This window comes from Embiotoca jacksoni, unplaced genomic scaffold (assembly GCF_022577435.1).
Source record: "Embiotoca jacksoni isolate LCO1_2020_lvr unplaced genomic scaffold, fEmbJac1.0.p SCAF_52, whole genome shotgun sequence".
Taxonomy (NCBI): Eukaryota; Metazoa; Chordata; class Actinopteri; family Embiotocidae; genus Embiotoca; species Embiotoca jacksoni.
The window spans coordinates 34318-100000 of NW_027185406.1; the positions used below are offsets into that span (position 1 = coordinate 34318).

A 65683-nucleotide genomic window follows, 5' to 3' on the forward strand; every position below is an offset into this window, starting at 1 on the left:
CAGGCCGGGGTTTCCCACAAGCTTTGGATCGAACAACCGGAGAACATCCCCACGTGCTTGGCTCTGAAGCCGTACCCCAAAGAGGCCGTGCAGCCGCTGATGCGCAAGTTCAAACTCTTCAAATAGACGGAGACGCCGCGCTTTCTTTCTTCATAGCATCTAATTCTGCCTTTAAAATTAACAGTAGGCAGCATTTGTCTTATTAATGCTATAAAAAACTAAAAAAAAAAAACTGCTTTAATGTCACAAGATTAAAATCTGAAAATATTGTCATTAATCTGCACTGATTTGTTCAAGTGCAACACGAGCTACTACAACAACAACAAAAAGCACCAATCTGATTCATCGTTTACATAAATAAACCATTTTTTTTTTCCGTTTGACACGGTTTCGTTTCAAACTCCACGCGAAGTGCAAATAATACCGCAGAAGGACTCTTTTACTTGTTGTTGTTGTTGTTGTTGTTTCAAAATCGCACGCTGACCAGAATTAACCTTCAGCGTGCGAACGCGTCGCCCGTCAAGACATGTCTGCAGCTTTAATTCATTTTTACCCAGAAATCAACGTGTTTCAATAAAAAAAACAAACACAGATTCTTCTGTCCAGCAGCTGTAGCAAAAACAAAGAAAAGACTTTTTGTGTTCAGGAACAGCTGCAGCTTCCTCAGACGCCTTCATTAAAAACAATATTTAAGCCCCGCCCCCTCGAAGATGACAAATATCTTCCTTGTCCTGTTTTGCCGAGGAGTTATTTTCCATGTGGATTCACGCTTTATAACATTAAAAAATAAATTTAAAAAATCTCTCGTGTTCTCGTCTCAAATAATCTTGAAAACGTTCTCGTTTACAGTTCGGACCGTCTAAACAACGGCTGCATTGATTTCTCTGTCTTAAAGGCCCGATGTTCTCGCGCGTTCGCAACCGCGGGACAAACGACGTCCGCCGCTTATCGATCCTCTCGGTGTCTGCAGCGGCGGCAGCGGGAGAAACGAGAGGACGCCACGGGGTCTTTTGTCCCGGAGACGTTCGGGATTTATTGTGCATTTCAGCAACGCTTCCTCTCCGCATGGGGTGGGGAAAAAAAAAAAAGATAAGAAAGCCTCACAAGCATCTAAATACGCGATGCTTCCTGGTTTGATTGTTCCTGTCGTGCAGCTTGTGTCGTGGAGTCGTTCTTCATGTTCTTGTTTTTGTGTGGAGAAACGAGCGATCCTCTTCGGAGAACCGACGTCGTCACGGCGACCTTTTCTTTACGTCCTCGGCTACGATTCGTACGTGAAGTCGGAACAGAAAACGTTTTCACTTTCCTTGTCTGAATTATTTACTTCTTCTCATTCATTTTAATGATACTTAAAATGCTGTCAAATAGGTTTTAATATGGCTGACTGATAAACTCTCTATGCTGCTCTTTTCTCTCTCCGCTCTCCTTTTTTTTTTTTTCCTTCCTGCGGTTACTCGTGTTTAAAGTGTTTAAATATTCTCAGTAGTGTTGGAACAAATTTACTTTTTTTTTTTTGTGTGTTGCGATTTGCCGCTAAATAAATAAATAAATGAATGAAATAGAATTGAATGAACCTGTCAAATTCAAATTGATTTACGATAACTGAATATTTTGTATTTTTAGATCTAGATTTAAACTCCAGTTGGTCTTGTATTAAGTGTAAATGGATCATCTGGTGATTTTTAGGATCAGATCATTGAACTCCATTCAAGTTAACATCGCTTCCCTTTTTCTGAGAAGCATCTTTTGTCTTTATTTCAGTAACTTTGAAAGACTATAGAAGCCCATATTTTAAGCAGTACGTCTTAAAAACGAGTATTTCTACAACTACGAGGACTTCCGGACAACTTTTCTAATTGTGGATGGTTGAATGTGAAGCAGAATGTATAAATATTAAATTTAAATTTAGATTAAATCTGGCCTGCCGACGTCAAGATGAGCCGACTTCTCCGCCAGTATTAAATAATTTCCACTTAAATCAGCGATTTATTCTCTTGTTCCTCGGCTTTAATTTTTGTCAGCGTGCTGAAATTAAGAATTAAAAAAAAAAAACAATTTAAATAAGAATAATTTAATAATAATCAGTGCTCGTGGTGAGTCTCACCTCAAATCTTGTGTAAAAAACAATTTTTGTTTTAAACTTATTTCAGACATTTGAATACTTATCGGAGTACGACTTATTTCTTGACAGGAAACCAGCTTGTTTGAAAGATTCTTGTCAAGTAAACTGTTTCTAATATGAAGTCATTATCTCCTCCAATCTTTATAAACTTCTTTTTTCTTTTTTCTTTTTTGTCTTTTGCTGTTTAACGCTCACCGTTGTTCATCTCGAGGTGTTAAACCTTTCCTGTAGTCCCGACACGACCCGGCAGCGTGGAAAACAAACAGTACATTTTTGACCTCTGTGACTTCTGTTGTTTCTGAGTTTTTGAGGAAAAAAAAGAAAAGAAAGAAAGAAACTGCTTCAATTTAGGAGTAAAAAAAAAAAAAAAAAGAAGAAACAAGAAGAACATGAAGTGCAGATCGATGTTTTTTGTGTCTGAATAGTAAAAGGACTAAAATATAAGGCAACCACGCGGCAGATAATTGTGTCCTCGTCCATTTCATTAAATATAGCCGTGTTTGTCCGTCTGATGTGTTTCCTGGAAAACTGCTCATTTGTCTTCCTTACGTAATCCGGCAGTTCGTGGTAATCCTGTAGACGTTGTATTTCTGCGTAAATGGGGGGGAGGGGGGAATACTTCATTAATACCCAGCGTAGTCTTTAAAATATGTCCATGAGACGCAGCAATCAGTAAAAGGAAGAGGCGGTAAACTTCACATACGTGTTAGCTTATTTCTTTCTTAATATGATGCTATATTGTTGTAAAAAAAAAAAAAAAATGTATATATACACTTAATAAAATATGAACTACATCTGGAAACAATCTGGAAACCTAAAGACAGTTTTCTGTCACAGAATTCAAAACTTCTAAATCTCAGGAATTTCAGGGCCGTAAGGTGAAGAATTATCAATATTTCTGTCTTCACGTCAAATATATTGTTTTTTTTTATTGAGCACAAAGGGTCAAACTTTTGATTGTGCAGTAACAGCTTCAGATTTCATATAAATACCAACATACAACACCAATTTTGGCCATTTTTCTGTCCTACTTTCAGCAGAACTCGTACTTTACTTTCACTTTTCACTGTATGACGGGTTTCTACCGAGTCATTTATCTTAATAGCTTAATTTCTCTTCTTCCACGAGGGGTTATTTTTGGATTCTTGTGGCCCTGAGAAGATGTCGCGGCTATTTTTGGAGCCTTGTTTTCTTGACTGACAAGGAATCTCAGCTAAAATGTAGATTTAAAAAAAACCATCTGGGAGGGAAGCCAACTCCAAACACAGCGGCAGTGAATGAGCTGCACATTCGTAAAAAGATTTTGGGCTGTAAAACCCCCAAAAAAATGCTTTTAAAAGTCTTAACGAGGTGCTTAACAGACGGCCATTATTATTAGATTTGAAAAACAACATCAACAAGAGACAATAAAACAATAATGAGTCCGAATTTTCAGGGATCCGAACGGGTGTTTTTGTATTTTGTTGACGTGAGTCGTGACCTTGAACTTTGAAGTGAGACTGTGAAGGAATGCAAGCGACCAATCAACGTATTACACACGATGTAATTACTTCGGAGTATTTCCCAGAGTATCTGGTCCGGACCCGCGCACACGCTACTCTCGTTTCTCGCATGACATTTCATCGTGACGCTCGGAGCGCGAGGACAAAAAAAAAACCAACTTTTAGTTACTTTATTAATCCCCAAGGGGACATTTGTTCACTACAGCAGCAATAAATAGAAAGAAATAATATAATAATAATAATAATAATAATAATAATAATAAATAAAAAGCAATAAAATAATAATAAAATAAAAAAAAATTAAATATTAAATATAAAATGCACAGTATATACAGTACAGTATATATATATATATATATTATATATAAACAACCAAGAAACACAGACAACAGTGTTATTAAATGGAGCCAATTCCAAGTCTCAAAAAACACAGTTTCATGAAGGGAAATATAAAAGCTGCACTAATCGTATCCTTTTTTCTTTTTTTTTTGCAACTTTCAGCTCGTTGTTTTGTTTTTTTTCCAAGCTGGTGATTTTACGATCTGATAAATTGCACAGAAAGCTAAAAAAAAAAAAAAAAAAAAAAACACCCACCAAACAGCAGACGGACGGAAACACGACTCGGTCACCTGGATGTCTAAACAGGAAGTCATTTGCCAACACAGCCGATTTTGTTTCTCATCATCAGATCTTTAGGACATCGCTGTTATTTGCAAGTAAGCGGGATCTGATTCGGTGAGTTGCCGTGGTAACAAAAAAAATCTCCACTCTCTGCTTTTTTTTTTTTTTTTTAGACCACCTACTAGGGTTTGGATCCGATTTGTAAAAAAAAACAATTCATGTGTTTGTTTTCAGTTATGCGAATAAATGTTTCAGTTTCCACTTTCATTTTGTCATAGTAGCAAAAAAGAAGTAGTAAAAGGGTTTGACGCCCCCTGCTGGACGGTCATTAAAAGTGCGTGATTTTTTTTATTTTTTTATTACGCATCCAAGTAAATGAAAAAAATGAGTTTAACCGATGAAATGTCAAAAAGGTGAAAAAAAAAATAAAAACGCCCACGACAGTTTCTCAAGGTCACGCTTTGAAATTGATTGTTTTGCCCTCGAACAATAAAAACAATCTTTTTCATTGGAGGAGGTGGAAACGCGGCCTTTGGCATGTTTGCAAACTCCATACTATCTCAGAAAAGTTCTTCTCTTGTTTTTGTTTTTTTTCCAGCATTCATACCAGACTGAATTACATTTTGCCTCAATGAAATTAAGCCCCAAGTTACAAAACTGCCTGAAGTGAAACTCTGTTGAAGAAATATTAAACACTGAGTCTATAAATAGTAGAATCGGACTCTTTGTGGTCTTTTCGGTTATTAACAGCCCAGATTGTGTTGAAAAAAAGTGGTATTAATTCCTTGTTTTGTAAAATCCCACATTTCCAGCAAAAAAAAATAATTCTAAATTCACGATGACTCAGCGTCTTATGTGGCGTCAACTGTATTATTAGTGGATCGTGTTTTTTTAAGGTCCATTCTCGTGAACTCGATATCTCAAGAACGACACGAGGAAATTATTTCTAATTTGGCGCAAACGTTCACTCGGTCTCGAGGATGAGCTGATTCGATTTTGGCCGTCAAAGGTCGAAGGTCAAATTCACCGTGCTCTTGTGCCCATCCCATTTTTCTTACTATTTTTTTATGTGGTATCGCAGGAACGCCGTAATGGATTTTCATCACATTTCATACAAACGTTAACTCGGACTCAAGGATGACATGATTGGATTTTTTTTTTTTTTTTTTTGGTGGTCAAAGGTCAAAGGTCACGGTGACCTCTCATTCGTTCCATCGCCACTATTTTATTGTTGTGAACACGATATCTCAGCAATGCCTCAAGGGAATTTCCCAGAATTCTGCAAAAATCTTTTACCTTGAATAACATTTTTGATTTCAGGGAGGAGGGGGGGGGGGGGGGTCAAAGGTCAAGGTCACAACGATCTTCACATTCCCCCACTCTTGCGACTGCAATATCTCAGAAAATGCCTTAAGAAAGACGATCAAAGGTGAAGGTCACTCTGACCTCGTGGACGTGATATCTCAAGACACGCCTCGAGGAAACTTCTTCAAATTTGGTACGAACGCTCGCTTGGACTGAAGCGTGAACTGATTTGGTTTCGGTGGTCAAAGGTCACCGTGACCTCGCGCCCGACCCGTTTCCCGCGAACACTGAGACGTAACAGACGGGGACGTCGAGACCGTATTCAACCTTTTGTTGGACACCGAACGGGTGACGGCTGAATCTTGGACGTCGACCATGAAACCGCGACGAGCTCGCTGACCGTATCTGGGAGCGTTGCTTACTGCCGTCGTGTGAAGAAAAACTTTATTGTCCGAGCGTGTAAACACATATAAAGATTCCCACAAATTATGTGACTAAACACTTAACATGACTTGGGACGAACATGGATGTCCGTCGCAACTTAACTGGATACGTTGGTACAATTTACGAGATGGGAAATTCTACTTTAGTATATTATCTGTCGTCCCTTAATGTCAGTCGGTCATTCATTATTGTGTCGTTTTATTTTAATGCTGTAGTAATAAACACCTCACGCTCCTGAATAATGCCTCGGCGCGTCCAAACAATCTGCACGTTGCGTGGAAAGCGCGTCGCTTTTCAGGGAAAGGCTCCGGTTTTTTCCTGCGGATGCATTTAATGCTGTTTTACACCTTAAAAAAAAAAACCAAAAAAAAAAAAGTATAAACTCCGGCACTGTCGACCCTCCCTCCACCCTCACCTCCTCCGCCCTCACCTCCTCCTCCACCCTCAGTTAATCACATAATCAACAGTCGGGTCTTGTTCCTATCAAGCCTCTCTTCCTCCTCCTCCTCCTCCTCTTTCTCCCCCCCGCCCCCCCCCCCTCCCTCCCTCCCTCCCGCGCGCCGTGAACGCGCTCTCGAACGCTGACGCGCGCGCCCGCGCGAGAGGAGCCCTGTTTGTTTGTGTTGAGAAATTGGAAATGGCGGCGAGCAGAGAGCAAAGCGACAACTCGGGCTAGAGCTCGAACAAAAAGGCGAGTGTACGCCGTCGTTGAGACGCGGAGACCGAGCCCCGACCGGCGGGCGGGCTCTCCGGGAGGTCGCGGTACGATTTTGCTTAACCGCGGATGGGATATAAGTCGCGCGCGCGGCGCGGGGGGGGGGAGGGAGAGAGAGAGAGAGAGAGAGAGACATAGAGAGAGAGAGAGAGAGAGAGGACTCAACGAGGTTTGGGTTTTTATTTTTTTTAGCAAACTAAGCTAACCGTGCTAGCAGCCTGACGTTAGCCTAGCTCCCCGAGCCGTGTGTGTGTGTGTGTGTGTGAGTGCGCGTGCGCGTGATCTGAACCACGCAGGCTTGTTTGTCAACATAAGCTGACGTTAAATTGATAGCGAGCCAGATTTACATACAACTTTCCCCCCTGACAACCTTTCTTCTTCTTCTTCTTCTTCTTCTTCTTTTTCTTCTTCTTCTTTTTTTTTTCTTCTTTTTTTTTCTTCCTCGTAACGTGAGCAGCCACACATGATCCTCGGGAAGTAGACTGGATTAAAAAGAACTAATAATAATAATAATAATAAATAAATCACGACATCTGATTTGTCCTCGTCGCGAGCAAAGCAGTAAGTTAAAGCTGGTTAGCTCAGTTAGCTCACGGGCTCCGAGGCTTTCTTTTTATTTATTTATATATATATTTATATATATATATATATATATATAAAAAAAAACAGAAGTCTAAGCTGATCGGTTTTTTTGGTTTTTTTTTCATGGGAATTAATCATCCAGCGTGACAACTTTAAAGCAAAGACCGCCGTGGGGGGGGGGATGGGAGGGGGGGAGGATCTCGAGCTGCAGGCTGAAAACGGGACAACAGAGCAGGTAAAAAAAAGCAACACAAACATGTCATCCGGACGCACCGTGATTGAAGGGCCTTGTCTCATTGTTGTTGTTGTTGTTGTTGTTGTTCCCCCCCCCCCTCCACACACTAAACGTGGCTGCCGACACCACGTTATCCGACCGAGTACATAAACGTGCAGTTGCGGCACAGAAAGGTAGCAAAGGAGAAAAGCTCTTATGTAAGATGTTTTAGGGGAAAAAAAAAAAAAAAAAAAAAAAAAAAAAAAAAAAAAACCGCCCGCTAGGTGTCGCTGCAGCTCGTTAAAAGTGACCGGTTTGGGAAAAAAAAACGCGAAAAACTGGATGCAAAAAAAACCCCCAACAACAATAGAAACAACTCGTGTAAAGAGCAAGAAAATACTCTCAAATAGATTAAGATCATGAATCTGTTGTTTGGGATGTTTGTTAGCGTTCGTTAAACATCCACCGACCAGTAAAAGTACCGCTGTCTTGAATATTTAATACCGTTATTCCTCAATGAAAAGGAATTTTTACTTTTTTGTTTTTTTTGTTTGTTTTAAAGAGATTTTCAACTTCAAACAATTTCTCGCTAAGTCGACCAGCTTATGGCGTCATTAGTTGTATTACAAAAGAAGGCTGGTTTTTAAATTCCTTTTGAGCGTTGTTATTGCTTTGAAATTCGGCTTTTCTTTTGCGTTTCAGCGGCCAAGTGAATCGCGGCTTTGTACGTAAACGTGTTGTTGTTTTTTTTGGTTTGTTTTGGAAACGTAAACCAAAATCCCCGATGAGACGATTTAAAATTCGGCTTCTTTAGCGTGAATTCGTTTTTTTTTTTTACCTTCGATGGATAAAAGTGGGAGATGCAGTACATCCACATTTTGTTATGTTACAGCTTTATTCCAAAATGGATTAAATTAATTTTTTCCCCTCAAAATTCTACACACAATATCCCATAACGATAATGTGGAAAAAGTTTTTTTGAAATTTTTGCAAATTTATTAAAAATAAAAAATGAAAAAAATCACATGTACATAAGTATTCACAGCCTTTGCCATGACACTCAAAATTGAGCTCAGGTGCATCCTGTTTCCACTGATCATCCTTGAGATGTTTCTACAACTTGATTGGAGTCCACCTGGTAAATTCAGTTGATTGGACATGATTTGGAAAGGCACACACCGTCTATATAAGGTCCCACAGTTGACAGTGCATGTCAGAGCACAAACCAAGACATGAAGTCCATCTGTAGACCTCCGAGACAGGATTGTATGGAGGCTCAGATCTGGGGAAGGTTACAGAAAAATTTCTGGAGAATTGAAGGTCCCAATGAGCACAGTGGCCTCCATCATCCGTAAATGGAAGAAGTTTGGAACCACCAGGACTCTTCCTGGAGTCGGCCGCCCGGCCAAACTGAGCGATCGGGGGAGAAGGGCCTTAGTCAGGGAGGTGACCAAGAACCCGATGGTCACTCTGACAGAGCTCCAACGTTGCTCTGTGAAGAGAGGGGAACCTTCCAGAAGGACAACCATCTCTGCAGCACTCCACCAAGCAGGCCTGTATGGTAGAGTGGCCAGATGGAAGACGCTCCTCAGTAAAAGGCTCATGACAGCCCACCTGGAGTTTACCAAAAGGCACCTGAAGGACTGTCAGACCACAATAAACTAAATTCTCTGGTCTGATGAAACAAAGATTGAACTCTTTGGCCTGAATGCCAAGCGTCATGTTTGGAGGAAACCAGGCACCGCTCATCACCTGGCCAATACCATCTCTACGGTGAAGCATGGTGGTGGCAGCATCATGCTGTGGGGATGTTTTTCAGCGTCAGGAACTGGGAGACTAGTCAGGATGGAGGGAAAGATGAATGCAGCAATGTACAGAGACATCCTTGATGAAAACCTGCTCCAGAGCGCTCTGGACCTCAGACTGGGGCGAAGGTTCATCTTCCAACAGGACAACGACCCGAAGCACACAGCCAAGATAACAAAGGAGTGGCTTCAGGACAACTCTGTGAATGTCTTTGAGAGGCCCAGCCAGAGCCCAGACTTGAACCCGATTGAACATCTCTGGAGAGATCTGAAGATGTCTGAGCACCGACGCTCCCCATCCAACCTGATGGAGCCTGAGAGGTCCTGCAAAGAAGAACGGGAGAAACTGCCCAAGAATAGGTGCTAAGCTTATAGCATCATACTCAAAAAGACTTGAGGCTGTAATTGCTGCCAAAGGTGCTTCAACAAAGTATTGAGCAAAGGCTGTGAATACTTACGTACGTGTTATATTTTCGTTCTTTGTTTTTAATAGACTTGCAAAAAAATTAAACAAACTTTATTTTTCACTTTGTCATTATGGGGTATTGTGTGTAGAACTTTGAGGAAAACAAATAATTTAATCCATTTTGGAATAAAGCTGCAACATAACAAAATGTGGAAAAAGTAAAGCGCTGTGAATACTTTCCGGATGCACCGTATATTTCAGTAGAAACTTTTTTTTTTTTTTTTTTTCCATTGGCTGCTTTCAAGACACAAACTGTAAGAAAAAGGAAAAAAAAAAAAAAAAAAAGCACAACTTGACAAGCAAAGATTTATTATTGCCAGCGGTGTCATAAAGAGGCATTTTTCTAAATCATAAAACTTTGGTAAATTTCAAAAACGGTATTTCCATGAATCTGAAATGTGATAACATGTTAATTAAACCGTAAGCTTTTATGTATTTATTCATATATATATATACGTGTGAATAAGAAAAATACGATTTTATCGTAGTGAGTAATTGGATTTTTTTTTTGTTGAAATAGTCATTTTTCGCGTCGTCTTTATGCTTCCTTTGTTTTTGTTCGAGTGTTCCCCGACGATAGCGGGAGATCTTGTTTGTGTAGTACGTGTAGTATTGGTGTTGCAGACTTTGCCCCCGCCCCCCCACCCCACCCCACCCCACCCAAGGTGAAACCCTGGGCCTCACTGGGCTGACAGATGGAGGCCAGATAAGAGCCAGGATATAAGAGTTCAGTGTCGGCCTGGAGTCAGTCAGTTCAAAGTCCGGTGCCTCTTTGAGGACCGTTCGGTTAAAAAAAAAAAAAAAAAAAAAAAAGCAGATACCACAAAAATGGAATGTTTGTAAATAAAGAAACTGAAAGTAGAAAAGGACAAAAAAAAAAAAAAAAAAAAAAAGTTTCACTGTGTTTATTTGTTTTTTGGTGGCGTTTAAAGGCTACGCAAAGAAAATATGTGACGGACCAGTGATATATTACCACAGTAGTTGTCTTCCCCCTTCCCCCCCCCCCTTCCCAAGGTGAGGAAGATGAGGCTGATGGAGAAGGTGTGAGGCTGATGAAGAGGAGGGGAAATGTATTGGCGCTTGCTAGGTTTTGTAATATTGAAGAGAATGACCCTGATGCATTTTTAATGGTCGCACGCGACGGGAATTGCACATATATATCTATAGGCTTCCCGAGCCTTTGCCCATAAAGGATGAGCCACATTCGATGGCAAATTGTTGGGAGTGGGAGCCCTCCTCCTCCTCCTCTTCCTCCTCCTCCTCCTCCTCCTCCTCCTCCTCATAGCTAAGCTCTGCGTCTGTATGGAGAAACGAGCAGCCATTTTAGCACTCAGCAGAGCTGCAGCCTGCCCTGCCACACTTGTCACAGCTTTTCTTCTCCAGGAGCTGGAGTTTAGGTGTTCATGCTGGTTTTTTTAGTTGTTGTTGTTGTTGTTGTTGTTGTTGTTTTGAAAATAAAAATGTCACTCTGGTGGTCACAAAGGAGGAAAGGGGGGTCTACCTGCCACGCTGGGTCGGCAACTTCTGCTACGGCATTTAAAAGACAAGTGTTGTGTCCCTGAACCTGCCACGAAAGACTTTTTCATATTTATGTTGCACTTTAGCACCACGGGGAGGAAAAAAAAAAACCTGAATCAATATTTCTGAATCGGCATCGTACGCTTGTTTTTTTTTTTTAGCCGCCTATACTGTAAATCTGTCAACCTTTTTGGTCCATTTTAAATTATTTATGAAGATGAGCTCCCCCCCCCCCCCCTCCCACACTCCGATCCTGTTGCCTCATCTTTTTTAGTTTGCTGACATTTTATTCTTAAGATCTAGATTAAGATAACTGATGACGGACCGACGGCTTGGACTTTTCCCACTCATACATTTTAAGCACTGTGGTGTTAATTGGTAGTTATATTAAAATATAGTTTACGATATCAGCGGCGGAAACTCCGGTGACTTTTTTCTTTGTTTTATTTTCTTTATTGGCAATGTTGGTCATGTCCAGACTGAAATATCTCCACAACTGTCGGGTGGGCTTCTATGAAATTTGGTACAGATGTTCATTGTCCTCAGAGGATGAATCCCAAACACTTTGACGGTCCTCTAACGTTCCCTGCGGCGCCACCGTCAGGCCAAAGTTTTCGCTCATCCTCAATTTCTACTCGATGGATTGGCGCTGATTTCTGGTACAGATACCCGTAATGCCACCTGGATGAATTCCAGTGACTTTGGTGGCCCTCTGACTTTTTTACTCTAGCACCACCAAGTGGTTGACCATTTTAGTTTTCCTTTAAAATGGCTGAAACTACGTGAAGTCCGGTGAAGAAATTCATCTTTCCTAAAGGAGGAATTGTATTAATTCGGTTTAATCCCGTGTCTTTTTTTTTGTCAAGTGACATCATCAAGTCTGAATTTCAGTGTGACCTAATTGCGTTCCCATCGTGTTGTGTTACTTAATTCAGTTTATTTTGAAGAGTACACTTCAAATGTTCAAAACAAAAAATCTAATTTGCTTTAAAATCAACCAACAACTAAGCGCTATTTTGACGCCGTTTTCCGTTTGTTTGTTTGTTTGTTGTTGTTTTTTTTATCAAAGGTGGCACAAATCAGAGCATACAGATTTAAAGAGAAAAAAAAAAATCAACTTTTATTTTCCTTTACTTTTATTTCTTTGATATTACGCAGCAACAGATGGGCTCGTCGGTCGTAGCCTGCGTAGCGCTGTGCTGCTGTGTAGGCTGTGGGTCGTCCCATCGAGTCGGTGCGAGGTGGCAACGCGCACACACACACACACACACACACACACACACACACACACACACACACACACACAGACAGCAGAACGCAGGGGAAGAAGAGAAGAGCGCCGCTGCTTCGACTCCTCGCTGCCTTCTTGCTGTCAGAGCGATGGCCTACATTCTCGCCTGGAAAAAAAAAAAAAAAAAAACAACAACAAAAAAAAATAAAAAAAGGGCCCTTGTGCAGCAGACTGTGAGAATCTGCGAGGGTTTTGCGGGCAGGAAATGGAGGGAAGGAGGAAGGGGAAAAAAAAAAAAAAGGTAAAGAGAGAAACAGAAAAAGAGCACGTAGAGGAAGACATTGATTTAGCAAGTGAGAAAACAAGAGGAAGGAGGGTCGTCGTTGTTGTTGTTGTTGTTGTGGTCGCGTCGTAAGAGAGTTAACAATTCCAGCCCGCTACACCCCGACTGGCCCAGTTTCCCTGAACAAGGTCAGGCCACAATAAGAAGAGTCACACAGCAGTTTGTTTGTTTTTTACCTTTGCCGAGTTGGTATTTCTTGATTTTAAAAAAAAACCCAAAAACAACCGTTTGTTGAAGCGACGAATCGAGGAAAAAGTGATTAAAAAAAAAAGATGGGACTCGAATGTGTTCGCTTCGCGCCCGGAAAATTCTTGTCAAGTAAATGAGAGGAGCTTTAACAGTTTGTGTGTTTCTCACCTCAGATGTGAAGCGGTGCGTAATGAGCGTTTTTGTCAAGCGGAGCGTGAAGGTGTCCGCGCACCTGCCTTTTTAAAATCAGTCTGAAGTTTTAACAAGAAATTTACCTAATAGTTGTTTTCCGTTTTTTTTTTGTTTTTTTTTTCTGCACTTCTGAAGGCTTTTAACTCGGCGTCACGATTCTCATTTAAAGATTTCCTTTTTTTTTTTTTTTTTGCTCTCATCAATAATTGTTTCAAAAATCAATTAACAGCTTTAAATCGGTGCCATAAGTCTTATTTCATATCTCTTACATGGCAACTATGTCATATATCTATTATTGATGGGTATTTTCAAGCAAAAACTACTGTTCGAAATTCGCTCTGAAATGTTGGATTTTTCTTCGCAACGTGTTCTTCTGCTCTCTCTGTTACTTAATGCCTTTTTTTTTTTTTTTTTTTTTTTTTTTTTTTTCAGCTCATTACCGCCACCTTCTGACCGGGAGTAACGCATGACAACCGGGCACCGGTAAGAAAAAAAAAAAATAAATAATAAAAAATAATTTTTTTTTGGAGATTAAAAAATACGACCATTCAAATATTCGTGACCCATAATCCCAAAATATCTATCAGCAGGTTACCACGGTAACACATCTGACTTCCATACACGCGAGGTCAGCACGGGGGCGTCTAGACCGGCAATTGACCGAGAGGACAGGAAGCGATCGCGTGTTCTTTTTTTGTAGTGTAACGTGACACGATTTAACTAACATTTGTGTTTTTTTTTTTTTTTTTTATGTTTTACTTGTCAAAAGGTGCCCTCCCTCCCCCCCCCCCACCCCCCCAAACACACACACTGTTATCCTGCTTCTTTACATCTCTTTAATTTTTGATCAATAGCAGCTATAATCGCTCTCCACCCACTCACGCTACTGCAAACACAACATCCGAGTGCATCCTGAGAAGCGTTTACTGCATGTGATGCAAAAAAAACCCAAAAAAAAAACAGTCAATTGTTGTGGTTTAGAAATGAACACGTCTCAATGAACACTGGGGTTTTTCAGTTGTTTTTTTTCCCAGGCTCTCTTTTTCTTTTTTCTTCGCTCCGCTCAACCTGAAGTGAAACTGAAAAGTGAAACCTAAGACGACGACACGCAGGAGAATTAAAACGGTCGACGGCGGTGTTCGGGCTAATTTAGACGTAACGGTCGAACCTCTTCTGATTTTTGTCGTTAAGGTGCAGTGAACCCCGACGCATCGTGTAGCTCAGTTTACAGGCGTTACTCGCTTTTTAAGAAGCCGGTTTGCTCGGTGGATGTGATTATTCACCGGGTATTTATTATTATGATTATTATTACTATTATTATTACTATTATTATAGTCTTACCACGACGAACCCAACCGCCTTTCACGGATCACTTCAAGGTATTTTTTTTCATATTTTTTTAAAATTTGTTTATTGAATATTAGATTAAATGTGTGACACAAAGACAGCGTGACATTTCATGTTTCGCTCCGACACGCACTCAGAGGCAGATGAGAGGCAGGGAATTATGGGAATTTTTGTTCACATTTCAAGCCCAGTCTGGGCTGCAATCATATATTATTGTGAGCCATAACTCTGCCTCTCGCACATCAAAATTGTGTTTTGTTTGTTGGTTTATTTTTGGTCTTGCTTTTAAGAAATCTCAGGTTATAAGAAAAGAGAAAACAAAACCCTTCATCGTTCTGTTTTTGAAATGATTAAAGTTCAGTCGCGCGCATTCAAAGAATGACCGCTTATACAACCTTCATGAAAAAGATGTTGTTTTTTTGTGGGAAAATAGTTGTTTCAAAAGCCTTTTTTTTTTTTTTTTTTTTTTTTTTCATGCATTGCAACTAACTGCTCAACAAGAAGAATATTTCTTCTGGCTGTTTACATAAACCGACAGACACCATTAGCGTGAACCGTAAACTAATGTAACTTAATGTAAAGACGATTGAAGAAGCATTAAAATACAAAATGAAGTATAAAAAAAAAAACCCGTGTAATATTGTATTTCTTTTTTTGGGCTGCGCTTGATGAGCGAATATACGCCGAGGGGGAAAACGGAGTTTTTGCGATGAATGCACGTAAGAAAGTAGCTTAGTGTGGGATAATAACGTGGATTACAAAGACACGTGCTGCGGTGGTGTGATTACCACTTCACAGGCAGTCAGTGAGTAAAGTTCACTCTTGTTTGCCAACATGTTTGTAACCTCATTTTGACCTTGTTTTTTTTTTTTTTTTTTTTTCCACCTTTTGGAGTATTTTCAGTGATCTCAGCAGTTTTAAACCAGTTTCAGAAACCAGATTTTTCCATCCACTTTTTATTTGTGCTTGATTTTTCATGCATAGATACAGCTTGAGAGACCTTACTTTTTTTTTTTTTTTTTTTTTTTCCATTTCCTCTCTGTCACAACTCCAGTCTTCCTTTTTGCATTATTTATCATATGGTAAGTACTTACAACTGTAAACATGTAAAGAACCTGGTTAAGCATGTTAATGATCAAATTTATTCATCAGAAATGTCCCTTTTGTTGTTGAAGTACTCTGGTGGTGGATGGTGAACACAGCATACCGTATTCAGGCACACAGGGTGGAGATGAAGAGGATGGGACATTTTTGTGTTTGTTTGGTGTTTTATTCGGAACAAAATGCCATTACCTTCGATTTTTTTTATTTTTTATTATCATCTTGTCAGATGTCGTCCTTTACGCGTTAATGTAGAGCTCCTTGCTAACGAGTCTTTTTCATGTTTGTCAGAATCGATGGAAAAAGTTATTTTGTCCATAAAGTGTCAAATTACGGTGAAAAATGTCAATTATAAGGTGATTTCTTCAACTTTCTTAAAATTTTTAGAACAAGTTTCGTTATCTCGGTGTTGTTAGTTAAAGTCGCTCCTTATTCGTTTTCTGGCGGTTCAACCGAAAATAATCCCTCATTCATGTTTTTTTGGGGGGTAGGGGGAGGGGGCGTGTCTGTTTGACTGACAGGCCTGTGCCGCGGTCAGGTTACGGCTACTTCCGATCAGATCAGTCAGATCCACCCCGCCCCGCTCGTCCAAATATGGTCACTTCCTGCTCCGAAATAGCAGAGATGGCGCCGGCCCCAAATCCGAACTCGAGGCTTTGTAACGGCCGAACCCGACGGGTGACGTCGCTGCTGGTTGACGCTCGATGCTTCTACTACGGATGGGGTCGCGATTTTCAGATTTTCTAATGGTCATTAACTCTTAATAGTTTATGCAAGTGTTATCTTTGTTTTTGTTTTGTTTTTCCAAGTTTTTACCAGTAGGTAGCGCAAACTGCTCCTGAAAGCTATTTACAAACTATAAACCATAATAAGGTGCCGGTTCAGACCTCATGACCTTGTGAGTTCCTACGGCATGTGACTTAACGACCGTCTGGATTCGAACTCTCTCGCTGACCTTCTTACAGCTGATAACGCGCTCTCTCCCGTACGACCCCCCCCCCCCCACCACCACCACCACCACCACCACCCCCCATCTGCACCATTCGTCACATAGTCCTTGAATTTATTTACAAGCATTGATAGATGAGGCGTTAAAGAACCGCCGCGGCGTTCCCAAACAAGCCGGCATCTACCGGGTCGAATGCAGGCCGAGACGCCGAAGGACAGACGGAGGAGGGCGTCTTCCTCCGATGGGGGAAAAAAAAAAAAAAAAAAAAAAAGGCTTCACCTCTTCTGCTTTTCGTAGCTTTTGTACGTTTGACAAATATGCACGAGCGCTTGCGAAGGTCCTGTTATTGTGCCGGTGTTGCGGAGGTGAAGGACGGACATCCGCCGCGAGGCCAGACAGGTCTGTCGTGTTCTAGATGCATCGCAATAATAATGTGGACCGAAATCCTGCAGATTAAAACATTGATTATTAATCATGTTTTGTTTTTTTCTGGCCAGTGAAATTAAAATCTGAATGTTTTCTGAGTGGTTTCTAAAAGATTTATCGGATATTTTTTTTATTTGAAAAGTATGAAGTAAGGATCAAATTAAGTTCAAGTTTGTCACGTTACCCTCGTTGCTCTGTTTTGGGTTTTTTTTGTTTTGTTTTTTATTGTTCCGGTCACAAGGTGGTAATTTACTTCTGGGGGAAAAAAAATGGATAAAACATCAGCTGAAAAGCTGAAACTTAATACTTACTTAAAATGACTTCTTAAAAACATCCTTCACGTGTTCTGTAGTGCACGAAACAGCTTTAAAATAACAAACAGTGCACTTTAACCCCCCTCCCTCCCTTGTTTTTTTTTTTTTTTTTTTTTTTGCAGTTATGATGCAAGTATAACAGAATGATGCAGCCGCCATGAGGAAAATCACTCAGCGCTTCATCTCTCTTTCGGTGGCTCTCCAGACGGAGTGACCGACCCCTGTGTTTTTGTGGGGGCGTGTCTTGTTTGATTGACAGGCCTGTGATGCAGTCAGGTTACGTCTTATCGGTGGGCGGGGACGTAGTATCGTCGTGTTTCTTAATACTACTTGTTAAAAGATTGTTAAAATTTTGTCAGTCTGGCTTCCGATCAGATCGGAATCAGATCCACCGCTGGCTCCTCCCCCCAGCTCGTCCAAATATGGTCACTTCCTGCGCCGAACCAGCAAAGATGGCCCCGGACGAAATCCGAAACTCGAGCCTTCTTAACGGCCGTTTCCCAAACTGACGGGTGACGTCGCTGCTGGTTGAACCTCGTCAGATAATATTTCCAAGTCTTTAAGAAAAGTTTCGGCACGATTGAATTCTTTTTATGATCGTCACACCAGACACCAGATTTAGGAGAGATTTAACCGGCGTAATCACCGTTATGTGGGAATAGTTTCGATAGGGCCCAAATAAAACAAAAGTGCTGCACTAAAACTTTTAATGCATTTTGTATCACATTAATTCGAAGCACTTAAACATGTTTTGTGTGATGCAATATTAAAATCAACAGAGATAACAACTGGCTTCATTTGCTGCAATCTCGTAAAAAAAAAAAAAACAACAACAAAAACAAACATCTTGGATAGTTTGGCTGCCACTTTATGGGAACTCTCTCGATTCAGGTGTCTGGTTATCTCAGTGAATTTAAACGGTTTCATCCATTCGAGAAAAACTTTTTTTAGCTTGCAGACTTGTCGTTTGCTCTCAGTTTGTTTGTTTGTTTGTTTTTGTCTGCCAAGCAGCCAGCTGGTGGCAGCTACTGATGTCATGTCACAAAAAAAACCATCAGGGCCAGATGAATGTGTGTGTATGTGTGTGTGTGTGTGTGTGTGTGTGCGTGTGTAATCTGTTTGTTGAAGTGGATACTGGGGTACTGTGCCTCTTCTCAAGCGTTCAAGCAACAAATGTTTACATTTTCACAGTGATGTCAGCCACACACACACACACACACACACACTTTTATGGGAGAAGACAAAACAAACAAAGTCAGGGTTCAACTACTTCTTCCTTTTAATATAATCTTATTTGATTTTCCTTTTTTCATGTGTATATATTGTAATATTGCAATTATACGACAAAGTTACCGACTAAATATTATCTATTGCTTCCTGTATGCTGCTGTAGCGAAAAAGATTCCCCTCAGGGATTAATAAAGTAACTACCTAACCTAACCTAACCTAAATTCAAATTTGTAATCAAAATGTTGTTCATATTGTGGTGGTCAGTTCACTCTCAAGATATATACAACTATTTTTTTTTGTTTTTTTGTTCTCCGTTTCCATGGCAACACCTGGGGTGTGACTTAAGACCTGGGAGGAACACGTCGTTAGACTCTTATGTAGCGTACGCAACGTTTTTACTACTCCCAAGGAAGTAGGCTGACCTCCTTAGCAACGACCCTAGCAACAAGAGAGGATTTCTTGTCTATCTCGAGATTTGTTTTTTTTTTCTCAAACTGAATAAATACAGAACATATAAAACGCTAAACTGCTCAGCTAGCTCTATTTTTATCCCCCGCAACCCAACACTTCTTTTAAATGCAGTAAAGCACCTGTCGCTCTTTTTTTTTTGTACTCACCTGGACAAGGACTTCTTCGGCGCATGCTGATTGGTTCAAATGAACCCGAGGTCGACGCCCATATTCCTGGAGTGAAATATGGTCCGGTTTGCACCACGGTCTACTTATTATTCGCTGCACCAGCAAGTCCTGCATCTCTATAGAAACAGCACCGTCATGGCTAGAAAGGAGGCAGAACTAAAAAAAAAAAAAAAAAAAAAATTGTCTTCTAGTGCAGAATAACAATGTTATAATGTCATAAATCATGAGAGAAGAAATTACACAAGTTGAATTCCTTTGATGATTTATCTCCTCTGCGCTCCAGCCTGCATAGAAATTTTTCGTTATGGTGTCAGCCGAGTCATTCAAGGCTTCCTAGTTGTGCTAAGGAGTGCAATGTTTTATTTTTATTTATTAATTTTTTTTATACAGAATCTGGATCGTGTAAATGGTTCATTTAAAAAAAAAAAAAAAAAAAAAAAAAAATTAAAATCAGACTTATAGAAAAAAAAGCGATTTTTGTGTTGAAGCCCAGATTCGTTTATTTCCTCCTGATGGTTCGGTGGCACGGTTTAGTTCAAGGACCATGAAAAATGTACCAAAAACAAATCTCATCTTTTCTGTTGGTGCGTTCGAGGGGTCTCAAAAGGGCTAATCTGCATTTATAGAACTCATTTTCACTTTTTTTTTATATATATATATATATATATATCGTATAAAGCTCCGTGACAAAACAAACTCTCAACGGCGCAATTTTGCACAAGGTTAGATAGAAGGAAAGAAAGAAAACACAAACAAAACAAAAATCGGCGGCGTTATTTCATATCGCTGTTGTGTTTCTTACCACTTTTTTTTATTTTGATATTTTTTCCTTTCTTTCTTTCCTGTCGCAGTCAGAGGCCGGCCGGCTTCTCCCTGCACCTGGGATGGTGCCGTGTGACAGAGCGGCCGTGGAGCCATAACGCCGCCGTCACCTCTACTTTGAAGCTGTTGGCCGATCTCCTCCTCCTTCCCTTTAGCTTTGCTCGGAGCCCCTGGACGAGGCCACCACAGCCGCCACATGACTCCCCTACTGAAGCCCTAGATCAAGTAAGTACAGTCCAGCTGTGTACTTCTTGTACACGCCTATCGTGCGTCTATTTTTGTGTGTGGTAGAAACCAAGATATATTGCGCAACACTGATTCTGGCTGAATATTCATACAATATTTTTTTTTTTTTTTTTTTTTTTTTTAATTTATTGACCGGAAGACATGTTTTATTTTCTTATTATTTTAGCTTGTGGATTGTTTCGAGGGTTAATGTTTGTGGGATGGCGGAGGTAGAGGTGAACCGGGGGGCGGGGGAGCTGCATTGAGCTGGAAAATTTGGACTTAAAATGTGCACCACGTTGCAGCTGAAAGGATTTCATATTTCAGGTATTATACTTACGTAGAATCGGTTTAGTTTTTTTGGCTTTAGTTTTACCCCCGAGATAACTTTGTCAGACAGTCTAAAATGTTGTTCATATTGTGGGGGGGGGGGTCAATATCGCTCTCCAAATATACAACTTTTTGTTTGCGCGATATCCGTTTCCATGGCAACGCACCGGGGTACGACTAAGAACTGGAAAACACGTCAGTGGAGTCTTTATGTAACGTACGCAGTGTTTTGCTACTCCAGGAAGTAGGCGGACCCCTTAGCGACAACCGTAGCAACAGAGGGGATTTTATAGTCCGTTTTTTGTTTTTTTTTATATTTGATTTTTTTCCGCTTTCAAAAAAGATTGTTTTTCTCAAACTGAATAAATTACAGCACATAGAAACACGAAACTGCTCAGCTACCTCAGTCTGGTTGTAAGTAAGATATCTGCTGAAAAAAAAGATATCGATGGACTCGTGTATTTTTAAGATTTTAGCACTGTGTTGTGTTAAAAACCAAGCCGGTCCAGCTAGCGAGCGACAACAAAAAAAAAAAGGACAAAAATAGACCCGATTTCACCAAATGGGTCATTTAATAGACCTATAACAAGTAAAAACAACATTATATTGCACAGTATGTGAAATTCAATTCCAATTATATATTTCCATTGAGAAGGCGGACTGATATTTATGAGCCGGGTGTGTTGTCATGGTGATTTGACCACGTTTCCAAATGTACAGTTGACCGATCAGATCTCTGGGTCGTTACTTTTTGCTCCCTTTTGTTGTTTTTCTGCAGGGCAATTTGTAGTTGCGTCGAGATTTGCATTGAAAAAGGACGATTTAAAAAAAAAAAAAAAAAAACTTTTTATCCTACGACAAAAAACAAACTATAAAAATGAGGTCTTGAGGGGGAAAACAGCTGCATTTTTTTTTAGAAGGTTTTTCCACATAGTTAAATTAATAACTATTTAACCCCCACAGACTGGCTTGCGGACATGATGTCACGTTTTAGTAGTATTATCTCATTTTACTGATATGTTTGTGTTTAGCGATGTATTTTGACACCGTTGTAAGGATTCAGATTTCAACACAAACAGACGGGAGTTTTTCCACATATTTACGGACTTGAATGTATTTTTGCAGTTTTGATTTTACATGCCGTTATGATTTCTAGGTACTTTTTTGGGGGGGAAACGACCGTGGGCTCAGCAGCAGTCCTCTTTAACGGTTGTAGTGTCTGCGGAGTCTCGTGTGCAAGTCCCAAGGTTATTTCTTACTCTTGGTAAACATCCTGGATTGGGGGGGAAGGGGGCGGTGAGGGAGGTGGGAGGGGGGGGTGGGGGGGGGTTGTACTCGGTACAACTTTACACAGTGGGAAACAATGGACCTGGATCCTACCAGGGTGAGAAGCAAAGGGGGCTCTTTAAAGGACCACAAGCTTGGTCGCTTTTTACCTGATTATCTATTAACATTCACATTCTTTTTAAAAAAATGTTCAAGGCTGCTTTTTGTTACTGTTAACGTCACAGTATGAAAACCAGGTATTAAAGGCAAACAGAAAATGAAGGCAGAAATAGGCAGAAAGAAACTATAATCCTGTCATTAATTACATACAGTGGTGTGAAAAAGTGTTTGCACCCTTCCTGATTTCTTATTTTTTTGCATGTCTGTCACACTTAAATGTTTCAGATCATCAAACAAATTTAAATATTAGTCAAAGATAACACAAGTAAACACAAAATGCAGTTTTTAAATGAAGGTTTTTATTATTAAGGGAGAAAAAACAATCCAAACCCACACGGCCCTGTGTGAAAAAGTGTTTGCCCACTCCTGTTATGTTAAACATAACTTAACTGTGGTTTATCACACCTGAGTTCAATTTCTCGAGCCACACCCAGGCCTGATTACTGCCACACCTGTTCTCAATCAAGAAATCACTTCAATAGGACCTGCCTGACAAAGTGAAGTCGACCAAAAGATAGACATCATGCTGAGATCCAGAGAAATTCAGGAACAAATGAGAAAGAAAGTAATTGAGATCCATCAGTCTGGAAAAGGTTATAAAGCCATTTCTAAAGCTTTGGGACTCCAGAGAACCACAGTGAGAACCATTATCCACAAATGGAGAAAACATGGAACAGTGGTGAACCTTCCCAGGAGTGGCCGGCCGACCAAAATTACCCCGAGAGAGCAGCGACGACTCATCCGAGACGTCACAAAAGACCCCACAACAACATCCAAAGAACTGCAGGCCTCACTTGCCTCAGTTAAGGTCAGTGTTCATGACTCCACCATAAGAAAGAGACTCGGCAGAAATGGCTGCATGGCAGAGTTCCAAGACCAAAACCACCGCTGAGCAAAAAGAGCATTAAGGCTCGTCTCATTTTTACCAGAAAACATCTTGATGATCCCCGAGACTTTTGGGAAAATACTCTGTGGACCGACGACACAAAAGTTGAACTTTTTGGAAGGTGTGTGTCCCGTTACATCTGGCGTAAAAGTAACACCACATTTCAGAACAAGAACATCATACCAACAGTAAAATATGGTGGTGGTAGTGTGACGGTCTGGGGCTGTTCTGCTGCTTCAGGACCTGGAAGACTTGCTGTGATAAATGGAACCATGAATTCTACTGTCTACCAAGAAATCCTGAAGGAGAACGTCCGGCCATCTGTTCGTGACCTCAAGCTGAAGCCAACTTGGGTTCTGCAGCAGGACAATGATCCAAAACACACCAGCAAGTCCACCTCTGAATGGCTGAAGAAAAACAAAATGAAGACTTTGGAGTGGCCTAGTCAAAGTCCTGACCTGAATCCTATTGAGATGCTGTGGCACGACCTTAAAAAGGAGGTTGGTGCTGGAAAACCCTCCAATGTGGCTGAATTACAACAACTCTGGAAAGATGAGTCGGCCAAAATTCCTCCACAGCTGGAAAAGACTCATTGCAAGTTATCGCAAACGCTTGATTGCAGTTGTTGCTGCTAAAAGGTGGCCCAACCAGTTATTAGGTTTAGGGGGCAAACACTTTTTCACACCACTGTAATTTAAAAAAAAAAAAAAAAAAAAACGTGTCTTCCACGTAAGAAAAAAGAAGTGAAGGTCGTAACATTCGTTTCAACACCGCGACATTTTTCTGCTCGTTTTTACAATCGATTAGGAACGCAAAAAAAAAAAGCAAAAGGAAGAAACACGGATAATCAAATATTTTGATTCGTGAGCAATAGTTGGTGATGTTTTGAGTCGTTGAGACGCACTTTGGGGGTTTTTGTAAGTGAAGTGAACACTTAACACTGGAGATCGTTTGCTTCGGGCACAGTTCACGTAACATGAATGGATGAATGGACGAGGCACCGGGTGCACCACAGCCCTGCTTGACTGAAGCTGTGTACATTCTCTGGTCATGTCCTATATTCTGGAGGGGTGGGCCTTAGCAACAGTGACTGAGCAGCTTCACATGGGCCGTACCAACTCGGCCCAGCAGAGAGGGGTGCTCACGCTTTGTGTGTGTGTGTGTGTGTGTGTGTGGGAGCAGTGTGGGGATCTCATGTGAAAGATAATGTTTATCACGGTAATAAAATAAAAAAAAATTATAATCTACTTACACGGTATTATAAGTACATTTGTGTTAAATTCCCAGATATGATTTATTAGCCTTTTTGCTGTTAATGTTTGTTTATACAGTCAATACTCCACATTCGTGGCTCCCCACTGTGTAAATGGCATTCCTGGAATATCCGGCATATTTTACGACAGAGATAAAGTCATGAAAATGGATTTAAAAAAAAGGGGGGGGGGGTGAGATCCTGGATTTTTTTTTTTTTTTTTACCCTATTAATGTTACACCAGGTCCAAGAAACTCACATTTATACCAGGATACCAAAAAACAAAAAAACAAGTTTCTTGAAGAAACCTAAATGATAAAAAAAAAAAAAGGTTCTTTGTGTTTTATTACTATGAATTTCTGTCAAGACGATGTCTTCCCTTGTTTATTTTGCCCCCCCCCCCCCCCCCCCCCCCCCCCCCACCTCCACCACCACACACACTTCTTTACCTCTAATCCACAACCCTCGCTCCCTATCACTCTCCACCTGGTGGTCTCTCCCCTCCTCCCCCCTCATCCCCCCCCCATCCACCCACCTCCTCTTGCAAGCCATACATTGCTGCTGTTGAGAGTGTGTGTGTGTGTGTGTGTGTGTGTGTGTGTGTGTGTGTGTGTGTGTGTGTGTTAAGCCAGCTTGCAGTATGAGAGCGAGCGAGCGAAGGAGGAGGAGGGGGAGGAGGGGGGGGGAGGCTCTGAGGGAGAAAAAAGACAAACCTCGGGGACACGGAGACGGCAGGCGTGTGCTGTGATGGGGAGCCCGCCGAGGCAGCGGACTGAATTTCTCGAAAGGTCTGGCTCTCGATTCGCCGCCGTGTTTTTTATTTTGTTTTTTTGTCTTTCCCTTCTTCCTCTTTGGCGACCGAAGGCTCGATCGTCCGCCGCCGTACATCACGCATAGAGAGAGAGAGAGAGAGAGAGAGAGAGCCAGGAGGGGCTGTGAGGGGGATGAGGGGGGGGAGGAGGGGAGGTCAGAAGGGGGCAGGACCTGGTCTTACAGGTGTGTGTGTGGGGGGGGGCTTACAGTTTTATCCTTTTCTGTTTCCACCGCAACGCCGGCGATACGCGTGAAGGTGTTGCGACACTGCAGCTGATTACGACCGTCTCGGGTCACATGTCTATAATAATAATAATAATAATAATAATAATAATAAAACAGGATGTCAGCTGTTAATGTGCCGCTGTGAGCAACTGACGGGCCGTTCAGTAATAGCCTGGGTGTATTGCATATGCATTAATGCTTTGTGAGCTGTGTGTGTGTGTGTGTGTGTGTGTGCGCTGTTGTTGTTTTTGCAGTCGAAAAAGGTCATAATTGCATATATGAGTGTGTTGATGAGTAAAAACCGTTAAAGCAGATCGTGTGTAAATGTTCTTCTTAATGGAGCTGACCGGTTTATTACAGGGACGCGTTATGATAATACATTATTTAGGCTCCTGCACAGTTTGACTTGAAGTAGCAGTAGTGCTATTAGTAGTACTAGGAGTGGTAGTAGTAGTAGTGGTAGTACTAGGAGTCATACTAGTAGTACTTAACAGCCATTATTCCACCTGCAGTTGGTTGTGAGGACTTCCAGCCTGTTTGTGTGTTTGTGGGCTGCTGAGTGTTTCTCCAAGCGTGTTAGAGTTCACACTTAACTGGAAGTAAATGGTGTAAATACTGGATATTGATATTTAAAAATAAATTTAAAATAAATAAATAAATATATATATATTGCCTATATAAATAAAGACATTAATGTGGTGTAGGAAAGGACATCTCTATACGGGGTTAGAGAGTGCAGAGCGGTGCAACGTACAGAAGCAATTACTTTTATCTTTTGTGTTCTCTTGCCGTTCGTTGTGTTGATGTATTTCATAGAAATATAAGTTGTGGCCTCAAAAAAAAAAATCAGAAAAAAACAAACATGCAAACGTGTTTATATTCAGCAAAGTAATGTGCGAACTATAGTGTATATAAAAGTGTTTGTAGCTTCCGGGCTTGAAAAATGAGTCCCGAAGCTGCAATACCACCGAGTGCCACTTGAGCCCCCCCCCCCCCCAAAAAAAGCCTCCGGCTCCATTGACTCCCATTCAACTTCTCTCATGTAATTCTCAGTCAATAAAATTTCTCCACGAGGTATCTCGGTGTTGTTAGCTGAAGTCGCTCCTTCTTATTAGTTCGTTACTAATTAGTATCGTCGGGGTTTCCGATCCCCCCCCCCCCGCCCCCCTCCCAGCTCGTCCCAAATATGGTCACTTCCTGCTCCGAACTAGCAAAGATGGCTCCAGGCTTCGTAACGGTGTTTGTCGGCGTGTTTTGTTTCCGTTTCGTCTTTCTTCGTCGGCCCCGTGACCGACTTGGATAAAGTGGGTTACCGACGATAAATGGATGGAGATAGTTTTATTAATAAAACAATAACCAAGTATCGCTACCATGCTGAGAAACGTCGGTTTTCAGCAACGTCTGCGTCACCTAATTTGTTTTTTAAGTGTTTTGGTTTCCTGAAAAGAACATGTTTACTCCGTTTAATCAAATAAAAATAAGAGCCCTTCGTCATCCTTGTAGCTCCGGCTTTTTATAATAAACAAATACCGAACTCGGCCTTTCGGAAAACGAGGCTTAATTTGTATTTTCATCGAGTGCTTGATGCGCAACAGTGCTCCCATTCCTCACTGTGGCGGATGGATCTTTCTTTCTTTTTATTTTTTTTAAGTGCTGTGTGTGTGTGGTGTTTTTTAATTTTTATTTAGATAACAACAACGTGGATGTTTTGCAGATGAAAGAGGTTTGAGGTCATCTTTTTGTCGTGTCGGCATTTCTTTTTTTTTCTTTTTTTTTTTGGGTCCTCCATAGTCGTGAAAGTTTTTACAGCTCCAGTTGAATGAAAAGCTGATTATCAGCGTCTCTTACAAACAAAACACACTCGATGATAAAAAAAAAATGGTATTAACATTTTTTTTAATTTTTTTTTGTAAACATTCCTCAACATGATAAATCGATTCATATTCTTGTGTTTTTCTTTTTATTGCTGGTCATTTTTGTGGTTTTCAGCTTACAGCTTCCATCTGTTTACTGAGAGTATTACAGTCCTCTTCTTCTGAAGGCATTTAAAAAAGAAAATGTAATGGATCATGCAGGAAACCCACCTCCCACCGTCAACTCCTCTGCTCCGGCAATTGTTGCTTCTCTGTTGCCACGGCGACCATCCTGATGCAGAGAGAGAGAGAGAGAGAGGTAGAGATGCCGACTGTAGACTTTTGCAGATAAAGAATAAGTCCATTGTGTGAGGGCTGAACAGGAATACAAGAAACAACAAAACAAAACAAAAGGCAACATATTTGTGAGGTTTTTCAAACCAAGTGGGAGAAAAAAAAAAAAAAAAAACTGCTCCAGATCTACGGTTTTGTTTTGCAGATATCTTGGCACCGACCGTACTGGAATTTACTGGATATCACTGGAAAGGAAATACGTTTTCATTGAAGAATCAACGTTTTTACATGTAATTTCGATTACAACGTTGTCGGCGTGCTTTGAAATCAGTGAACATGTCAAAAATGGGGAGTGATTCTTTTGTTTTTAATTATGTCAAGGTGCTATAAAGAACTAATATTTACTGCTTTTACTAAGTTATACAGAATATTATCATGCGTATTTACAGGTATGTATTGCGACTGCTACGGTACCTGACTGCATTTGGTGTTGCTGTTGTGATTTCTATTTTATTGTATTTTTTTTTTTTTACTTTTTTCGAGGGCCGGCCGACTACACGCCTTCAAATGAAATGCTTTTTTTTTAATAGAAATAGTATTTTTAAAAGGTTGCTATTATGTTTTTTTGTTGTTGTTGTTGTTGTTTTTTTGTGAATAGCGTTGACGAACAAAAACACAATCTGTTCTCATTCTGCTTTTTTGTTCGAATGCACTGAAAACATGTTTGAACCCGTGTTCTCAATCACAGGCTTTAAAAAACAAACAAAAAAATGAAACTTCACTTAAAATGAAAAGAAATTGTTTATATATCTTATATCTGACTATATCACCAAAAAAAATAGGTCTGAATGGAAGATTAAAGTGTATTTTATTTTATTTTTTTTACTTCCGCAGGTCAGTTGAAGCTGAAAATGAGTGCTGTAGGGGAAAGCCCCCTGGACCCCGCCACGCCGGAGTCACGCAAGAGGAAGGGCTCGCCATGCGACACCTCGGGGCAAAGGTAACGTGTTTGTTTGTTTGTTTTGTTTTTTTATTTGGTTGTTGATGTTGTTGCAACACTGACATACATTTCATTAGTAGAGCAAAAATAAAACAAATAAAAAACGTACAATTAAAACTCTCAGAAAGGTGAGTTTGATTGTATTTGGGCAAAAGGTGAGTCATAAAAAGTTTATATTAAAGTAGATATTGTGCCTAAATGACGAATTAAGTCATATTCAGTGCTTTTTAGATGTTAGACCGTTATGTAATGTAACGGTCAGTCAACGGCCGCCACTTTGGTTCTCACCTTAATCCACAACCGACGAATCCTAACGAGTTCGGTTAACGTTCGTGCTTTCGGAGTGAAAGATTCCCGCCCGCGAGCGGATTGATCGGCGTGAAATTGGGCACGGCCATTAACCGCTCGACGAGCTCTAATCATCTTTGGCCGACGCTTTTAACTTTTCACATCAGATTGAAGCCGTGGATGTTAACAAAAAGGCGTGCAGTATATTTACATATTTATAAGTGTAAACCACTTGTCCCTTGAGCTTAAGTTTTAAAATCTTCTGCAGCTTCATAGGGAAGAAGAACATTCTGTAAATCTGTTTAAAAAAAAAAAATGGCTTCAGGTTTAAGTATAAAATGGAGTTTCAGGTCAGGGGGAAGGTTTTAGAGGAGGGATGAATGTTCCTCAGTGTGTGCGAGTCTATAAGGACCCGATAACTGATGTAAGCTGATGTACCAGCCCCGGCTAGCATTTCTCCAGCGACTACACACACACACACACACACACACACACACACACACACACACACACACACACACACACACACACACACACACACACACACACACACACACACAGCAACTGACCTGTGTATTTTCACACAGCAGCTCCCTCCCCCCTCCTCCTCACCCCTCCCTCCCTCCCTCGGTCACCACGCCTGTGTGTTCGAGCTGGCCAATGCACTGACCTACTTTTTTTTTTTTTTTTTTTTTTTTTTCTTCTTCTTTTTTTTTTTTGCCTGTTGTCGTTACACACACACACACACACACACACACACACACACACACACACACTTTTTTTTTTCGTGTTTACCACATACCTCGCTGTTACTCGTCAGTCTGAAAGTGTATCGACGGCAGCTGAAGTCGAAGAGTCTGAAGAGACTTAAAAGAATGAGTTCAGTTTTTGGGTTTTTTTTGTACTCGTGTTCAACTTATTCATATTTAATCACTATTTTGGAAACAGTTTTTATTTTTGTAAACTTTTTTATCAACATTCATTTAAAACCATTAGTTGTTTATGAAGCATTGATAAGAAGTGTAAATATGACTGTTTTGTTTTTTTTTCCCCCACTTAAATCTTTATTTATTCTTTCAAAGCAGAAGAACACAACAATAACTTTTACAAAAACTTATAATATAACTCGTAAACATCCCGGGATGTTCAATTCCTCTCCACTTCCCGTCCAGTTGTGCTTTTTTTTTTTTTTTTTTATCTCATTACACATTTAGTTTTTTCCATTTGTGTGGATTTCTTCTACAATTGTGGTCCATTGATCTTTTGTTGGTGTGTTAAAATTATGTTATAACAAAGGCTATATTCAGTTTCATATAATTCATTGCTGTTATTTTTTGTTTTATTAATTGTGTTTTTGTTTTTTTTATATATATATTTATAAGTGTATAAATAAATAAATATAAGTGTATAAATATATTATATTATTATTATTTATAAGTGTATAAATAAATATATATATATAAATATAATGTGCCAGAATGCTGAACAGCAAATGATGTATTTCCTGTGGTCAAGTCTATTGATATTGATCATTTAAATGTTGTCGAGAGCTGATGTGAAGATTTGCAGCTTTTATTTTACGTCTCACATCGCAGTAAATTGCCGGGAATAGCTTTTGGCATTTGGACCGTTAAAGCTAATCGAAGAAAAACACTTTTGTTTTGAAAAATCCAACGATATGACGATAAATTGAGAGAAAAACAAATGTTGACGAAAAACCTGCGGGTGCATCGTTGAAATTTTGAGGTCGCGTCTTTTGTTTTCGCCGTGAATGTGACGTTCGGTCTTCGTGTGCTCGGCAGTCTGGAGAAGCGGCGGCGGGAGCTGGAGTGCCGCTACATCGAGGAGCTGGCCGAGCTGCTGTCGTCCAACATGGGCGACATTGCCAGTCTCAGCGTCATGCCCGACAAGTGCCACATCCTCAAGAGCACCGTGGACCAAATCCAGCAGATCAAACGGCGTGAGCAGGGTGAGGGGAACACACACACACACACACACACACACACACACATCATTTGATTATCAACAAAGGAAGTGATTACATATTTATTCTTTTAGCAGGTAAGTGCTTAAAAAAAAAAAAAAAAAATTCTGTTTGAATTTGTAACTTTTTTGAATTCCTGCAATTTTATGCACCAAAAATTTGCAAATTTTTTTTTTGTGGAGAAAATCAACTGCAAAATCAAGCAAATTTTTGATCGCAACAATCACAAAAAAAAACCCCAACTCAGCAAAATCCTGAAGGGACTGATTTCTACGTTTTGTACAATGGCTATGTTTTGCAATAAGATAAGTTTTACACTACATTGTGTGCGTGTGTGTGTGTGTGTGCGTGCGCAGATTTTTTTCTGACTTGTGTTTTTGTTTCCTCTCGACAGAAAAAGCAGCTCTTCTCTCTCCGGACGACGAGGTGCAGAAGAGCGACATCTCCTCCAGTAGCCAGGGGCTGGTGGAGAAGGAGGCGCTGGGACCCATGCTGCTAGAGGTAAACAACACACACACACACACACACACACACACACACACACACACACACACACACACACACACACAGCATTTCATCCCCCATCACCGCCTCCTTGGACGTTACAATCGGGACCTTTATTTCAATCCTCTTCCTCTCTTGTCGTTTCTCCCGTCTTTTTTTTTTTTTTTTTTTTTTTCTGTCCCCCTTCACTGAAGGCCCTCGACGGCTTCTTCTTCGTCGTCAACCGGGAGGGCCGCATCGTCTTCATCTCCGAGAACGTGACGAGTTACCTCGGATACACCCAGGAGGAGCTGATGACCTCCAGCGTCTACAGCATCCTCCACGTGGGAGACCACAACGAGTTCGTCCGCAATCTGCTGCCCAAAAGCCTGGGTGAGACGGGATTAAAAAAAAGAAAAAAGTCTGCCGTCTTGTTAAATACTTTACGTTCCGGCCTCTCGGATGCCAGTAGCTATTATTCTTTAAAGATATTTTGGTAATTACATTTTCAGTATCTTCACATTTGACAGTATCCATGCCAAAGAAAGCCATTAAGGGGAGGCGATTAAAAAAAAAAGTGAGATGAGATGGGTTTTGGCAGCAGAATCTGTACACAGATAATTGCAAATTTTAAGAGCCGTGAGGAGGAGAAACGTAGGAATGAAGAGTTTTAGTGTCGCGCCGGGAAGTGGTGTAAAACGCGTGGGCGAGTTTGACAAGCGACGAAAACAATGACTTTTCTTTTTTTTTTCTTCGCTGTGAGAATGTTATTTGTTTTTTGTTTTTTTTAAAGCTACAACCTTGAGCAGAGATTATTATGAAAATGGTTTCGGGGGACCGATGGGAGGGCGCGGGGGAGGTTGGGGGGCAGGGGTGGTTGCAAGAGGACAAAAGATAACGGTAGGCAACAAGGTTGAACGGTTGTACGTTCTGTTGATTTTTGTAATCCATTTTAATTCGGCATCAGTCAGAGCTCTTTTTATATATATATATATATATATATATATATATCAGAGACAGATTTTTCAAAATAGGTTTTCACAGAAGGACCGAAATGGATGTCGGCTTTTCTCAGTGAAGTTGTCAACACTTGAAATATTCTTGGAGTATTTCTTTAGAGTATTATTTTTTTGCAAAGCTAACAAACAGCTAATTCCGCAACACAAGCAGCTAAACTCAAGTTAACAAGCAGCTAATGATGCTGACAACCAGCTAAACTCAAATAACAAGCAGCTAAACTCAAGTCTACAACCAGCAAAAAAAAAAAAAAATTAAATGATAAAATAAAATTATGATTACAAAATAAAATGGAATAAATGACTTGATAAATAAAAAAATAATTGAAACTAAATGGAAAAAAAAAAGAAGCAGTAGCACTAAAAGCATTTAGCTCGGTGCATACGTTGTATTATATCTTATTATGGTAAAAAAAAATTGCAAAAGAGAGAATCTAAATTTTCCAAAAGTTCGCCCTTTTGCTGTTCGTGAAGTAACTTATCCTTTCAAGTGCAAAGTGTAAAGACGTCCCTTTCAGCCACATGTTGTTTGCGTCTTCCAAGAACGTTTTAGCCTCCAAAAACAAGACATTAAGCAGTTTGAAGTTACTCAGTCGTCGGGGTAAATATTCAGAACACAGCGGCTCCTCTTATCATGTCCTGCATGTACAGTTAAATGTATTCTGCTTGTTCGACCCCCTCGGCGGTGATTTTGCGCCAGACTTCGAGGCACTTTTGTGAACGAGGCTCCTCCATCGATTACCGACTTCCTCTTGGTTTGTTTTTAGTGAACGGCGTGCCGTGGCCGCAGGAGCCCGGCCGCAGGAACAGCCACACCTTCAACTGTCGCATGCTGAAGAGGCCGCCGGACGAGGCCGACTCGGAGAACCAGGAGGCCCGGCAGCAGTACGAGATCATGCAGTGTTTCACCGTGTCGCAGCCGCGGGCCGTGCAGGAGGAGGGAGACGGTACGCACACACACACTGAGTTTTTCAAGGAATTTTTATCAGGGCCCGAGCACCGAGTGGTGCGAAAGCCCCTATTGTTTGTCAAGGCATTTTTATCAGGGCCCGAGCACCGAGTGGTGCGAAAGCCCCTATTGTTTGTCAAGGCATTTTTATCAGGGCCCGAGCACCGAGTGGTGCGAAAGCCCCTATTGTTTTTCAAGGAATTTTTATCAGGGCCCGAGCACCGAGTGGTGCGACAGCGCTTGATATCCTGTGGAGTCGTGTGTGCGGTGGCCTTGATGGATAGCTCAGGTGTCGTTCCCACATGTCAGAGCTCTGCATGCTTTTAATCATTTTGATAAGAACCGGCCTTGAGGATCATTGCGGTCCTCGTGTGTGTCGAGTGGATCCTTCTGTCTTTGAAAGAAAGTTGGAGCAAAGAATTTTGAACTCTCAGCCTCCGTTGTCACAAATATGATTGACGGCCAACTGAACACATTTCAGTGCTCAGATAAACAAAAATAGAAAAATAATTATGGTCAGAAATGTTATTTTTGAGTTGGTTTTTTTTGTTGTTGTTTTTTTCAACCTGCGTTTGAGAAAAATTCTTTTTTTTTTTTTCTTTTTTTTTTTTATCTCCATTAAAACTTTATTTCTTGATGACACTGTGCCCAAAATCAATGGCTTACCTCAAGTCTGATTTCACGTTGGTCTTTTTTTAGCTTTTTAACTTTGGTCAACGATATAAACACACACACACACACACACACACACACACACACACACAAATCTCACCACTCGTGTCCTCTTGTTGCTTTAGACCTGCAGACCTGCCTGATCTGCATCGCCTGCCGGATGCCGCGCACCCAGCCAGTCAGCACCGAGTCTTTTATCACGAAGCAGGACCCCACAGGTAAACACACACACACACACACACACACACACACACACGGGTTTAATCGGAGGAGTTCAGAAAGTCGTAGAAATCGATGGGTTACATTACAGGAAAGTCGTGTTGTTTTCTACACACACACAGAAAACATAACTTGGCACATTTATTTTATTATTTCCGTGTGATGCATTTATATCCGAGTAAACCAGAAATCCGATACCAATCAAAAATGAATAAGCATTTTAGAAACCAACGAGGGTCTTAATTTTTGTGTTTTTGTTTATTTGTGATTTATGTTTGAAAACTGCCTGTTTTTAATAGAAATATATCATATTTAGACGCTTAGATCGCTTAGTCGTTTCCAATTCGGTCGCTTCATCCTCCAAACGTTACAAAGGGAAGACGGCATGCTGGGAAATGCTAATTATAGTCCTCCCCGTCATTTTTGACAAGTCGTGCGTGGGACGTTTCGGAGCGCAAAAAATACTTTACAACAATCCCAGTTATGTTACAGTTGTTGAAATCAGTGCAAGGCTGATTGCTGGTATGTGTGTGTGTGTGTGTGTGTGTGTGTGTGTGTGTGTGTGTGTGTGTGTGTGTGTGTGTGTGTGTGTGTGTGTGTGTGTGTGTGTTCGGTGCTCTCTCATCCAGGGAAGATCATCTCCATAGAAACCAGTGCTTTGCGAGCGACAGGCCGGCCTGGCTGGGAGGACCTGGTCAGGAAGTGCATCTACGCGTTCTTTCAGCCGCAGGGCAAAGAGCCCTCCCACGCCAAGAAGCTGCTCCACGAGGGTAAGTGCCTTCCACGCGTTCTCCGCCGGCTTTTCGCCATGGTTACCGAGAGTTTCTCCTGCTCCACGTCGATGCCATCACAGTAAGAACAATAGCGGTGACTTTTTCAAACTAACTTTGCTCCAATCGCCTCGTTCAGAGACGCTGTGCCGCGTCGGCAGATTTGCAGAGCAGAAAGCAGCAGCGGAGATTTGTGAAGGCGTGAAAGGACAAGCGGCGTCGAGCTGCAGCGAAAGGGCCGCGACCAACAATGAGTCGATCAATAGATTCATTGTTTGCTCCGTAAAATGTCTGAAAATAGAAAAATGAGTTTGTGAGAGCCCGAGTCTTCAAGTTATTTTTCATTTTTGATCGACTTAACAGATCAAAACGCAAAAAGATCAACTTAATTCATTAATTGCGTCGGAAAAAGACTAAATCATCATGTTTCAGATGCAGAGCGGGGCAACCGACCGTTACCGTCACCCGTCGGTTTGTGGACGGTCGTTACGAAGCATCGAGTGCGGATTTGGTCCGATGCCATCTTTGCTAGTTTGGGGCGGTTTTGGAAGCAGGAAGTGACCATATATGGACGAGCGGGGCGGGGGAGGAGCGAGCGGTGGATCGATCTGATTGGAGACCCGGCGATACTAAATCCCGCCCTCCGATAGCCGTAATTAAACAGACACGCCCCCAAAAACCAGACCTTTTGCGGTTTATTTTCTAATTAATGACTGACCGCCAGAAAACGAATAAAAAAATTTTTTTTAAAAAGGGCGACTTTCACGAACAACACTGAAATAACTTTTGTCTTCAATTTTCATAGGACGAGTTGAATAGGGGAGTCTGTGGATGTTTTTTTCGGAAACACCCTCTAGCTGCACTCGGTGGTATTGCAGCGTAAGCTACGAAATGTTTTTATATCCAGTCTGCGATTCAGAAGCTGTTAATTGGGTTGAAACAGTCACATTTGCTTCCGGGCAGAATTATCAGCTGTCAACTACATCTTGAAATTCGTCGCCGTCTATTCAAAGTTGAAATAAACTGAACTACTTTGAGTATAGCTGTTTCAATGCTCCTGAAAACAAAGACATACATGAATACGTCCACCTCTTGTCACGTATGTGCAGCAGGACGGAGCGAAGTGAACGCGAGACATCGCTAACGTCGTTAGCGCCGGTATAAAACGATAATAGGATGAAGGGAAGACGGACCGAAATTGAGTTACCCTAACTGTAATCAATTATCGTACAGCTCCTGCCAGCAAAAAAAAAAAAAAAAAAAGTATCATTAAAGCCTTAGGAGGGGGAGGGGGAGGGGGAGGGGATCGAGGGGGCGGGGCTCTTTAAGCCCGGATACATGTGGGAAGAGGGAAGAAAAAACAAAAGTGGGGGGGGGGGGGCAGAAAACAAACAAGGAGATGAGGCCAAAGTCTAAACCCTGTTTACCTCTTTCTTTCTCTGTGCGTGTTGCATGTGGCGTGTTGCGTGTTGCGTGTGGCGTGTTGCGTGTGGCGTGTCTCGCTCTTCCCTACAGTGATGACCCACGGCACCGCCATCAGCCCGCTCTACTACTTCACGTTAAGCGATGGCACCCACCTCAGCGCTCAGACCCGCTGCAAGTTCTGCTGCCCCCCCCAACCCTGACGTACAGCCCTTCATCATGGGCATTCACACTATTGACAGGTACTACACACACACACACACACACACACACACACACACACACACACACACACACACACACAGGACTGATTGTAAAACTGCAAAATAAAAACTCTCAGTTTAACAGTTCGTACGCGATCGTATGCAGATGACTTGATATTTTTGACCTGAGATACACGATCTATACGACCGCTTAAAACGGGGGAATCGGATATTTAAAATAGTTTTAATCCTCTAACGTGTGCACGTGGGCTTTGTTGCACGCTGAAGAGTCACAGTTGAACACGCGTATGAATATCCCTGGTGTGTTTTTAAGGGCGTCCCGGTTATGCCCATTCACTGCGACGTCCCGACAAGTCTTAAGAAAACCAAGATTGGTCAGAAGTTGTCATTTTTAAGCTTCCTTTTGTCGTGTTCGTTTTGTTTTTTAAGTTACGAAATCACGAGTAAATAAATCAAATTTAACGCTCGTGACGCAGAAGAGGAAAACAGTTATTATCTTTCTAGTCTTCCGCTGATTAAAGAGAAGAAGCGCGGGAGATCCACCTGCGGTTGTTACGGTTACTCCGTCGGTGCAGACGTGATCGTGTTTTCCTGGATGATGGACCGGTTATCTGTTGTCGTCCTCCTCTCCTCCTCCCAGGGAACACAACACTGCTAGCTCTCAGGAAAACACTAACCCCAGCCTTCCACCGACCCTCGGCGGCATCGCCCAGACTCCCTCCCGCTCCCCTTCCCTCCCCCCCGGCGGCAACTCGGCCCCGGGCCTCAACAGCAACGCCTCCCCCCACGGACACAACCCGGCCACGCCGGCGGGCTACCTGACGCCCAACCGGACGAACTGTCCGTCTCCTCTGAGCGGCCCACTCACAGCCACCCCTACCTCGTTCATGTCGCCCAGGATGCCGCGGGCGAGCCCCGGGTCGGGGGGCAGCCCTCGGGTGCCGGGGAACCCCTTCTCTCCCTCCGCGCCGGGCCTCCATTCCCCGGCGGGGGCGCCGAGCGGCGGCGGCGGTGGCGGCGGCCTCAACAGGCAGCAGCCCGTCGGGGACGCTAAAGGCAGCGCGAGCGGCGGACAGGCGGCGTCTTTCCCGCCGTTCTCCCCCATCCTGCAGAGACAAGCCAGCGCGCCCGCCGGCTCCTCCGCTCGGCCTCCGTCGGCGAACTCCCCGGAGGGAGGAGGAGGAGGAGGAGGAGGAGGGGGGGACGAAGGGGGAGAGGACTCCGACAAAGCCCCCCTCGCCTCCGCCTCGCGGCCGGGGAACCCCCGACTCAATCAGCTGCTGGAAAGCGACGGGCCGGAGACGAACGGCATCGGCGTCCACTTCAACAGCACCGCGTCACCTCACCCCCCGAACCCTTCCCCCGCCCCCCAGTGCCCGGCCTCGCACAGCAGCCTGACGGAGCGGCACAAGATCCTGCACCGGCTGCTCCAGGACAGCAGCCCCAACGACGGCTCCGCCGAGGACGGCGCGAGCAGGAGCGACTTCGAGATCAAGAGGGAGCCGCCCGTCAGCCCGGCGGCGGGCACGGCACCTCCCAAGGCCGGATCCAGAGAACCGCAGGACCACCAGCTGCTGCGGTTCCTCCTGGACACGGACGAAAAGGTGACACTTTTTTTATGTTTAAAAAAAAAAAAAAACTTTTATTTTAGTTAAAAAAAAACGTCTAAAGATAAAGAAATCTGTTCAGACATTTTGACGATTGTGTTTGTAATGAAGAATAATCTCGAAACCTCGTTTGCTTTTTTTGTTGTTGCTGTTTTTGAAGGACTTGGGCGACCTGCCGCCTCCATCCGCCCTGAGCCTCCAGACGGTCCGGGTGAAGGTGGAGAAGAGAGCCAGCGGGGAGGGCGTGGCCTGCACGGGCTCGACCGTGGCGGCGGGAGGCGGGGCCAAACTCGCCGGAGTTCCCGGCAACCCGGCCTGCGTCAGCCCCAAGTCGAGCCCCGTCGGAGAGAACCGCCGGGACGGCCGCAGGGACTCCACGGTACAGTTGGTGTTTACAGTGGATCCCTTTTTAAATGCTCGTCGCCACGGTTACTGCGCGGGGGGCGGATGGGAGGGATTTCAGCTGCAACCAACAACAAATATGTCTTTATGTCATTCAGTTACTCTTGTAAGCTTTAAGTTTCTATCAGTTTTAAGTTGTATAGCTCCAAATCACAACAGAAACCTTCAACAGAACCCGGCAGTGAAGCTATTGCAATTTTAGCCTTAAAACAAAACAAGAGAAGTTTAAAAGCCTCATTTGGGTCTAGTTTCAGAAAATAAAGCTGAGGAAATAGGCACAAATGAAAAGTTTGCAACAAATCAAAAAAAGAAAAAGACGGACGTAAAACCGTTTCACGTCCGGCTATTACAGGACAGAGAACCCGAGCCGGTTTAAAACACGAAATGAAGCAGCTTGTTAAATTTGATTCGTGGCAAACCGAGCCGTCCGGTCGGACTCCCGTGACACCCCGACGAAGAATCGTAACGCGTGACCGCGCCAGACGGCCACGTCGTCGATTCAAAATTCACGCGGGGCACGAGAGTCCGGAAAAAAACAGTTTCGCAACGAATCCTCGGACGTTTCCTGCCGTCGAGCTTTGATCCTTTCGCTCGGCGGTTGCCCGCCGCTGCCGTTGTAAACCCAGTTCAATGTTTATTTTCTTGGACTTTGTCTCGGCTGTAGGCGCAGCTACCAGCTGCAGCCTTTGAAGCTCGCTGGCCTTTGACCTTTTGCCCCCCACCCACCATCTCTCTTTCGCTGATCGCCCCCCCACACCCCTTTTTTTTTTTTTTTTCCTCCCACCCCATTATTCCTTAAATCTTTATTATTATTTTTTTTTTACATCTTCCTTCCATCTGTCTCTTTTTTTTTTTTTTTTTTTTTTTTTTTTTTTAAACGTCTTGCCTCCCTGTCGTCTTCATATCTCTCCGGTTTCATATGTTTAACTCTGAACACCCCTCTCTCTCTCTCTCTCTCCACCCCCCCCTTCCTCCCCCTCCTCCCCCCTTCTTTCAGATGTCTGGCGGACCCGTCGACACGGACCCTCTCGCCCAGCTGCTGCCGCCCGGCCCGAGAGGCCCGAGCGGGGCCGAGCGGGGCGGCGAGGATTCAGCGAACCCCGGCGGAGGCCCCCAGTCCCTCCAGTCTCCGGCCCCCCAGCTCCGCTCCCCCCAGTCGCTTCCCCGGTTGCAGTTGCAGACGCCGCCGCCGACGCCTCAGCTCCACTCCCCCTCCCCCCAGCTCAAACTGCAGTCGCCCACTCGGCTCCAGCCCGGCGAGGCCAGCACTCCCCGCAACGTAAATGTGAAGAGAGAGCCGCCCGGCACTCCGAACAGAGGTACGGTAACTAAAGGTGACCAGCTGGGTGGACACGACTAAACTAAACTATCATTACTAGTTTGGTTGTTAGTGTCTCAATTGATGTTTTGGGTTTTTTTTGGTCATTGTTGTGATGAAGTATGTTGGATTTCTTCAGCGTTTTTTCCTCAAAAATTTGCGGCAAAATTTTTTGAATTTTCTTTTTTTTTTGCGTTGAAATTGAGAGAATCGACAAAAGTTGCAAGTCAATGAAAATAAATAGTTATTTTAATAAAGGAACAGTCCTGTAAGCATACGGTACATCACACACAGGTGGAGATATTTTGGTTTTGTCTCTTTTGTTTTTAAGAACTATGGTTTTAAATTCACAGGACACAACTTCCGTAAAAGTAAGTGCTTTAAATGATCTTTTAATTCTTAAGACATACCGTAAGCACAAAAATAATATCTTACAATTGTAAGGCCATGTATAACTTTAACGCATTCTGCTTGATTAGACGATCGGTAGCCTCAATCGCATTTCCCATAAACCCCGTTTCCCATAAACCCCGTCACTTCCTGTTATAACTTTGTTTTTTTCCCGGTCAGCCGGCCTGTGGTTTGTTTTGATGATTCGATGGAGGGGAGGTTCGAGTGCAAAATTTCAAGCTCCTGCAAATATTTCCGAGATTGGTTAAAATTTGCAGTGATTTTTTTTTGTCAGGATTAGACCAAATTTTTTGAAAGATTCTGGCAGGATAGGTTGGGTTTTTGTATTTATTTTTTATTTTATGGTTTTTTTCGGATTTTAAATACTACTGTTATTGTTTCCATTCTTATTTTTTATTATTATCAGTAGTCACATGATCCCCCCCCAAAAAAATCTCTTATTCATTCATTTATTTGACCTGCACGTGGTTTACTCTTTCTGCCCTCTAGTGGCCATCAGGAGTCACTGAAGCAGATGGGTTTTCTCAGCAGCTTTCTGAGCGTTACGCTTCAGGATTGCGTTGTTGTATTTATTTATTTATTTATTTATTTATTTCGTGTCACCCGATCCTCCCATGTTGTTGTGTTTTGCGCGCTCGCAGGGCTCGGCGATGGCCTCCAGAGTCAGTCGTCGTTCGACTTCTGCAATCCCGCCACTCCAAGCCAACAGCAGGGACCAGGACCGGGACCGGGCCAGGGAGACCCCTTCCAGACCCCCAAAGACAGCAGCCCGTTTCCAGAGGCAGAAATTCTCAACCCGTTCAGCTCCAGCACTGGTACACAAAAAACAACAACAACAACAACAACAGCAGAAAACAGAATCCGTGTGTGCAGCTTTGAATCATAACGTGACACGAAATATTCTGTCGCAGCGGAGCTTTGTGGAGTTTGACCTCCTGTAGGCTTAAAGTTTCACTCCTTTCTTATACGCATGAGCCCGACCGATGGGTGGAGTCGGACTGTATTCAGTTACATGTACGACGACCCCCCCCCCCCCTCCCACGCCACCCCCACCTCTTTAATTTCATTGCCGGAAGGTGGAAATCTTTGACGAATCAAAAGGCAGCATTTTAAGCTGCTATTGAGTTACTAATTCAACATAATAAGGGATTTCCATGCTGTGAATTTGTTGGTTTAATATTTCCCTCTCTAAGATTCCGCTTGGCCGAACCTTTAAATTATTTTTCAGGCCCGACGAAGATGGACGTCGGAGACTCCCAGTTCCAGCCTCTGTCTCTGTCGGACTCGTTGTCCTTCGACGGCCTCGGAGCTCCTCTCCAGGCTCCGCTAGCGTCACCGCAAGAGTGAGTATTGAAACAACTCCTACGCTTTTTGTTTTTGTTTTCGTCCTCGGCCGAGGACGGTTTCTGAGCGTCGTTGTCCCGTCTCTGCGAGCAGGCAGCGGGTGCCCTGCACGCTGGACGAGGTGCTCGGCCCTCCGACCACGCCCGAGGGCCGCAACGACGAGAAGGCCCTGCTGGAGCAGCTCGTCTCCTTCCTCAGCGGGACGGACGAGAGCGAGCTGGCCGAGCTGGACAAGGCGCTGGGTATCGACAAGCTGGTGCAGGTGAGTACGACCGTTTTTAAAAAAGAGAGAGAAAAAAAAACCACTCGTCTTTTTGTCATCTCCTCTTGTTGTTGTTCTTCCTTCCGAAGGGCGGCTGCTTCGACCCGTTGCCTCAGAGTTTCCCGACCCAGCAAACAACTGCCACATCGGTTCCCGCGGACCCCAAACTCCCCGGCTACCCTTCCCAGTTCGCGCCGGCGCCGCAGGCCCAGTTCCCCGGCGGCGAGCTGGCGGCGGGCCTGTCGTTCGGAGCCCCGCCTCGGGGAGCTTTCCCCGGCGGGACGGCGGGCGTCGGGCCGAGGCCGACCCGACCGCCGGGGATGGTCGCTCAGCTCAGGCTGCCGCCCAACCAACTGCGGCTGCAGCTGCAGCAGCGGCTGCAGGGACCGCAGCAGGTCAGAGCTCTTTTTTTATTCTTGAGTTTTGTTCCTGCTTCGATGTGTGTGTGTGTGTGTGTGTGTGTGTGTGTGTGTGTGTGTGTGTCGGGAAACAAAACTCTCCTCCCTTCATCACCAGAAGTTAAATCTCCGTTTTCTTTCCACCTCCAATAATATTTCATCTAATTTATTCCCTCTAATTAAATCCTGCCTTCCATTCGCTCTCTTATCGTCCGCCGCCTCCTCGTCCTCGTCCTCGTCCAACACCTGTCTGACTTCTGCTGATTTCATTTCGTCTCTCAGCTCCAGAACAGGCTGGCGGGCGTGACTCCGTTTCCGGGAGTCCAGCATGTGAACGTTCGTCAGGGGGTTCAGTCGCCTCAGATGACCTCGCAGGTGAGACATTTATTGACATAGCTGAGCTCCACCGAACCAGCTGGATTAACCTTCTATGTAAAGTCGATACTCAACACACACATACATACGTAATGGGCAGCTCGCGAGCTACTTATTGGGAGACCCCTGCTCTAAAGTCTACAGTCTACAGTCCTGACCTCCATTCCACTGCCCCCCCGCCCCCCCCCCCCCCCTCCCCTCCTCCCACGTCACGGCCAATCGCAGGGCAGGGCGTCCCTCCCGCTGATCCGATCTAGCACCAGCCGCTACCACGACAGGTACTTTCCTCCCAGTAGTGGGCGGTGACCGCCAGTCGAACCATGGGAACATGAAAACAGCAACCTGTGGCGATGCAGCACGTCGGCCCACAGCGCGTTTCTTCTGCCCCCTGGTGGCCAAAGATATTAGTGCGCAGCTTTGAGTAGAAATTAAAAATCACATCAAATGAATCCATTTTAAATGCTGGTTGTTTATTAGGACATTCCAGTAAACCTATAATTATTATTATTATTTTTTTATATATCACTTTAAATATTTAACACAGAATAAACTTTTTTTTTTTTTCAAGGAGGAGGAAAAAAAACCTGATGATAAATGTATGATTTGCTTCTTTCTGTGGTTTGTTAAATTGATCTTCAATAGTATTTAAATCTCAGAAGTTATTTCGCTGCATGATTCAACTCTTTACGAGAACATTTTATTTGACTTTGAAAATCATGAATCTGTGTTTTTTTTGTTTTGTTTGTTTTTTCTAACGCGCTCCTCCTCCTCCTCCTCCTCCTCCTCCTCCTCCTCCCCCCCCAGCCGCCGCTGAACGCCCAGATGCTGGCTCAGCGTCAGCGGGAGCTCTACAGCATCCAGCACCGCCAGCGTCAGCTTTTCCAGCAGAAGGTCATGCTGATGAGACAGAACTTGGCGGGCGCCCCGGCCGCCGCCGCCGCCGCCGCCGCCATGGGGCCCGTCGGAGCTGCCAGGGTCCCAAAAGGTCCCCCGACAACGCCTCAACAACAACAACAACAGCAGCAGCAGCAGCAGTTCAACTTCCCGCCAGGGTACAACCCGATGACGGGAAACACCCCTACCTCACCGAGTCACTTCAGCCCGCTGGACAACAAGCTGTCCGGCCGAGTCGCCGCGGGCAACCAGACGCTCCTGGGCGGAGGCGGCGGCGTGCCGGGCCAGTTCAACAGCGCCGTCAACTCCTCACTGCAGCAGGGCCTGTTTCAGCAATTCGGAGGCTCCGGTGAGTTCAAGGAGACGAACTTCACACTCCTTTAATCAAAAGACTGAACTGATTATATGAAAGCGGTCGTTTCGTTCCTGTTATTGACAAAAAATACAAAACAAAAAGTGTTGATTTTTTTTTTTTTTTCCTGAAGCCAGTTATTGAAAAGAATATTTTCTTGTCGTAGCTGCTGGTTTGGACTTTCTCGTAAAAAAAAAAAGATTCTATCCTGCATCTTTTTCTGCTTTGAATTTTAAATATAAACGGAACAAACCAGTTAGCGGACTTTTAAAGATTCAAGCTCTTGAACTTCTTCAACTTTCAGACGAATATTACGACAAATACAAATAAATCTCCAGTCGAAACCTCTTTTACAACAAAATGTTCATATTATATCTCAGTAACACTTTTTCTTTTTTCTTTTTTTTTGTTGTCTCCGTCACAGCTGTCGTACAACAAGACCCGCCTTTCCCTCCCGAGATGAGCCCCACCAGCCCGTTGTTGTCACCTCAGAGCTCCGCCTCCCAGAGTCCTCTGCTTCAGCAAGCCCCGCCTCCTGGCTACCAGTCGCCAGACATGAAGAGCTGGCAGCAGTCGGGCATGGGCAGGTGAGGACGATTTTACCAGACAAAAAAAAGACTTTTAACGTAATAGCTAACATTAATTATTGGTAACTCCTGTTGGATTTGTTTTTATTTAAATGAGACCTGAGTTTTGAAGCGATTGTTTCCTCTTCTTTTTTCTTTTTTTTTTTTTTTTTTTTTTTTTTGGGGGGGGGGGGCGCAGCCTGTTCAGTCAGTCGGGACGGAGTGCGGCGCCGGCGTTCGGCCAGCAGGGGGTCTACAACAACATGAGCATCACCGTGTCCATGGCCGGGGGCTCGGGCGGCGTCGGCTCCTTACCTCCCATGGGACAGCCGGTCGGCATGAGCAACAGTAACCTCAGCAACGTCGGCTCGGTGTGCGGCGACCAGCAGGTCGGTGGCTTTGATCCCACGTTTCCATCTGCTTCTCCGGCTGAGTTTGTGGAGGACGGAGGGCGTTTAAAAGAAAAAAAAAAAAAAAGTTTTTATCGTGATTAGTATTTAATTTTCTTGCTAAATAGATCTTTTGTTTCTTTTAAAATCTTTTCCCTTCTTTTAAAATAGACCTTCCTGCTGCAGCGAACACTCACTCGGAGAGCCAAATGTGTATCAATCCTCCGGTGGAAATAGTGCCCGACAACCTCGCTATTTTTCCTCTATTTTCAAAAAAACAAACATTTCCCAGCTGTTTCAGGAAACTGCAGAAGTTTTCAGAGACATTAATTTCACCTTTCTAAGAACAGTCGGCGGGAGTTCCCCTTTACTTTGTGTGTCCACTCAGGAGGAACCCTTTAAGTTCCTGGATAACTCCGTTTCGTGGAACTTTTTTCTTCTTTTTTCCAGCTCCTACTTCTGCCTGTAAAATGCCAAAAATGCAACAGTACACACACAAAACAAAATAGAATTAAATCAAATTAAAGAACGGCGCGACGGTGTTAACGATCGGTTTGGTGGTGTCGGTTTTGGTCCGCAGGTGCAGCAGGTGCAGGTGTTCGCCGACGTCCAGTGCACGGTGAACCTCGTCGGGGGCGACTCCTACCTGAACCCGGGCTCCATCGCCGCCGCCCAGAAGGGCCCCGGACCGCCGGGCCCCCAGAACAACCAGGCCCAGCAGAAGAGCCTCCTCCAGCAGCTGCTCACCGAGTGACACCACCCCCCCCCCCCTCCCCGTCACCCCACCCTCTCCAGCTCCCTTTTACCCCCACGCCCCCACCCTCCCTCCACTTCTCACGTCTACGCCTCGGTGCACCACCAAGACCCCATTCGCTGTCTCTGTCTCACCATTTTTTTTTGTTTTTTTGTTTTTTTGTTTTCGGCTGGAAGGATATGGACGTTTGGATGAGGGAGGGGTGGGCGGGCGGGGGAGGAGGGGGGGGGGTGGATTAGGGGTGTTTTTTGTTGTTGTTGTTTTTTTTACCGCCCAGTACTTTTAAGAAAGAAAACAAAGGACTCACAAGTCAGAAGGAGCAGCAGTGTATTTAAAAAAAAAAACTAAACTGAACAGAAAACAACCTGCCTGTCTAAAACTGTCTGACAACCTGTCTGTCTGCCTCAGCCTATTTTTATTTTTTTTAAAGGCAGTGTTGTCTTGCTGCTCATTCCCTCGGCGACCTACTTCCTGCTTCCTGACCCCCCCCCCCCCCCCCCTCACCTCCTCCTCCAAGAAAACAAAACAAAACAACAACCGCGACATTTGTAGTTTTATTTTTTTATTTTTTGCCAAGTTGTCGTCACTGTCAAAATCAGGGCCGGCCTTTGTGTTTTTTTTATTTTTTTTATTTTTATTTTTCTGATCAGACGGTTTCTGTCTCAACAAAACGCAGAGCAGTGCATCTTGGGAGCGTCGAGCGGCGGCGGCGTCGATCTGCACTCGGCGTTTTAAGAAAAAAATTGCAAAAAAAAACCCCGTGTGGGAGTTTTCACCCAGCGCAGCAACCTCCTCTGGCTTTTTATTTTGTTGTTGTTGTTGTTGTTGTTTGTTCTCCTCTACCTGGTCTCTCTCAGCGATGTGGGAATCTTTAAAAAGTTTGTTTTTTTTCCCCCCAGACCTCTCGAGGCGTCGTCGGGGGATACGAGCTCAGTCATCAGCTGGTTCTGGGGCTGTCGCTCTTATCCGCCGCGCCGTCCGCCGGAAGTGAGTTTTAAATTTTGTTTTCCGAGCTCGGCTTCTTCTTTTCTTCTTCTTCGACATATTATTCTATTACGTTGTTGTTCTTTGTTTTTTTTTTTTTTTTTTTTTTTTTTTTTTAAATCTTCTTGCTCTCATCATCATCATCATCTTCATCATCTTCACGATTCATCAGAACAAGCTTTTGACAAAAAGCCAGAAAGGACGGACGGCAGGATTGATGGATGTTTTGGGAGTCGGACGGGATGCTGCTCAAGTTTTTGTTTGTTTTTTTGTTGTTTTTTTGGGGGGGGGAAGGGGGGGGGGGACTTTTTAACGTGTCTTTCTTCCACTCGGAGGAGTTTTTTTATTTTTTATTTTCAAAGTATATAAGAAAAAAAAAACAATAGAAAGACTGTTATGATTATTTACCTGTCTGTCCGTCACATTTGTACCCCCCCCCCCCCCCCCCCCCCCCCCCTCCCAGCAGCTGTGAATACGGACCCCCGTCGGGTCCTCTTTCCTTTTCCTTCTGGTATCCTTCATGCTCTCTCAGCCAATCGGTGTTGGCGGCTCGTATTGTACAGAAGGACAGAAGACTTTGGGGACGAAGCTAAACTCTCTTTTCTCTCTCTTGTTGACCGCTTTCCTTTTATTTTGAAAAGAAAAGAAGAAAAAAGGTTTTATTAATCAAAAATAATGTCCTTCGATCCGGATTTCTTCTAGTAACCAGATTTATTTGTTCTTTTGAGGGGGCATCGCGATGTTGTATTTGGAAGTTATTCTGAAATGTGGAATTTGATCGACTTTTTTTTTTTTTTTTTTTTTCTCCCGACACTTTACGAAAGAAAAGAAAGGAAAAAAAAGTGCGATTTTTTTTTTTAATTTTTTTTTTAATTTTTTTTCTCGTGGTAACCATGGGGACTCGTCGTTTTTTTTGGTTTTTTTCGTGCTTTCTCTTTTTTTTTTTTAATTCTTAAGTACAATACTTTCAAAAAGAACTATTCAGACAGGACGTGTTTGTAACCGTCGTATTAAAAAGAAAAAGAAAAGAAAGCGTCACGATGTCCCGAAGTCGCGTTTTTTTTTGTGTGACTTCGGGACATCGTCCCTGATATAAATGACCGTTTTGAAGTAGAAGCTTTAGAAATAGAAGTTCTTAACAACAACAAAAAAAAAAGACGTCACGTTAAAGCTGTCGTGAAATTTGAAACCGAAAACGAGGACGGGTTGAGTCGCCAGAAAAAACAAACAAACGTCAATTATTTTGTTTATTATTTTGTTCACCTCGCCTCCTACGAACCAGTTTTATCAGCGTTGGGACTGATCAAACTGGGTGAAGACTCGCACCACTGGCTACACACACTTTGACTACTGTTGCTCAGTCGGACACTGTCTCTCGCAGCGATTTAAAAAACAAAAAAACAAAATAGACCTCTTAATGAAACACACAAAAAAATGTCCACTTCTTCCTTCTTCTTCTTCTTCAGACGACAGAAAAGCTACTTCAGCACCTCGTCAGGAAATTGCCTCTAAAAGTTCTTTACGTGACAAAATTATTGTAAAAGCGCTCGTTTTTCTTTTTTTTGTTGTTTTCTTTTTTAAATGGACTAAATTTGACGCCCTAAAACTCCAAAATTTTTGAAAAATTTTACGATGCTCGAATAAATCTGGAAAATCGTAACTTTTCGGGGTTTTTTTCCGATCCGTTAGCCGAAAACGGATTTTAATTAAAGAAAAAACAAACGTGCGGTGATTTGCCACGAAAACAATCGAGACGTTTGTTTGTTTGTTTTTTCTTTGTTATTATTTATTTATTTTTTTTTACAGATACTTCGTCGTTTGCAAACCGATAACGAGAGATAAGTATGGAAAAAAAACCTCCACCGTGTAAATATATTGTTGCCTCGATGGCCGCCGAACACGTCGGGTTAGAAACGGAAATTCGGCTTCGTTGATTCGTTGTTTAGTCTTTAAAATAACCGACAAAAGCTTTCCCGGTTTTCCCAGAATCCAAATAGAAAGTTATTTCGAGGCACTTAACGTGATAAAGTCCTTAAAAATTTAACTTTACAAAATTGTACAAAAGACTCCGACAATTCAACAATTCCCACAAAAAGAATTTTCAATTCAATAAAAGAGAAAAGCAGTTAAAGAATTTTCTTTTGTTTTTGCTCAACAAATATCTTTTAAAATTGGTAACCATAGCGACGCCTCAGATTAAAGCTTCCCTCTTCCTCCAAATCTGCTTTTTTTTTTTTATTTTATTTTTTTTGTCTAACCGACATGAAACGGTTTGTAGCGAACAGAAACTCACAAAAGTGAGGAAAAAAAAAAAAAAGAAAAGGTAAATAAACAAAATATTTAGAGTCTTTCTTTTCCCTGCACTTAAATTCTCGTTTATTTTCGGCACTTAAAAGGGCAAAAAAAACACAAAAAAACGAGGATAAAACCACAGAAATCTTGTTTCCAAGTCGTAGCTTCGTTTTTAGTCACGACTTTCCTGCGCTCCCGTTTGGCCAACGTTAAAACAATAATAATAATAATAAATACCGCGAGAAGCGAGCAGCTGCACAATGGAAGAATGTATTTTTTTAATTATTTTCTTAATTAATTATTTTCTGCGTCAGCCTCCTCTGATCAGTTCAGTTCAGTAGTGACCTCACTTTTTATTTTTATTTTATTTTTTTATGCATGGAAATAGGAATTCCTATGGAAGCGGTTTTCCTTTTATTTTATTTTATTTTAAAAAAAATTCTAAAACTCTGCGGCAAATGTGCGCTTATCTTGCAACCACACACTAAAAAAAAAAAAAAAAACAACATGCCAAATACATCCAATGCACATGTACAAAAAATAAAGAAAAATTATAATAATTTTGCAACAGCAATTTTTTTTATGCAACAGCAGTTGGATGGACCGACAGTCCCTCCTCCCCCCTCGTCACTAGTCAACCGGTACCAGGTTAGTTTTTGTTTTATTTTATTTTTTTAATAACATTTGTTTCAAGATTTTAACATAATGTATATAACAGAGAAATGTGAATATGTATTTGTTTCCGAATCGACAAAAAAAAACAAAAAAAAAGTATTGCTCCGAGTTTGTGGTAAATAACTACTCGCCTCCGTCGTCGTGTTTATTTGTTTTTGTTTTTTTCTTTAATTATTTTTCTACTTTTGAATTATCATTTTTCCGATGATGTATGTATGTATAAGACTATCAAGCGAGCGCGTCATGTATGTGTGATTAATACTGTATATCTGGTGTTCTCCAAGACGGAAAAGTGGAAGATGTCCTCGTACGCTATGTCTTTTCTTCTTTCGGCTCTTTGGGACGTCCCGCGGTTTCACCTGTGGGACGTTTCGGACGTTAAACTATGACAGATGGTTTTTAAAGCGACTGCTGAATGTGATTTTACTGGGAGAGCGAGCGGGCGAGAGAGAGAGAGAGAGAGAGAGAAGGAAGCAGTGTTGACTGGCTGTTTGTACGGGTTAATTTAAAAAGACAAACAAAGGCCATATTATTTAAGTTCTTTTAGGGGTTTTTTTTTTGTCTCTTGTCAAAAAAAGTCTAAGCAGATCTGGGAGAGTGGAGCCTTGTTTTGTTTTTTGTTTTTTTATTTTAATGGGGAAGCATTGCCTGGTTTGTTGTTGTTGTTGTTGTTTTCTAACTGTCTGACTGATGTAGCCTTTTTTTTTTTTTTTTTTTTTTTTTTTTGCATTTTTCATTAGTAAATGACCAAAGCTTCAACGTGTTTTGACGGATATCACATGCAGACCTCATCGTCACTGGACAAGACGAAATGTAGCCCCCCCCCCCCCCCCCCACATTTTTTACTTTTTTTAATTATTCTTATTGATTTTGATTTCTCACGCGCCGCTAACTCTGCATGTTCGTCCATCCCCCCCCCTCCCCCCCACACACCCCCCCCCGGCTCTTTCAACGCACTCGTCTGTCCATTTTTATTTTTTTTTATTTTTTTTACTTTAAAAAGTGCAAGTAAACAATCTGTCCCAAAGTTCGGCCGTTTTTTTTTGTTTGTTTGTTTTTTGTCGAAACGTCTCCACTTTTTTTTTTTTAGTTTTTCTTTCTTTTTTTTTTGCCAACGAGGTCTTTTTTTGAGCCTGAAGTGCTAAAATCACTCGTTTACAGGAAGAAAAAAAAAAGTCTAAAACATGGCAGCCGTTCAGCTATGCACCTTACCGAAAAAACAAACAGCATTTTTCCTCACGTTGACTTGGATTTGTAGGATTAACACCGGAGCGAGTCGCTTTATTTTGAAGTATCGAGCGTCCACGAGCAGCGGCCCCTCGGCGGGCACGTCCACATCCGATCACCTTTCTCAGCTTTTAATCTCATTCTTGAAAAGACATTTTATTCTTTTCTTTTTGTTTTCTCCATTAACTGAATACTTTATACCAAACTTGAGGTGCCTCGTGTATATATTTTCCGCAGTAAAGATTGCTCCTTTGCTGTTTAACAATAATAACCTTGTTAACCAGGGTTTTTTTAAAAACCTTTTTTCACCTTTATAGATAAAAAAAAAAAAAGTTTACTGTATAAATGACTTTTTTACACACGATAGATTAAAATCAGATTATTCCAGGAATTTGCAAATACAATCTAATTTTGCACTTTATTATCGGATTTACTTGGGAGTGAAAAGGCCATCAGAAAAAAAGAATCAGATATTTGGAGATAGAATACGTTAAACGTCCCCCGAATGTACAGAGAAGAATTTATTTTGTTTTTTGTTTTTGTTTGTTTTAGCCGTTTAATTTGAAAAACAAATGAATTTCTCAGGTTCTTTGTGAAGAACTTGGACCGCGGCGGGAAACCTACGACTCAAAACGTTGACCTTGTTTGAGACGTCGTCTCGTCTCCGTCTCTTTCACTCTGCCGACCGATCCTCAGTATAACTACTATGCTAAACTTTCTTCAGGTGACCTCCCTCCCTCCTTCTCAGCTGACGCCAGGCGTACTGTTAATACAAAAATATATATATATATAAATAAATAACCTCCTTCAGCTTGAACTCTTACGAACATTCCTGCTCACGACCATTTTGTTGTTTTGTTGTTGTTTTTTTCGTCTCCCTCGGTTTAAAAAAAACGTTCTCGTTCCGCCTAACGCGTAAAATGTTCTCAATGTTTTGACTGTACTCCACAAGTAGGATCCCGTTTTTTTGTATTTTTATTATTTACGCCCCGATCCCCCCCCCAAAAAAATACAGGATTTTTGCCGCATCACGAGAAAAATTAAAAACTCACCGTATTTTTGTTTTTGTTTTTGTTTTTGTTTGTTTCTTAACTCCCAACTCATTCCTACTTGCAGACAGTTTGAAAGTTACCACAGCATCAGTTGTCACGTGATGTCAGCGCTGCCTTATCGGGACTGAGGTTGGACATGGACGGTTCGGAGATTTTAGGGAAAAAAAGAAAGGCTCAGTATTTACTCACCACTTTGTTGTTGTTGTTGTTGTTGTTGTTTTGGGTGGGTGGGGACGGGTGATGCTTTCCCTGGAGTATTTGAGGAAAAAAAAAAAAAAAATAAAGACGAAGGTTCCGCTTTCTCCCTTGTACAAATTAATATAAATAAATATATATATGAATATATATTACACATTTTACTCTAATTTTTTTTTTTTTTTTGGTCCAGTTTTGTATATTACACTCATGTAAAGTTTGTTTAAAAAAAGAAAAAGAAAAAAGAGGCATCGGAGCAGCTATGGAAAGACAATATGAGTGACAGCGTTCATCTGGGAGAGTTTTATGCATGTTACGTTTTCCTCTTTTTCTCTCTCGTCTCTTTTACTGCCCCCCCCCGCCTCCCCCATCACTCCCCCCCTCCCCCCCTCCCTCCCGTTCAGGTGTGTAACGTGAATATAAAGAGAAAATCTACCTTTTTCTTTGAAATGTTGTAGACAATCAGTCTCAGGCCGGGTCCAGTCCCTGCAGGGAGTGAGAGCCCTGCAGGCTAATAGACAAACAAAAACTCTTCTTTTTTTTGTTTTGTTGGTTTTTGTTTTTGTTTGTTTGTTTTGACGATTCAAAACTTTTTTTTTTTTTTCTTTTTTTTTTTTGCATCTACTGGAAGTCTAAATTTTTCGGAGGTTTGTTCATTCATACGTTCGTGGCTGCTCAAGTTTACACACACACTTCTCTACTACACTCAAAACACAAACACCTCGTGCATTTGATCCCTCTGCTTTTTTTGTTTTTGTTTTTGTTGTTGTTTTTTTTTTGTTTCCAAGGTGAGGATGCCAACCTTGAGGAAATGATGCTTTGACTAACAAATCTATAACATCTATGAATGTGGGAATGCAACACATTGCAATAAAAGCACCATTTGAAATGCAGCATGTTGTCGCCGTACGTTTTTTTTTGTTTTGTTTTTTTTAGCGTCCTGAAATTGTGACGTTTTAACGAATCTTATTTACGTGAACAACTTCGCCTTTGATGGTCTTGTTTGTTTTAGAGTCTTACACTGACGGCCCAGATGAAGTAGAAGTAAGTCAACGCATCACGCCTAACAAAAAATAAATTACACACCAGAATATAGCTTTACCCAAAAATGATGTGGATTTGATTTCAATCTAGAAAGACAAAACAAAACGTGGAACTTTTTTTTGTTTTGTCTGGATTAATCTGGATTAATCTGGATTAGCGACTAGCGGCCATTTGTCACGTAGACTTGGAGCGACACTGAATTATTAATTTTGAGGGTAAGGTGTTTGTAGGTACTTTACGCAAAAATGAATGTCATTGCGTATTGTTGTCAGTTTTTTTTTTTTTTTTTTTTTAACCGATATCTTTTAATTTAATTTGTCTTTGAGCATTTCTCCCAGTTTACTCCAAATGAATGTGTTGCTGGCTAGCTATCGTCGCCATTTTTATTAGCATCTATACATACTAAGCAAAAAGGTGTAGCATGCGATTATATCAGATTTTTTTAAAACAATCAAATCAAATTACCTACAGAATATGCAAAAATAGCAGTTTTCATGGTTTGTCTATGTAATGTGATGTAGAAATATCCTCGCAAGTGAGCATGGTAACCAGCTGGCCCCGGCACATCCCATCTTGTTAATACCACCGCAAACCTCCGGAGGCGACAGCGAGTCGCTTCTTTTTGAACGGAGTGAAAAGAACGCGAAGTTTTGACGCCGAGCTTCGCGATGCTTCTTCTGGTCTGGCGAGTAAAAAAAAAAAACATCTGTTCACGCTAACGTTGGCTAAGACAATGTCAATATGTTAATTTTTGCGATTTGTTGACGCGCGATTCGCGCCGGGTGGCATTCCTGTATGTAACGCTAACAAACAAAAAAAAAAACGTACTGAAAAAGATTGTAAAGAGCACGGGTGTGTGGTTTTGCTGTGGCGGTTCTCTCGCTACGATGGTTTTGTTAAGAATGTAAATAAACAAACTGTAACGTAAAATATTGGCTTAGATTTTTTTTAGTCGTTCCACAACTCTGTCGATCCGATCTAAAACGACCGTCATCAGATATCGCAAAAGAAAAAAGAAAAGTGGTATTACAAGACGGGACGCAAATCGGACATATCGCACCTTTAACGCGGCGACAACACGCGTCTTTTGACACGATGCTGTAAATATGAACACGTTTAATTCTGTAATTTGAACATTTTCATTTCAATTTAACTACATTTAGAGAAAATATGTCTTCGGTCACATTCAAAACAAGCAGCGCTTTTATATAACAATAAAAGAGGCGACAAAGTGGAGGGGGGGGGGAGGGGCGAATTAACATTGTTAATATATATATTATACATCGTTAATAAAAAATAACATTGTTCGTCACAAGTGGCTCAACATTAGATTCCGAAAATGTCATTTCTTTGCGATGACACGGAGCCGCAAGATATATTTTACAGAGCTCGTTTTTAAACAGCTCTTCGTGGTGCAGAGTTATAGAAACAAAAACAAAAAAAGAAAAGTACAAAAAAAAAAAATTCAGTATCAAGAAAAGTTAAACACAAGTAAACAGCTTTTCTCATCACGCCTTCAAAATGTCTCCGACGTGCGTTCGCAACTGTGACATCTGTTGATTTTTTTTATTTTTTTTGAGCATTCGGTGTGAAACGTAACAAAACGACGCGAAACCAGCGGAGGTTTCGGTCTCTACAGTTTTGTCTGTTCGACGATCTTTCCGTCGCCGCTGCCGAGGGCTTCTTTGTGGCTCAGGTAGGCGGCCTCTTCGACGGGCCTCGTGGGGTTCTTGTACTCGTAGTACTCCACCACGGGGTACGTGACGGCGGTCGTCACCAGAACCGCCAGCAGGATGTAGATTTTGTACTCCAGGCAGAGGAACGTGCTGTAGGCGAAGGCGATGACGAAACCCAGCGACTCCCACATCCGGTAGTTGGCGAACGCCGCCTCTTTCTCCCGGGGGAAGAGGATGCCGTAAAGGGCTGCGAGAACGCAAACGGAAGTTAGCGTCGCAGAGGTGACGTTTTTCTAGTCGTCTTTAAATTAGTTTAAAATGTTGCTTCGTACCAAAAAAAAAAAAACATTCGAACGGACGCTTTTCATGCTCGAGCTCATAAAACTTATATCTGAAATTTTGACCCCGTTTATTCGGAGGGAAGATTGTCGTAGAAATCTCTGGTAGGATTTACAGTTTTATCAAATTTTTTCCCCCACCGGTGTCGGTGACGGTATTTTCTCACCGTTGGTCTGGGTTTGCCAGATGGCGTCGGCCATCCCCCACAGAGCGGGAAACACGAAAAAGACGGGGAGCTGGTCGGGATGAGGCCTCCAGTACAGGAGGCCGATGATGCAGGCGAAGTTGGCCAGCGCGGCTGCAAAAATAAACAGATAAATAAAACAATTAGCAGATTACAAAAATCCTGAACCCTCCAAAAAAAATTAAAAAAAGTTTTTAAAAGTAAAATCTCCGTTACGGCATCCTGTTTAAAACAACAACAACAACAAAAAAAAAACAATTTACCGAAGAAGAAGAGCGCGGCTCTGCCGGTGTGCCGAGCGAGTCGCCCGAAGAGGAAGGAGCACAGAGAGTTGGAGGCTCCGAAACACATCATGACGAAGCCGACGTAATGGATCCCCAAAGCGCATGTCACGTAGTTCTGCGTACGACACACACAAATGAGATTTTTGGTGGGCGAAGGTCAAAAGTCAAGGTCGCCGCGATCTTAATTCGACGCCCCTGCGTGGATGCGATATCTCCGGCGACGCCCGAATGGAATTTCTTCAAATGCGGCACGGTCGTTCCACGTGACCTCAAAGATGAACTGATTCAAGTTTGGCGGTCAAAGGTCAAAGTTCAAAGTCATCGTGACCTCACGGAACGTTTCGCCCGTCGGTGACGCGTCGAAAACGCTCCGATGGAATTTGTTCGAATTTGGCAAAAAAAAAAAAAAAACATTTACTTTGCACCAACGCTGACCTGATGAGGTTTCGGTGGCCGAAGTTCAAAGGTCACCTCACGTTGACTCATGCCATTTGGGAATTTCTTCAAAATGTGGACGTTCGTTATGCCTCACCAATGGACTGGTTCGAATTTGGAGGTCAAAGGTCAAAGTTATTTAAACTCATTCGACGAGCTCTCCTCACCTTGGTGTACTCCCCGGAGAGGAAGCTCTGTTCGAAGCCGCTGTACATGGTGAGCGGGATGAGGGTCAGCAGCCTCCAGTCCTTCAGGAGCCTGAACGTGGCCAAGAACGTTTGGCAGAACGGCTCCCGGTTCCCACGAAACCGGCTGGTCTGCTCCCGGTCGATGTTGTCCAGAAACACCGCCACGACGATGATGGCCAACACGCCGACGCCTGCCGCACGACAAAAAAGCGGTGAAGACGGGCGCGAGGGTGGAAAGTCCGACCGTGACGTCAGCGTGTTGATCTGATTTTATTGGAGAATTTCAGCACTTCGGCATTGAGCTCGGTAAATTTACAACAAACCCTCTTACCGATGTAGCATCCGACCAGCGTCCACACCAGCTTCTGTGCCGGCCTGGTGGTGGTGCTGTTGACACTGATATTAAGTCCACATTCGGCTGCTCCACAGGTCTGCAGCTGTTTGTCCGAGATGTCAGCTGTCAGAAAAAAAATAATAATTTTATTGTAATAAATACACCCAATCACAAGGAAATAAATAAATATGCTGCGGCCACATCAGCGTTTGTGCTGTTTGTTGTTTTTGTTCACATGAGGGAGCCTCTGGGGAAAAGAAGTAAATATTTTCTACAAAGATTCAAACATTTCCATCGTAAAATTACATTTATAATCATTAATAACAGCGAAAAGGTACAGCATGCAACAATATTTTTTGCTGTTTGCCGTTGCAATTTTGATAAAAGTTTGTGTTGTCAAATATCGTGAATGTGTTGCAGTGAAATGTTTGATAAAAGGCAAATTTGAAATAACAAATTTGATATAATAATCTCAGCTTGTTTTTTTTTTTTTTTATCTTTTTTTTGTTGAAAATACTTTTACTTATTCAAGATGTTTAATGTAAAATAACCAAAAACAGGATAAAATTTCTGTCTTGTTTTGTTTTCGTTTGAATTGTGAAGATTTTAAAGTTAAAGCATCTAAAACAAATGGCCCAATCTAAGGCGGAAATAAAACTGGAGTGAATTGCTGTTTTGTTTTGTTGCAGTGTTTACAAGAAAGGATGTTCCCGTCATCGTATAAACTGATAAGCCGGCCATAACATAAAATAAGTTACTGCCGAGTTGGCATAATCTTCTTTCAGCGCAGCACACGCCCTTTATTATTCTCCTCTGAACGTGAACCCATGAAAAGCCAACACTTCGACTTTGCTGTCTGTTGGGTTTCTATAGAAGAATCAGCTCGACGAAAAAAAATAGTATTTCACCAAAGCCTGCTCAAATAACTTGTCGTTTTCTCTACATCCTCTTCACGTGTTTCAGTTCCACTCGTCCGCCTACCGATGCTGGTGTCCTGTCCGAAGATGAGCGACGACATGAGGTTCCCCCACACGGCGGACGACTGAAAGATGAAGAAGAAGATGCCGAAGTATTGGTTGATGATGTCGGAGCCCCTCGTGCCGTCCTTGGCCTGGGCGGCCTGCCTGTTGCCGGAGATGGTCAGGTAGGTGCATTTAGCCGACCACAGCGGGGAGCCGCCCAGGCCGAGGATCACCGAGGTGGGGATGAGAGTGTACCTGTGAGAGTGAGCAAAAAAAAAAAAAAAAAAGACGGCACTTTATTTCACTTGTTAGCCTCTTGTTTGTGTTGTTGACGCGTTCTGAGGAAAACTTCTACAAATCAGACAACGAGATCTTCCTCGACAAGCGATGACTTTCTGACGGGTCGCCCACCAAATTTGGTTCAGACGCTGACGGGAAGATGAGTCGTTACCGTGTGCTTGGCGGTTCGGTCGTGACAACACTGTTGCTAGGCAACGGTAACGTGGACGGCGTCTAGAAGCCACGGAGGCTAACAATTCAGCAAGCCGGCGGGCGGGTAACGTAATGCGGGAAAGGCGAAGTCACAAAGACGAGGCCGTTGGGAAGATCGGCATTTTCCTCAGACGCAGGCTGTTATCTAAGTTACGAAGACAAACTCTACGTGACTGCAAAATTATAGCACATTGGCTCAACATCCAACGAAAAACGAACTTCCACGACCTCTGACCTTTCTGTAAACGTCAGCAAACACGTCACAACTCGTGGACTCGAGGCTGATTAAGAAAAACGTGAATTTCGACGTCGTGAATACCACAAGAGGGCGCCGTTCAGACGGACTTTTCTCGTGTACGCGGTGAATACGGTTTGAACAGCGGCAGCTGTTTAATGAAAAAAAATTATAAATAAAAAACATTTTGGAGCAACAACCGTTTTCTGAGACGGTGTTTAAACATACTGACCCAAAATTTAAAGGTCATATTTATATTTTGATGACATTTTCAGTCAAAAAGGCGCCCCTGTTTTTCAGCCCTTGACATTAATGCGATCTCAGGGTTCCCACACAATAATTTCACTTCCTATCTGCACTTCCAGTGAATTAAAAATATATTTGATTTATTTCTATTTATTCAGTAAAGTTGTGTATCTGAGCTTGTGTTAACTGATCTCAAACACAGTCTTATAACATCACCCACAAACAGGAACAGAATTATCAATAAAGCAAACAAGGAATTATAGAATATAGCTCCAAAAAAATCAAATAGGCTTCGTGCGCGTGACGGTTTAATGGTTCGATTAATTGAGATGGATTACCATCCCGGGTAGAGGTTTCCGAAGGAGTAGGACACGTAGCAGGCCATGCCGGCCACGATGGTCCATTTGCAGCCCAGGTTTTTGATCATGAGGGGAGGCAGGAACATGGAGGAGATGATGATGGAGGCGTAGACGACGCTCAGAGAGGCCACGCCCATCCCATCCTCGGCATTCAGGCTGCTCTGCACGGAGAGCGGGAAGTCAAATCGCACCAATTAGAAAACTTATAATCGTTTAAAACTGGTCAGCGTAGCATTGGGGTGCCGATTTTTTTTTTTTTTTTTTTTATTGGAAAACAAAACTATAAAATCTTTAAAACAAATAGTGAATTCAGATGCTACAAATATTAGGAAATACAGATGGATATCTGAATTTACCGCGCTGAATTCATGTTTGAACTCGACAGTAGCATCAGGATCATGTATATTTAGAATTAGGTGGGTTTTTTCAAGCCATATGTCTGTTTTAAATTCCATTAAATGATTCTACTGACAGAGTGCTCTACAGCACTGATACCTGTATCAGTATCAGTAGATCAGTGATGATTAGAAGTGACTAACGTGCTTTATGAGCACCATTTGCTAGGTTGCAAATGTAAATATTTAGTTTACTACAGGCTGAAAGGAGGTCTTTTTTTTTTTGTCCTTTTAATTGTCAGTGTCGAAATTCCTATTTTGTTTCATTGACTGCAGTGATGAAAATTTAAAAGTTCACTTCTATATTTATGGAAACATAATTCATGATAAGAGGATATAATGTTGTAATTTTGTTTTATCTTCATGGAGACTTGAGACTTAAAAAGTCAGAATACTTTTGCCGGTGCTTTGGTTTTTAATCTGCCTCTCGTTACATGATACTAAATCACAAGAACGTTCTTTTGTTTTCCTTAAATCCCTAAATAATAACAAATGTTCTAATAAACTAATAACTATAGTTGAGTCATTTCAGTTCAAAGAAAAACTGAACAAAAAAGACTGTTTAATTTTCAAATTTAGTTCAGGATGAGATAATAACTTTATTCATATTGCTACAAACTTCTTCCCAAAACATAAAAAACCAGCAGTTATATAATGCAGTGAATTATAATAACTAATAACTAAGTTTTAGCCAGCCAGCAAAAACGAAGGTTTATATTTGCTTATTTTCTTTTGTAAACAAAGCAAAAACTCTATAAATATGATGTTAAAAAGTTACAGCTTATGGTATGAATAAATATTGTAATATTATACAATTAATTAATCAAAACTGTTCCAAAATATTTTACCAAAAGAAAATGCAGACTTAAAGTTATCAAATTTAGTACATTTTAAGGTCTATTGTCTATGAATTAAAAAAACCAAAAAACTTATTTATGCCACCTTTGCATTAATAAATTCCTTAAAGTTCAATGACACTAACTCGTACGTTTTTGTGATATGGAGTTTAAAATCAACAATTAAATCTCACTTTGAGTGATAAAACTTACGTGGGATAAAAATATGTTTTATCTATATAATGAAATTATACATATATGGGCACTTCTAAATTGATTTCTCCCTTTATTATTATGAATTAAAAGAGTTTTGGTCTTCACTGTTAAGGAAAGAAAAAGAAAATAAAAATTTTTTTTGTAGAAATGTACCCCTCAACTTGACACCAACTCCTACTTTTCATTACGTCTTAAAGAATAATGAGTTAAAAACTCTTCCACCTACCTGTAAACTCTGCAGACCTCCGTAAGCCGTGAACAGCAACAGAAACCCGACCGAGACCACCAACACGTTCTTAAAGTTGCGGCTAATCATGGTTGCAAAAAAAAAAAAAAAAAAAAAAAAAAAAAACCTTTACAGATCCCTTAAACTTAAAAAAAATATAAACATGTAAAAACTCGCAGATATTTGGAGTTTTTATTTCAGGATTAATGTCACACAGCTGCTCCACGGCTCCAACAGAAAGTCAGAGGAGTCTCTCTCAGCTGAAAAGGATTGTGTCTGATAAACACACACACCAAGGACAAAGTCCAGGACACACACACACACACACACACACACACACACACACACACACACACACACACACACACACAGTGGAGCTTATCACTCGGCTTCTAAATTTTTGCGTAATTTGCTCGTGTGTCGTATCCTTTTATTCCACTCTGAATCATTAAAGGTGTTTTGATCGTAAACATTACAGGTGTGGAGCTTCTTCGGTCCGACTGCTTCCTCCTCGGGTTTTTTGGCACATCAGTCGAGACTCCTCGTACATAAAGTATACTACAGTTATTGTGGACAAATGCGGAGCAAAGGTTTATTGTGTGAGACTTTTCTCTCTTTCTTTTTTTTATAACATGATAGCTTGTTGTTTGAGAGGTTTGACAGAAACCCGAGGACGCTGCAGTAGGCTCTGTTATCTCAGCTGCGCTCGGGGCGACACCAAACATCAGGCCTCTTATCAAACACGATCAAATATGTCGTTAGGACGTGACGTCGTAACGAGACTTAATCACGTTAAACGATTATGTGGATCTGTCCACGTCAGATAAATTATCGATCGGCCGTTGTGTTCGTATGCCAGCTTAACAAGGGCAGATGTGTTTTACACACGGAGATGCGTGAAGCCAGAACTGTTCAGTTTCATCTCTGTTACTGAATTTTGCTGCTTAATTATTATTATTTATTTGTGTATAATACAACACTGCACTACAAAAAGACAATCAGAGACCAAATGCGGCCAAAGCGTTGCTATTTCACATTTTTGCTGTAGCGGACTTGCGTGTCTATTTCACGTTTTTGCTGTAGTGAAACTGTGTGTCTATTCCACGCTTTTGCTGTGGAGGACCTGCGTGTCTATTTCACGTTTTTGCTGTGGAGGACCTGCGTGTCTATTTCACGTTTTTGCTGTAGTGAAACTGTGTGTCTATTCCACGCTTTTGCTGTGGAGGACCTGCGTGTCTATTTCACGTTTTTGCTGTGGAGGACCTGCGTGTCTATTTCACGTTTTTGCTGTAGTGAACCTGCGTGTCTATTTCACGTTTTTGCTGTAGAGGACCTGCGTGTCTATTTCACGTTTTTGCTGTGGAGGACCTGCGTGTCTATTTCACGTTTTTGCTGTAGTGAACCTGCGTGTCTATTCCACGCTTTTGCTGTAGAGGACCTGCGTGTCTATTTCACGTTTTTGCTGTAGTGAACCTGCGTGTCTATTCCACGCTTTTGCTGTAGAGGACCTGCGTGTCTATTTTACATTTTTGCTGTAGTGAATCTGCGTGTCTATTCCACGCTTTTGCTGTAGAGGACCTGCGTGTCTATTTTACATTTTTGCTTCAGTGAACATGCGTGTCTCTTTCACGTTTTTGCTGTAGCGGACCTGCGTGTCTATTTCACGCTTTGCCGTGAGACTGAGGTTTGGTTTTAGTTCACAGGTTTGAACTCGTCTAGCTGTGAAAACGACGTGGCGTTAGACTTTGTCTCAAAAAGACGTGCTTCAATGAAACGTGACTAAAACGAGCGCTGAGATTCATCACCCGTGATTATCGGGAGATTAATAGTCGCTACGACGCTGACATGCCGAGTGCCGTAGCAACATCGTGAGTTTGGATCTGTTTCTAAAAGGAAATAAATATGATTGTTTATACAAACTGCAGGATTACAAAGTACAATCAGCGTTTGTCGTTTCCGTGAGCCGCTCGCCGACCTTTACACTCACACATCCTCCACAGCATCATAAAATAAAGGAAATATGCTATGACGGTGCTGTTGGTTTTATCAGAGATTTCTTTTTATAGACTTTTTATTCACTGCTCCACCCTGTTGTTCGGTCACCGTAGTGTGTCTACGTGTTTATCTCCTTTTATGAGTTTTCTGAGATGAATCTCATCTCTTGTTTGTTTAAAGTGTACATTAGTTGACTGACGGTTCAGATTGATTCAAAGTTGTTTTCAGTGGTTAAAGCTCCACAAAGGTGTTTTTTTAATATATATATATATATTGATAATCAAGCCCTTCTGTTGTTGCTATTTATTTTTTTTATTTTTTTTATTTTTTTTTTAAAGTTGCATCTTAATTTAAAAACTGGAAATTTTACAAAAAGAAAATAACAATTCTTGACAACAAACGTTGCAGCATCTGATTTGTACGTGCTGTTGCTGCCTTATTTTATATCTTATCTTATCTTATCTTATCTGTTTTATTCTGTAACTTTTATTGCTTTTATTCTTAATCTTTTTTGGAATCTATGCAGCTGTAACACGATAATTTCCCCTGGTTGTATCAATAAAGTCCATCCATCCATCCATCCATCCATAACAATAATTATTTTTTAAAAAGGCCCCTAATATTAATACTGAATCTTCATGTGCAACACAGACTGACAAAAGTCTAGTAGTATTAATGCCGATACAAATACACACACATTTAGATAGATAGATAGATAGATAGATAGATAGATAGATAGATAGATAGATAGATAGATAGATAGATAGATAGATAGATAGATAGATAGATAGATAGTAAAAGTATGAAATATAAACATTTTTAAAATGCACAGTGTATACAAATAAAATAGAATAGGATAAAAAAAATTATTTGCAGTTGTTAGTATTTGTTAAATATTTATTTATATAATTTAATGTTTGCGAAATTCCTCTGCTGCACACTGATATAAAAGACAACAAATAGACATTTTATGTGACATCACACCGACTTAAATAAGTCTTCATAAGTGCAGATATTTGGACATTACGAATCCCTCTCCTGAGGTGCACATCACCCAAGTTCATCTTTTAACTTAGCGTTTAGCATTGTGTTTATTTGGCCAGCAGAGGGAGCCGGAGTCCATTAATAAAAAAGACTCAACTCCTGCATAGATTATTTGTTTTACCGAGGAACCTCTTTATTATGTCCAGGGGGACATTTTGTTGTACAGTCAGCAGCAACACACCACCAGGCGAACAATACAAGCATAAAAACTCAGAAGAATTACACAAAATATAAAGTCAATAGACGATAAAACAAAGTTCCACCTGTATCATCGCATTTTTATGTTTTCTTTTATGTCTTACCTGGTTCAGGGTCTGTATTTTAGTCCCTTTATCGTGGGGAAGATCGTAAAAATGTGGTTCAAATTAGCTCCACCTCAGCAAGCAAAAACTTAATGCATCAGAAGTGATAATCCAATAAATACTGTCAAGACTTTCGAAGGGAAATAAAAATCAGCATATTGCAAAACAAAAGCACTTTTACTTCAATTTTCAAGGAAAACTTTCCTTAAGAGTTTGTGTCTCTACCAAAATTCAAACTAATATAAATAAAATAAGTCAAATTAAAACCAGACCTTCAGATAATCGAGCGGTGAAACCATGTAAATCTCTCTTAAAGTAAAAAATAGGCCAGAAGTTTGAGTTGCAGACAGCAGAAAACCCAGCTCATCTGACAGCTCTGTTCCACCCTTCTAGTCTCCAGTTCACCTTTTTTTTTTCATAAACTACATTCAAAGACTTCCTTTATTTCTTGTTTTTTTGCCCTCCTATCTCATGTCTCCCACATCGACTGTTCTTGCTTATTTTTGTCTCTTTTTCTGCATCACGCTGCAGTTGGAGCTCCAGAGTCTCTGCAAACGAGTCACACAAGCAAAAAGAAAGTTAGAGGACGGACCGTGTGGGCTACCGACCATTTAACCTGGTATGTTCGATTAAAAAAAAAAAAAAAAAAGATCCAAGGAGTGATGGCAGCTAAACGTCTGAAGACACATTCCTTCCCTTAAAAAAAAAAATCCCTCTGCATTTTTAAGTCTAAAAATCAAGTTGTTGAATATGAGACTTCAGCCAAAAGTCTGCTAGTTTAGTTTATTATGAAAGTTTTTATTGGACTTTATTGATTGTAACCCACCAAAAACAAAATGGAAATGTGTCCCGTGATCCACAAATACTTTCACTATTGACAAATATGTCATTTTTAACTTGTGTATTGTATAAGTGTAACAGAGCTAACAACCCTCAGACGCCTCAGAAGGTCCCAGTGGAACTCTGTGTTGACGGTCTGACTCTGGGGGGACGAATTCAACGGTGACACTGAGAAAATGCTGGAAAAAAAAAAAAGTAAACAAACTCGGATGCTTGATATTATCCAGTCGAGTCCGTCGTTCGAGATAATTGAAGCCAGACTTGAGGCGGCACAGTGACGTGTTGTCGGTGGACGCCGTCTTGAGTCACGCGGGTAACAGATGTAAGAACCCTCTCCATCTTTAACCTCCATCCTAAATGACATAATCCAACCGCGGATCGTCTCCCCGCCTGATAAACACCCTCAGGCTTCACTTCGTCCAGACACGATACGACTTCCACTGAGTTTTCACTTTTGCCTGCTCAGGACTGGTACATTTTAATTTCCACTTTAATGCTTCCAAGGTGATCAAATTATTCCAGTGGAATCACTACAGGCGGAAAAAAAACAAAAAAACAACAACAATGCACTGATAAACATCCGTGTCTAACATTGACTTTCATTCATTTAAACCGGTTTTGACTCCTGCAACCACCGCTTCAACTTCCTAAACACTTCGCCCTAAAAATTAACGACTGAAGGGGTTTTTCCCAAAGTCCCCACAACTAATAGAAGTAGACACACACACACACACACACACACACACACACACACACACACACACACACACACACTTATGTGCTTGGAGGTAGAGAATTACAGGTATTAGAGCAGCAGACAGACAGGTATGTCTGCATTGCTTCAGATATGAGCTGAGAGCTCCGGGCACTTTAATAACACACTCCTTTGCAGGTTTGTGTGTGTGTGTGTGTGTGTGTGTGTGTGTGTGTGTGTGAGTCAGACAGCGAGTGTAATTAGTGCCACTAGAGGACTCTGTTACACACAACATAAAAATGGATTTGAATTCGACAAACTTCACCTCACGCAGTCGATACGGTCGTCGCTACCAAACACCGCGGCGGTAACATCTTGGTGCAGAAGATCAAATAATTGATCTCAGCGCTCGTAGCTGTCGTGTTTCTGCAGC

The 65683-nt window shown here is 42.0% G+C and overlaps 3 protein-coding genes across 3 annotated transcripts in view; 2 read left to right on the forward strand and 1 right to left on the reverse strand.

Moving 5' to 3' along the window:
* The window catches only part of ptrhd1 (peptidyl-tRNA hydrolase domain containing 1), a 2421-nt gene extending 1015 nt beyond the window's left edge, over positions 1 to 1406 (forward strand). The window contains exon 2 of the mRNA XM_069172368.1: positions 1 to 1406. This exon is cut by the window's left edge and continues 45 nt beyond it. Within this exon, the coding sequence (XP_069028469.1) occupies positions 1 to 126 (126 nt within the window). The 3' untranslated portion in view covers positions 127 to 1406.
* A 14244-nt stretch (positions 1407 to 15650) lies between these two features.
* ncoa1 (nuclear receptor coactivator 1) lies at positions 15651 to 46729 on the forward strand. Its single transcript, XM_069172320.1, is given in 22 exon segments — positions 15651 to 20301; positions 28295 to 28400; positions 30491 to 30657; positions 31067 to 31173; positions 31371 to 31548; positions 32939 to 33118; positions 33918 to 34010; positions 34641 to 34781; positions 36297 to 36391; positions 36393 to 36445; positions 37068 to 38031; positions 38195 to 38413; positions 39434 to 39755; positions 40807 to 40980; positions 41394 to 41508; positions 41603 to 41771; positions 41861 to 42166; positions 42452 to 42544; positions 43349 to 43787; positions 44215 to 44377; positions 44556 to 44745; positions 45326 to 46729. Coding segments are annotated over 21 exon segments (4431 nt in total). The 5' UTR covers positions 15651 to 20301; positions 28295 to 28311; the 3' UTR covers positions 45500 to 46729.
* Positions 46730 to 54067: 7338 nt separating this feature from the next.
* On the reverse strand, positions 54068 to 60732 carry unc93a (unc-93 homolog A). The gene is made up of 8 exons (XM_069172352.1): positions 60376 to 60732; positions 58682 to 58863; positions 57390 to 57625; positions 56406 to 56531; positions 56054 to 56265; positions 55431 to 55566; positions 55150 to 55281; positions 54068 to 54891 (listed from the first exon to the last, which is right to left on the reverse strand). The coding sequence occupies exons 1-8, from the start codon at positions 60463 to 60465 to the stop codon at positions 54602 to 54604; spliced, it is 1404 nt and encodes a 467-aa protein (XP_069028453.1). The 5' UTR covers positions 60466 to 60732; the 3' UTR covers positions 54068 to 54601.
* Between the last annotated feature and the right edge of the window lie 4951 nt (positions 60733 to 65683).

Excerpts from the sequence above, each read along its gene's own strand:
- unc93a (XM_069172352.1), bottom strand. The coding sequence starts at position 60,465 with ATGATTAGCCGCAACTTTAAGAACGTGTTGGTGGTCTCGGTCGGGTTT. Across the intron at positions 55,567-56,053 it reads TCTCCGGGGAGTACACCAAG|AACTACGTGACATGCGCTTT; the intron begins GTGAGGAGAGCT and ends TGTCGTACGCAG. Across the intron at positions 55,282-55,430 it reads AGCCGCGCTCTTCTTCTTCG|CCGCGCTGGCCAACTTCGCC; the intron begins GTAAATTGTTTT and ends TTATTTTTGCAG.